The sequence below is a fragment of the Gadus morhua genome, chromosome 4, assembly GCF_902167405.1.
Source record: "Gadus morhua chromosome 4, gadMor3.0, whole genome shotgun sequence".
Taxonomy (NCBI): domain Eukaryota; kingdom Metazoa; phylum Chordata; class Actinopteri; order Gadiformes; family Gadidae; genus Gadus; species Gadus morhua.
The window spans coordinates 15,982,192-16,052,717 of NC_044051.1; the positions used below are offsets into that span (position 1 = coordinate 15,982,192).

The 70,526-nt window shown below is 45.6% G+C and overlaps 6 protein-coding genes and 2 non-coding genes across 17 annotated transcripts in view; 3 read left to right on the forward strand and 5 right to left on the reverse strand.

Annotated features, from left to right (window-relative positions):
- The window catches only part of rc3h2 (ring finger and CCCH-type domains 2), a 21,393-nt gene extending 12,670 nt beyond the window's left edge, over window positions 1-8,723 (reverse strand). Inside the window, exons 1-9 of one of the 2 annotated variants that reach the window (XM_030354796.1) lie at window positions 8,493-8,723; window positions 7,973-8,090; window positions 6,879-7,112; window positions 5,297-5,472; window positions 4,013-4,213; window positions 3,282-3,414; window positions 1,261-1,379; window positions 1,013-1,125; window positions 245-559 (exon numbers count right to left, since the gene is read on the reverse strand). In XM_030354796.1, coding sequence (XP_030210656.1) covers window positions 245-559; window positions 1,013-1,125; window positions 1,261-1,379; window positions 3,282-3,414; window positions 4,013-4,213; window positions 5,297-5,472; window positions 6,879-7,112; window positions 7,973-8,090; window positions 8,493-8,723 — 1,640 coding nt within the window. Of the gene's footprint in view, window positions 1-244; window positions 560-1,012; window positions 1,126-1,260; window positions 1,410-3,281; window positions 3,415-4,012; window positions 4,214-5,296; window positions 5,473-6,878; window positions 7,113-7,972; window positions 8,091-8,492 lie in introns of both variants that reach the window. The other variant, XM_030354795.1, reaches the window with a different exon arrangement.
- Window positions 8,724-14,712: 5,989 nt separating this feature from the next.
- Window positions 14,713-18,762, reverse strand: LOC115541799 (zinc finger and BTB domain-containing protein 26). Of its 2 annotated transcripts, none has more exons than XM_030353643.1 (3): window positions 18,367-18,762; window positions 17,129-17,505; window positions 14,713-16,907 (listed from the first exon to the last, which is right to left on the reverse strand). In XM_030353643.1, exons 2-3 carry the CDS (start codon window positions 17,471-17,473, stop codon window positions 15,777-15,779), a joined length of 1,476 nt encoding a protein of 491 aa, XP_030209503.1. In that variant the 5' UTR covers window positions 17,474-17,505; window positions 18,367-18,762; the 3' UTR covers window positions 14,713-15,776. The 2 variants fall into 2 exon arrangements, with proteins under 2 accessions (XP_030209503.1, XP_030209502.1); XM_030353642.1 differs by having other exon boundaries at window positions 18,115-18,761.
- A 353-nt stretch (window positions 18,763-19,115) lies between these two features.
- On the forward strand, window positions 19,116-45,932 carry LOC115541798 (tyrosine-protein kinase JAK2). Its single transcript, XM_030353641.1, has 24 exons — window positions 19,116-19,490; window positions 23,987-24,266; window positions 25,388-25,511; window positions 25,715-25,835; window positions 26,223-26,368; window positions 26,716-26,995; window positions 27,263-27,382; window positions 30,141-30,298; window positions 31,173-31,281; window positions 32,076-32,262; window positions 33,225-33,352; window positions 34,069-34,203; window positions 34,681-34,768; window positions 34,987-35,114; window positions 38,178-38,316; window positions 38,908-39,059; window positions 39,884-40,034; window positions 40,447-40,580; window positions 41,023-41,212; window positions 41,609-41,733; window positions 42,034-42,206; window positions 44,254-44,371; window positions 44,632-44,748; window positions 44,915-45,932. Exons 2-24 carry the CDS (start codon window positions 24,035-24,037, stop codon window positions 45,020-45,022), a joined length of 3,363 nt encoding a protein of 1,120 aa, XP_030209501.1. The 5' UTR covers window positions 19,116-19,490; window positions 23,987-24,034; the 3' UTR covers window positions 45,023-45,932.
- On the forward strand, window positions 36,781-36,854 carry trnan-guu (transfer RNA asparagine (anticodon GUU)). The gene has a single exon. It is a non-coding gene; the product is annotated as a tRNA-Asn (tRNA).
- trnan-guu (transfer RNA asparagine (anticodon GUU)) lies at window positions 37,068-37,141 on the forward strand. Its single transcript has one exon. It is a non-coding gene; the product is annotated as a tRNA-Asn (tRNA).
- A 1,871-nt stretch (window positions 45,933-47,803) lies between the features above and the next one.
- rln1 (relaxin 1) lies at window positions 47,804-50,029 on the reverse strand. The gene is made up of 2 exons (XM_030353644.1): window positions 49,520-50,029; window positions 47,804-49,095 (listed from the first exon to the last, which is right to left on the reverse strand). Exons 1-2 carry the CDS (start codon window positions 49,698-49,700, stop codon window positions 48,731-48,733), a joined length of 546 nt encoding a protein of 181 aa, XP_030209504.1. The 5' UTR covers window positions 49,701-50,029; the 3' UTR covers window positions 47,804-48,730.
- Window positions 50,030-50,632: 603 nt separating this feature from the next.
- On the reverse strand, window positions 50,633-58,734 carry plgrkt (plasminogen receptor, C-terminal lysine transmembrane protein). 6 transcript variants are annotated; one of them, XM_030355417.1, is made up of 6 exons: window positions 58,623-58,734; window positions 57,995-58,079; window positions 54,329-54,459; window positions 52,257-52,400; window positions 51,581-51,653; window positions 50,633-50,995 (listed from the first exon to the last, which is right to left on the reverse strand). In XM_030355417.1, exons 2-6 carry the CDS (start codon window positions 58,067-58,069, stop codon window positions 50,933-50,935), a joined length of 486 nt encoding a protein of 161 aa, XP_030211277.1. In that variant the 5' UTR covers window positions 58,070-58,079; window positions 58,623-58,734; the 3' UTR covers window positions 50,633-50,932. The 6 variants fall into 6 exon arrangements, with proteins under 6 accessions (XP_030211277.1, XP_030211275.1, XP_030211279.1 ...); XM_030355420.1 differs by having other exon boundaries at window positions 50,772-50,995; window positions 52,291-52,400; XM_030355415.1 differs by lacking the exon at window positions 51,581-51,653 and having other exon boundaries at window positions 52,291-52,400.
- A 10,669-nt stretch (window positions 58,735-69,403) lies between these two features.
- The window catches only part of mrrf (mitochondrial ribosome recycling factor), a 16,120-nt gene continuing 14,997 nt past the window's right edge, over window positions 69,404-70,526 (reverse strand). For all 3 annotated transcript variants that reach the window (XM_030354773.1, XM_030354774.1, XM_030354775.1), the window contains 2 exons: window positions 70,263-70,422; window positions 69,404-69,606 (listed from right to left, as the gene is read on the reverse strand). In XM_030354773.1, coding sequence (XP_030210633.1) covers window positions 69,529-69,606; window positions 70,263-70,422 — 238 coding nt within the window. In that variant the 3' untranslated portion in view covers window positions 69,404-69,528. The remainder of the gene's footprint in view (window positions 69,607-70,262; window positions 70,423-70,526) is intronic.

The following is a 70,526-nucleotide window of genomic DNA, read 5'->3' on the forward strand; positions in this document are numbered from 1 at the left end:
AGCTTTCACCTTTTCAATAGTGAATTGTATATTTGTAGTGGTTATACATTTAATTAGAAGGGTACATTTGTAACAATTTAATTTAGTAGCTTTTTTATTTGATCTTCATCAAATTGATCTTCATTCAATATCAAAATCCCCTGTTTATAAATGTACCCTGCATTGCGTAACGCCTATCTAAACAACATGCAGGCATCGACCATCTAGAGGCAGATACAGGAAACATAAAGGAAACAGGTCTTACTGTTCCATGGAGCCTGCGGAAGACCTGCTGGACCCAGACAGACCGGCGGAGTCCCCCCCGGCCCCGTTGACGGTCCCCCTCATTATCTCCTCCGTTCCCGAGGAGCTCTTCAGGAGGAGATGGGCTTGGCACATCGCCGTGGGAACCGTCTCTGAGGCAGCGGGCCCCGCCTTCTCCAGCGTCCTCTGGTACGCCTGGCCCTCCCCCGCCGACAGCTCTTCCCCCTCACCGCTGGTCACGGTCTTACCCATAATCCCCTGGGACAAGGGGAAGGGGCGACCTGCGCTGCTGATCTTCTTGTTTCTCAGTCGGAACCTGGGGGGCGAGCAGGAGAGATACAGGGATGAGTTACGGTAGAGAGACGGTGTAGAGTTACAGGAAGGAGATAGTTAGGAGTTACAGGAAGGAGATAGTTAGGAGTTACAGGAAGAAGACCGTGAAGAGTTACAGGAAGGACATAGTTATGAGTTACAGGAAGGAGATAGTTATGAGTTACAGGAAAGAGATAGTCAGGAGTTACAGGAAGTCATGAGTAAAAGCAAGGAGGCATTGATGATTGACAGGAGAGAGACGTTGATGATTGACAGGAGAGAGACGGTGATGATTGACAGGAGAGAGACGTGATGATTGACAGGAGAGAGACGGTTTTGAGTTAAAGGAAGGCGACCGTGATGAGTTACAGGAAGGAGACGTTAGGAGTAACATTTGTTTAAATTACACACATGCATGTTATGGTAGAGCGTGTGTGTACATGTGTGTGTCACCTACTTTTCCAACTCATCCTGTGTGTGTGCGAAGGTGCAGCTGGTTCCTCTGGGACAGCCCCCTTGCTGGCGGAGGTCCCGACACATACTGGTCTTGTACTTGCTGTTGGCCTGAGGCTGAACACAAACCAATGATTATTGATTATTGGTCTCCAGTAATCATACTAGTCTTATACTTGCTGTTGGCCTGAGGCCGAACACAAACCAATGAACACGTTGTTCACAAAGTCATGCTGTCACACATTACTTTACCTGTGGACTTTCATGGTTCTTCTTGCTGAAGTTCTGGATGAACTCCACCAGTCCCTGGATCACCAGCTTCACCGCTAGCATCACACTCTCTAGGTCCTCCCACGACGGCGCCGGGGCATCTGCATGAGGTAGAAGAACAGAGAGTTCATCTACATGAGGAAGAACAGAAAGAGTTCATCAACATGCAGAAGAACAGAGAGTTCAGAAGAAGATCAGAGCGCTAATCTACATGAGGAAGAAGAACATAGAGTTAATCTACACGCAGAAGAACAGAGTTAATCTACATGAGGAAGAAGAACAGAGAGAGTTAATCTACATGAGGAAGAAGAACAGAGTTAATCTACACGCAGAAGAACAGAGTTAATCTACATGAGGAAGAAGAACAGAGAGAGTTAATCTACATGAGGAAGAAGAACAGAGTTAATCTACACGCAGAAGAACAGAGAGTTCAGAAGAAGAACAGAGAGGGTTAATCTATTTGCAGAAGAACAGAGAGTTCAGAAGGGAGAGAGAGAGGCACAGGCAAGATATTAAATTTAATATTTAATATCAAATATGAAATCCTGCAAGGCCGACCCAAACATCAAATCAGTATTAAAGTTAAAAACGGTCAATATCTTTCCTATTCCTCATCACTTCTACAACATTGATACATATGATTATAGTAAAATTATAATGTGGCAGCTAGATTTCCTGTTCCCAGTGTTATGGTATCAACTGTCTGGATTACCGCTCATTATGGCTATTTTTTAATCTGTTTGTAGTTTGGCCGTAGTGTGTTTGGACAACAAGTAAGAGCAGCATGGGTCCATGAGCAGTAGCATGTCAGGATGCTGGAAGGAATGAGCTGACGGTCATTGTGGCGTTGTGACTATGAAACCTAATCGAACAGGTTAAAGACAAACATTTGTCAAAACTCTAAACAAAATGTTCGCAACCACCCAGGTCTATAGGTGGACCATGTGGTCTGACCCTGGTCTATAGATGGACCATGTGGTTTGACCCTGGTCTATATGTGGACCATGTGGTCTGACCCAGGTCTATAGGTGGACCATGTGGTTTGACCCTGGTCTATAGTTGGACCATGTGGTTTGACCCTGGTTTATAGGTGGACCATGTGGTTTGACCCTGGTCTATAGGTGGACCATGTGGTTTGACCCTGGTCTATAGTTGGACCATGTGGTTTGACCCTGGTCTATAGTTGGACCATGTGGTTTGACCCTGGTGTCCTCAGACATTTGAACTCATTTTATTATCATGGAGATCAGAATCTGCCCTATGAGTAATCATCACCGAACACCAGGTCCACCAACAGACAGCTGCCAGAACAGAAGAGAATTTAGATCACTTACTATTCTATTAAGATATTTTAAAAACCTCCTCTTGGTATTGTGGCACAGTGACATTTTTATATAATTTTGTTTCATTCAAGTATTTTATGGAATGCTCTTGCTCAAACGCTTGAAAAATAGATAAACAGGTTCTTGAAGACAAGTAAAACAACGATGAAAACAATGTTTAATGGTGACTTTAGGCTTTCCAGAAAAACGCCCACTGAAAAATCAGTCGCCATGGTTACGGGACCACGTTTTCAAATCGCACCGAAACCATCCTGCCAACTTCATAGCAACATCATGAAACATGTTTTCACAGCCTCCCTGACTGCATGTTGGCCAGTCCAACATTGTAACATCACCGATATGCAATCAAATCAAATCTCTACTTTAACAAGGGTGCTCCTTACTACATAACAATATATCATCTATCCATCGTAAATCTCCCATCATCAATCCATCCATCCATTGGCCATCCACTCTTCATCCATCCATCATTCATCCCTAATCCATCCATCCATCCATCCATCTTCCATCCATTTATCAACCACCACTCCATCATCCACTCATCATCCTCCACCCATCCATCAGTCCATCATCCACCCACACACCTAGCCTCCCTGAGCCGGTGCAGTGGATTCATTTCATACTGGGCGTGACCCTGACAGGTCCTCCCCAGGTGCTCACCTGGGTTGTGGTCGATGTTGGCCAGCAGCTCCAGAGGGGCCCGCAGGCTGTTGAGGTTGGCGGGGTCTCCGGTCCTCTGCAGGACGATGGTCAGTTCCTGGACACTCTTGGCAAACGACTCGGGAGACTGCAGCTACATCAGAGTGAATACATATCATAGACCGTGAGGTATGGCCGGCACAGTGGACAACGGGTGAAGCTCTCGTTTTCACAAAATGAATGAAAGATGTGGTATACTTTTTATGCATGCAGTGTAGGTTCTGCTCTGTTCAATTGTATCCACAAAGAAAACATGGTTTAGCATTAAGGAGCTGGTGGGGCTCAGGCATAACATAATGGAGACGTGGACCTGGGTTTTTCCAGCTAAACACTCAAGCCACTACACTACCCCCTTTTTAAAAGGAATAAAAACCTTTATATTTCAAACTTTAATATTACATTTGCATTTACATTTAGAGCTTTCAGCAGACGCTTTCATCCAAAGCGACTTAAAATAAGTACATTTGTCCGAGGAAAGAGAAACAACTATATATCACTGTCAGTACATAAGGATGTTCATAGAACCAAGTGCCAGCCCTTACAATTGTTGGGTAACCCATTTCCCGTATACTACAAAGATACCTAGGGTAAGTTGCTACACAATGCTAAGTAAGTAGTAGCTAGCATGACATTGGGATGGAGTTGTCCTCATTATACCAAACGTCATGCTAGGTTTAGAGCGTGAGAGGCACCTTGTCGATGATGGACTGCATATGGGACTTGTGGACCAGGTCGCCGTATAGCAGGGAGGACCACTGCTCCGGGGAGATCCTCAGGCCCGCCTCCATGGCGATGTGGACGATCTGCGCGTCGTGCTCTCGCCGCAGCGCCTCGTACGACCGGAACTCCTCCTTCAGCTGCATCAGCGACGAGTCCTCATCGCGCTTAGTCACCTGTAGGGCACAAGCCAGTCCCCTTCACATTACATCAGACGTTCACCTCCGCATTAGAACCGTCCATGTATTGTAGGACTATGCAACCCAAACTAAAGTACATTCTGTTTTAAAGCCATTTTATATTGATAACTCGTCCACGCTGGCAAGCCTCACATTTCATCCAATAATGTCAAAGAATGATATAAATAATGGACTATAGATATGCATAGCCACACAGGTCGGTTTAACTGAGTCAAATGTAGGTAATTGTTTGGCTTTCACTTGGTGTCTTCAGACTTGAAACTCAAAATTCTGATCAGCTGAGGGGAATGTTCCTCTCATCAGAATCTGCCCTATGAGTAATCATCACAAGACACCAGTGGATACCGGGTTTACATTTCTGCTGTTCATTTACAAAGTCTTCCCCTCGACTGCTTCTTTCTTCTCTTTCCTTGCAACCCTCTGTCTCACAGCAGCAGACTGAAGGAGCCTTTGGAAGTGTCATGAACCGTATTGTAAGTAGTCCGTCTTTTTCTCTCTCTCTCTGTATTTCCCTCTTTCAGTCTGTCAGTCTCCCTCTTTGTCTCTCTCTCTCCTTGTCTACTTGTTTGATGAAGCCCCATGGACTAGCGTTTTGTGACTGGGAACACTGTCGTATTAAGTAAAAGAATATTCACCACAACACTAATCTATAGCTGAGTCAGCGTTTAAAAGCCTAATGAGCAGCGCTAGTCCCTGATGACTTCAAATGACTCAAGGTTGTAAAAGAGGCTCTATTCTAGTCTCCTCTAATCAGGTCGTCTACCTGTTTGCAGATTGTAATGAAGCATTATTATAATAATGCTTCAATCAATCTACAACAGAGCTCTAACAACACAGTCATGCATTTTGATAAATGAACAATGTGCATGTGTGCTTGTGTGACAGCATGTGTGTGCGCTGTACCTGCAGCGTCCAAGCATGTTGTTTGCACTAGGTATTGCTTCACAGCACATGCAGCCAGTATAGCGGCCAGACATAAATGCAATCGGTGAATCTGACGCGTTCAGCCCCTGTGGCTCACACAGGCATGTGGTTGGAGGTGGTGGGCCGTGGCCTTACCTTGAAGCAGGACGCCCGGTAGAGGAGCTGCACCACGTGTCCGATGCTGGTCTTGGAGGCCTGGGGGAAGCGGGCCTCCAGCTTCTGGACCACAAACAAAACCAGGACCTTCCTGGACAGCGCTGAGCCGTCCTCCAGCGCCAGCAGAACCAGCTTCAACGCATCCTCCTGCATTGCTGGGGGGAGAGAGAGAGAGAGAGAGAGAGAGAGAGAGAGAGAGAGAGAGAGAGAGAGAGAGAGAGAGAGAGAGAGAGAGAGAGAGAGAGAGAGAGAGAGAGAGAGAGAGAGAGAGAGAGAGAGAGAGAGATAAAGACAGAGGGAAATACACACAGACAGAGAGAGAGAGAGAGACACATAGAAAGAGAGAGAGAGAGAGAGAGAGAGAGAGAGAGAGAGAGAGAGAGAGAGAGAGAGAGAGAGAGAGAGAGAGAGAGAGAGAGAGAGAGAGAGAGAGAGACAGAGACAGAGAGACAGAAAAAAGGAGCAAGTGGGAGAGATTGAGGGACATTAAGTTAAAAATATGGGTTTGAGATTCCAGAGAAACAGTGATGAAAGTGTACCCAAAAATTATGAACAGATGTAAAGTTTACAATGTACCCAATATATAAGAGACATAAAATGTGGTTTGACCCTGGTTTACAGATGGACCATGTGGTTTGACCCTGGTCTATAGGTGGACCATGTGGTTTGACCCTGGTCTATAGGTGGACCATGTGGTCTGACCCTGGTCTATAGGTGGACCATGTGGTTTGACCCTGGTCTATAGGTGGACCATGTGGTCTGACCCTGGTCTATAGTTGGACCATGTGGTTTGACCCTGGTCTATAGGTGGACCATGTGGTCTGACCCTGGTCTATAGTTGGACCATGTGGTTTGACCCTGGTCTATAGGTGGACCATGTGGTTTGACCCTGGTCTATAGGTGGACCATGTGGTTTGACCCTGGTCTATAGTTGGACCATGTGGTTTGACCCTGATCTATAGGTGGACCATGTGGTTTGACCCTGGTGTCCTCAGACATTTGAACTCATTTTATTATCATGGAGATCAGAATCTGCCCTATGAGTAATCATCACCGAACACCAGGTCCACCAACACACAGCTTCCAGAACAGAATACCTTTTATATCAATTACTATTCCATTTACATCATTTTGAAACCTCCCTTTAACACGGTGGCCGGTTAATTAAAAAATATATCTATAAAAAAGAAGAATTATGTATCTGTTCTATAACATAATATAATGTTATAAACTAGAAATATATTTCAAAATAACATAATGCTAAATTATTATGATATATTGTTATGCACTGTGATACAACATCATTCTAAATAATGTAAGTTGAATAAGAAGTTGTTATATAATATAACATAGTGTTATCTAATATACTATAATATATTTGAATATAACATAATATAATGTTACACAATGAACTGTTATACAACATCATATTAAATAACAATAAGTTCATGTTATATAACATTACATAGTGCAATCGTAAGACACTGAATAAGAATTGACTGTAATGTTATATAACATTGTGTAAACAAAGTGTCCGGCCCCCCGTGGGCCCCAGGCTCACCCGGCCCCAGGAACTGGCAGCCCCGGGCCCGCACCGCCGCCCAGAGGTTGGCGGAGAGCTGCTGGGGGTTCTGGTGCTGCAGGATGAGCTCCGTCACCGTGCGTTCCCCTAGCGACCGGCCCGCCCGCACCACCCGCACACGCCCCTCCTCCTCCACCAGCTGGCAGTTCACCATGGTAACAAGCTTCCTCTGCATGGGCCGGCTGAGCAGGCTGGGGCTCAGGGCGGCCGAGCCTGGTGGAGAGAGAGAGGGAGAGAGAGAGAGAGAGAGAGAGAGAGAGAGAGGGAGAGAGAGAGAGACAGAGAGAGAGAGAGAGAGAGAGAGAGAGAGAGGGAGAGAGAGAGAGACAGAGAGAGAGAGAGAGAGAGAGACAGAGAGAGAGAGAGACATAGAGAGAGAGAGAGAGAGAGAGAGAGAGAGAGAGAGAGAGAGAGAGAGAGAGAGAGAGAGAGAGAGAGAGAGAGAGAGAGAGAGAGAGAGAGAGAGAGAGAGAGAGAGAGAGAGAGAAATTCAAAACATTACTGGCAATACAGTGATGGATCTGATGGATCACCAACAGAAGATATATAGATGGACCATGTGATCTGACCCTGGTCTATAGATTGACCATGTGGTTTGACCCTGGTTTATAGGTGGACCATGTGGTTTGACCCTGGTCTATAGGTGGACCATGTGGTTTGACCCTGGTCTATAGTTGGACCATGTGGTTAGACCCTGATGTCCTCAGACATTTTAACTCATTTTATTATCATGGAGATCAGAATCTGCCCTATGAGTAATCATCACTGGACACCAGGTTCACCAACACACAGCTGCCATAACTATTTAAAGAATTTTGACTAAACGACAAGATGATTTACCATCAATTATCAATCAGTATTTTAGCATGGAAAATACAGTACACATGGTTCAATGTATAGCATTGGAAATGAACAATTGCATACAAGGGCTATCACTATCGTTCTAAAATGAATAACTGTAATCCTACATTGTTATGGTCCTACAACATAACTTCCACGTTGTTGAGATGTCCACAATAGAAGGACCATACCCACGAGTGTTATTATGATCATTAACATTATCCAACAGGTACCTTTGGCTCCACTGATGGGCTTCAGGTACAGAGCTAACTCCTCCACACACATCCTGCAGACCTCGTAGTGCTCCGCCTCCTCTGCGCTGCTCAGACACACCGGCTGGACGTCCGGCACCTGAGGAAAGACAGAACCGGAGAAATGCTACTTCAAAGACACATGTTCTCGCATGTAGAAACGTATGCACACTGCAAACAGACAGTTGTTCTGCATGTGTCTCTCTGCTGACTCTGGACTTATATTGATGCAAGGCAGCTTTATTTATAGATTTGTCTATCATTTATAAGTGTATTTATGATGCACCTTTTGAACACAAAGAGCATTCATAGTGCTTTTCAAATGCATGAATCCCATAAAGGCCATTCAAGGATTCATTCAATTGTTGCATGGACTTGAATTCAAGGGGGTTGTAATCACGCACGCACACGCACGCACGCACGCACACACACACACACACACACACACAAACACACACGCAAAAACAAACACACAGACGCATACACACCCCAGTCCCCTCACCTGAGCCCCCACCAGCTGCAGCAGTGCGTGGTTGAGGGGTAGCAGGTGGAGCTCCGTGCTGATGGGGGTCTGGTCGAAGGGACAGGCCTTGCGGTGCAGCTTGTGCAGGCAGGTCTTGCACACGGTGTGGGAGCAGCCCAGGCTGATGGGCTGGTGGCCGCTGCCGTCAAACTCATTGTAGCAGACGGGGCAGGACAGGAACTCGGTCCACTGGGCGGCCTGCACCGGCATCCTGGGGGGCGGGCGGGGGGGTGAGGGGCTGGACGTCAGCGGGGGGGCATGCTGCCTCCCTCACGACCACGCGTACTCACCATGTGGATCCTGGACAGGGGGAGGGGGTGAGGGGGGAGATCGGGTCATTTGAAATGGGGTCGCAGACGGCGGCTGTGTTTACCACAGGTCCGGACCCAGAAGTGGGGCTCGGTTCGCACCCAGGGTCGCAGCGGGTCGGAACTTGAAGTTGAACTGGATGAGCATTGGCCAAAATCAAAACTCACCCACCCCAAAGAAAATCCCTTCCTCCTTGAAAAGAAGGAAGGGATATAGTGATATCATATTTAATGATAATAATACTTATTATATATATATATATATATATATATATATATATATATATATATATATATATATATATATATATATATATATATATATATTTATCATCATTAGATCATCATTCATTGTATTTATAATTATATAGGATAAAGCATTGATGAACAATCACCATCGAGTAATGTTAGTATTTGACCTTTTTGACATTGAGAAGAGAAGGCATTAGGCTTATTTTAGTGGAGAGAAATATATTAGGTGGAGCCAAAGGATCCTGTGGCTACATGTGGTTGTAAGTTGCAGCAGCACTGTCTGATGCACCCACCGGGCATAACATTCAATCAAGCATTATTATTATTAAATATCAATGCCCCGTTAAGAAAACTTTAATAATCAATAAGCAACAAGCACACAAACTGGCAAAACGTCCTCTCCCCGGTTGAAACCTGTTTTTAAAAAACAGAATACAAAAGAATACACCTCATGTTTAACTGGTCGTACGCTGCTGATCTATGCTGATAATCATTATAAAGTTTCTCCGAACCTAAAATAAAAGCGCCAGAATTCTTGACCCTTGGAACTTGTTCTTGTACTTGCTTTCTCAAGTAGGCCTCAGAGTTCTGCAGCTGTCTACTACAACTGTCTTGATCTTGACCAACAGCTGCTGGCAGCGACACAAAGGAGCGCTTGTAGAGGTTCACATCTCGAAAAACTTTGTAATACATTTACTTAAATCGTGAAAAAAGCTACTGAGTCCATATGTATATTAGTCTCAGATTGACAATCAAAGTAATCCTCGAATGCCTCGGAAATAGATAGGCCTACACGTGGTAGAACTTGTTGTTACAAGAGAGAAGTCACTTCCAAACACCATTGCTAATATGTTTACGGATACAATAGTTTGACACTAAAAAGTATAGACTACATGAATAAAAACAATTTCAATTTCATCATAAATTTGAAATATGATGACCTATTGACCTACTTCACATACCACTGGATATATGATTTAGCAATATTACCAATAAGTCAACAACAGTGAATGATAATGGCAATAGATGTTGGTTAAATTTTGTTTACCCTTTGACCCATGTCTTGACTAGTTTACACACCCTTCTGTGGTGCGTCTCCGGGGGTCCGGCCGCGGTGCATCGAAGCGCGAGTGGAAGGCTCCTCGCGGGCGTCATATTTCTCCAAGCCAAATATAGGCTTCTACCAATTACCAGATAATGTTTCCCAAACTGTTTGCAGTAACTGCTCGAAACACCAACCAAAAGTTGTGGTAAAACCACTCGTGCAATAAAAACGCAGTGGTTTCGAATGGAGGGCGAAAGAAGACTGAGAGTAAACTGCTGCCAAGTTGGGAGGAGGTTAACTGCTTTGTTCCCAGGCGGAACAGAACGGGATGCTCCGAATTAGCGTTATAGGCGGGAGAGAAGGCGGGACACACAGGCGAGAGAGAGGGAGGATCATATGGTGATATCCGTTTAAGTTCAATGTTTGAAAACTAATTTTGTCAAAATTGCATGTTTCTCTCCTTGTTTTTATTTTCTTTCTCTCTCTGCTGCTTACAGTGGTGTCCAGACATAATAGGAAGTGAAAGAAGCCGGAAATTGCCTTGCGTAAGACCGGGATAACGCTACAATTCAGGATATTTTCTCAGCCTAGTTGAGCTGAGACTCCTTGGCGTCAATAATGGCTACGATTCATAAGCCTGCCGAAACACGTCGGCCGCACCTGTTGCTGTCCCGAGCAACTGATACAGCATATTTTTGTTGAGCATTCAGAACACCTTAAAGTTTCACCTTAGTCAATATCGTTGCATACAGGCTTATGTGGCAGGTGGCAAAACTCATAAACCCGTTTAACTTGAGGTCTATTATTCTATGGGATTATATACCTTTTTTGTAATTATAAATTAGAGAACCATCTGCTTATTTGCCATTCTGTCTTTTGTGTTTCCAAATCAGGCAGATTATAGGCCAACGCAGTGTATAATATGAAGAAAAGTGCCATCTGCTATTTCCACCCACGTGTGTTCTAATAGATGAACAATTGTAGCCATTAGATCACCTCACAATGTGATGCAGTTTGAAACTTTGAACAACTGTGAAACTTAAAAAATAAAGCCCAACATCCTTCACAGAGACACATAAACGGGAAACCAGGCGCACGCACTCGCGCACACACAAATTCACACACACACACACACACACACACACACACACACACACACACACACACACACACACACACACACACACACACACACACACACACACACACACACACACACACACACACACACGCACACGAGAGCAGGTTTTAGGGGCATGACCCCGCATTCCAGGGTATCGGGTTTAATTCATGACCCATGTGTGTGTGTGTGTGTGTGTGTGTGTGTGTGTGTGTGTGTGTGTGTGTGTGTGTGTGTGTGTGTGTGTGTGTGTGTGTGTGTGTGTGCGTGCGTGCGTGCGTGCGTGCGTGTGTGCGTGTGTGTGTGTGTGTCATATTGTAGAATATGCTGAAAGCGTACACACCTTGGGCAAATAGTTGCATCATCATCTAATTCAATGGCCTGTATTTTTAAGTGTTTGACAACGCGTAGAAATAATTCTGGGGAGAGATTGGGCACAAATGTCGGTCACTTATCGAGGTAGTTCGTGTGTTTGTGTGTGTGTGTGTGTGTGTGTGTGTGTGTGTGTGTGTGTGTGTGTGTGTGTGTGTGTGTGTGTGTGTGTGTGTGTGTGTGTGTGTGTGTGTGTGTGTGTGAGTGTGTGTGTGTGTGTGTGTGTGTGTGTGTGTGTGTGTGTGTGTGTGTGTGTGTGTGTGTGTGTGTGTGTGTGTGTGTGTGTGTGTGGGGGGGGGGGGGGGGGGGGGGTGTACTGTAGCCTACACTGTAATGTTGTGCGCGCGGAAGCTGGAGCAACAGACCCGTGACAGCTGTGTAATGAAACTGTTTTCATTCACACATTATGTTGTTATGCTGGTGCTATGACGTCAGGCCCACGCGTATTCTCGTTAGTTTAGCTTGTCCCTCTCAAACTGTATCGCCATGTGTAAAGTATGGAGTATACATATATAGGGCTATACGTATGGGCTGTATATTGGGAGCCATGCATCACAGTTTAATCACGACCTGTCTAGGCCTTCTGTAGTAACGTGAGAATAGTTAAAAACCATGACCGTTCAGCTATATATTTTACATTATATTTTATTATTGTATTATTGTAGGCCTTGCAAGACTCTTTCCTTGCAGACTGGCTACACTTCCTTTGCACAGAAGGCCGACCCTTATTTTCTCCATGTAACATCTATCATCTATGCAAGTTTGACAAAAAAAAAAAAATCCTCATAAATTGCATCTGGGTTAGTGGGACAGAAACACGACCATCTATGAACACATGAGTGCAACAGAACAACGTTTCAACTGGAGTACGCGGCTGCATGACTTACCTCACGCTCTAAATTAGAGCACTCTCACAATCATATTCACGCACTTCGCGCAATCCTCATCAGTTGCAAAATAAACGCAGTAAAAAATATCCAGGGAGGATGTAGTCCATGGCTCAGCATCTCAGGTAAATAACCAGACGCACCGAGGACGGTGCCTTTGGTCCATTCTCTGTACTCCACCTCCACGACGTGACAAGCACGTTTCTCTCCTCAGGTAGGAATACCGTACAAACACACACATGAACACACACGCGCACCCTCGGTTGGACAAGTTAAGGTGAAGGTATGAGATGCGATCGTGATATCGCTCCGCTCGCGTTGGCGTTTGCAGGGCGCCGAAATAGCTGACAAATGTGAGCGCGGCGACAGGTTGCAGAGCCCCTTACTAGAGTGTGCACGTACATATAATGTCTATTAGCGATCTTTTTTTTTAAACTTTTCACACAAATGCTTCTTGCGCGTGTGGTACTATTTTCATATTGTGGGCAAGGATAAGAAGATGTAAAGGGGCAAGCCGGAACAAGCCGCTTCTCGAGGCGTGGGCAGCTGTATTAAAGGGACAGAGCGCGGGAAAGGATGCTCAGAAAGTGCTAAAAAAAACCTAATCAGGAAACAATCAACGTGGACACGCTCCACACGCTGTCTTTAGTCTCTAGATCAGACCCTCTGACACGACAGGACACGATTATGTTGCTAGTGTTGGTCCCAGCAGTGGAAGCCTTCTTGTATTAATTGCAGCCTATATTATGGTCTTTCTTGACTTATTAGCACTCAAGACATGTTGTTTGGGTTGCACCTGGATAATGGGATCATAATAAAATATAATATGATAATAATAATAATATTATAATAATAATAATAATCCCATGATAATGGGATTTGGGATAATGACCATGAAGAATGTAATAGGCCCATTCAGTATAACAGCATTTAACAAATGTCCACACCACACAGTATCCTATGATATAGCAGGCGTGTGTGTATCCAGGAAGGAGTAATGTCTAAATTGTAATATTTAGACACGTTAAAAGCCATTCATGCAAAATCTCTAATGTCAATATTCATTGTTGTCATACAACCAGTTCAGTCTATACATTCCCCCATCTTCCCCCGCACTTCTTAATGTCTCCAAGTCATTAAAGTAATGCAATAGCTCACACCACCATTACAGTATTACCAAATGCAGGTGTGGCTGAGCTGCCAACGGTCACTGTGTTCAGGTCTATATTTACCAGGGGTAGCCTCCAGCTTCCCTCCCGCAACAGGCAGACACTTCCTGCCTGGCGGATGGCAGCGCTGCAGGCCTCAAAGCCCAGGGGACAGAGACGGCTGCTGCCTCATGAGATGAATGGCCAGGGATTCTGGAGCAATTGGATAAAGAGACGAAGAGAAGCAAGGAAGGTAATGATTGTGATGGCCAGACGATGAACCCCTCTCAGACGGACGGGGAGAGCCCGGAGTTCTTCTGTGAGCTGCACACACATACACGCACACACATGTACACACACACACACACACACACACACACACACACACACACACACACACACACTCACACACACTCACACACACACACACACACACACACCTACACACTCACACACACACACACACACAGTCAAACACACACACGCACGCGCACACACACACACACGCACACGCGCACGCGTACACGCACACGCACACACACACGCACACACACACACACACACACACACACACACACACACACACACACACACACATACACACACACACACACACTCACAGTCACACATATACTCAGACACACACACTGGTGAAATGAGCAGCAGTCAACCCTGAACTACCAAGAATGCAATTTCATTGCTAAAGTGAAGTGGTGCAATATTCCCTCTGTATTATCTATTGCTGAATACGAAAGTAATGTTCAACTATGAGAGAATACCAAGACCTAATAGGAATGTTTTTTTCACTTGATTTTTGTTCTGGTCTATTCCAGTCATGTTCTGTGTGGTGCTATTTAAACGTGGCAGCTAGTATGACTCGGTCGTCACAATATTTAACGCACCAGTTCTGCAGTAATCACATCATGGCAACACATTTTTCTACTTGTGATTTAAGTCTTTCTCCCAGCCCACACAGTGAAAGGCCTTATTGAAATTAAGTACTCCAACCACATATTTCTAAATCACAGGAAGCATATACATACAAATAAATAAATACATGACCAGCATTTATGAAAACATTGCACCAGTTCAGTTCATTCTCAAGCTGGCCACATCGTTTTATTAAAGCAAATTGATCATGTTTACACAAGAGGTTTGTTACACAACGGCTAACCAATATATTTATGACCTGCATTGCTGTTACAATTATGATAAACCTTAGTTCTGACAAAATTAGTACAACAACAGTCAAGTACAAGAACGGCATATGAGCGCATTAACAGTTTTAAATAGGACAAATACAATAATATTCAGTGCAATTGTTGCCCCTTTCTGTCAACAACATTCAGGTGATTTTGGCACTTCAGCAAAGGGCTTTTACTCATGGATACAGAAAAGAAAAATGGAAAGAAGAAACGCATCAAATGTTCGGTAAATGAATAATGCGCACTGTGCATCGTGACTACTCACACAGCGAACTAAAAGTGTTCAGGCCTTGGCCAAATGACACGCTCACAGCTACTCAACCACTCTGCCAGGGCATCAATTACTACCACACTTCTCCACAGTGATCTAAATAATAACTAGTCAACTGATCAACCCACAAAAATGGACGACATTCTAGTAACTGTGTAATAAGTAACATAGAGCCAACAGCGATGTGCATGTAAACATCATGTTATTTACAACTTCGCAAATGCGAGCATGTTTCATATCCTCAAACTATTTGAGGATGCGTGAGCCTCAAGCCAAACGGGCACCGGCACAGTGTGCCGTTGGATGCAAGCATCTTTCAGGCGCTTCAACGACAACAGTATGCAACATAGACATTCAATGACATAAAGCACACAACTCCTACCACTCCTTCAGCCTCCTATCCAGAAATAAACAGCTCCATTAACATCACACACGAGTTATACTCTAGCAATGTTTGTTTCTCCACAAAAAAACATGTTCTGTGAGTTGACTAACGTCCATACAGAATGTAACACAAAGCAAACAAAAAATACATTCTGGACTCTTGGACTGTGATTGGCTGAGTCTCCCACTATGAGCCTCTCTTCACCAGCCTGGAGACCGCCGTCCTGATCACGTGAACAGGACGTCCTCCAGGCTGCCCTCTTTCAGGTCCTCAGTCCACAATCTCCTCCAGCACGTTCTGCAGACTGCTCTTCCCGTGGATGTCCTTCAGGTGGCGCCGCAGGCCGGGCTTGTGCGCAAAGTGCACGGCGCAGTAGTTGCACTTGTGCGGCTTGTCCCCCGTGTGCAGGTTGAGGTGGTCCTGCAGCGTGGCCTTCTGGGAAAAGGTCTTGTGGCACAGCGGGCAGCGGAAGGGCTTGATGCCCGTGTGGACGCGGATGTGCCGCGTCAGGTTGCTCTTCTGCGAGAAGCTCTTGCCACAGAGCAGGCACAGGTACTGCCGGTGCTCCTTCAGGTGGGTGACGTATCCGTCGAGGTGCTGGAACACCCGGTCGCACCGGCGGCACAGGTACGGCCTCTGGGCCAGCGAGCCCACGTCCCTGGCCAGCTCCGTCCCGGGGAAGTCCCCGCCCGCCAGGCCGGCCCCGCCGAACCGAGAGAGCCAGCGCGACTCAGCCAGATCGTCCGCTCGCTTGAAGCGCGTCGCCAGCATGTACATCTCCTCCTCCTCCTCCTCCTCCGCCCGTGGCCCCTCCCCTCCCTCCTGCTCCCCTGCTCGGTCCTGGGAGCTGTCCACCAATCCCGACTGGGGGGCGTGGCTCTGGCTCTGGCTCTGGCTCGGGTTGTTGTTCCTGAAGGGCGTGGGGGGGCGCTGCTTGCGTCGGTGGGGCCCCGGGGCCGGGCTATAGAAGGGGCTGCTGGTGTGAACAGGCTGGGCCTCCCCATCCTCCTCTAGCTCCGGGGTCTCCAGGTCCGTGTCCTCCGACTGCTTCACCCTCACAGCCTTCACCTCCTCCTGGAACTCCACCTTGGCCCCCCGCTCGGCCCTGGGTTCAGACTTCACCTCGGCCCCGCCCGCGTTCTCCATGCTGGTCTCCTCCCAGTCTGGCAGGGCACTGGTGGTGGGCTGGTGGGGGGGCCGGTCCTCCTGATAGGGGGAATGTGTGACGGGTAAGGGGTGGTGCCGGGGGTCCTCGCACTCTCCAGGGATCCGCTCTGACTTCAGGTGGGCGAGGGTAGGGTTGAGGTACTGGGAGACGGCCTGGGCACACCTGTCCACCACCTGGCCCATCTGGAGCGCACTGGCGGTGGTCAGGTAGCTCACAAGCTCTCTCAGAGGGACCTGAGGGGAGAACACAGCTCATTAGGTACAGAGATGATCTAGTCGTGGATTTAAACTTCAAGTTAAAAAATGACGACATCATTTTTTGCTCGCTTAATAAATGTAGTAACAGAACCTACAGAACCTTACGGCTTATATTATGTATGTTTGTAAAATATCGTTTATTGATTCATTCATTGGGACGAAATAGGAAAGAACGAGGAAAAGTGACGTCACAGCACCTCGAGGAGCCCCGTGTAGCAGGAGAGCAGCAGCCGTCTGCCCACCTCCACGTGGGGGACCACGCCCACGCACAGCTCGGACCGGCCCTCGTGGAGCAGGAACTTGTCCCGCAGGAAGTCGGACGACGCCGCCAGCACCACGCGGTGGCCGTGGAAGCGGAGGGGCGGCGGCGCCGCGGGACCCCCCGGCCCGCCGAGAATGAGCGTGACGTCACAGAAACGACGTTCCTGTCGGAGGGAGTTCATCCTGCCGAGGACCGAGTCGCCGTACGCGTCGAAGGAGAAGCGCAGGGTGTCGGAGGAGGAGGAAGAGGAGGAGGACGTGGAGGAGGAGGTGGCAGACATGGTGCTGCTGATCTGTGTGTGTACTGTGTGTCCTTAAAAGGAAAGGATCAACGCATAAAGTCATTAGGACTCAGATGGGCCTGATACAACCGCTTTAAACAGCTTGCAAAGTCAGCGATTGTTGTTGACGGAGTGCGGCGAATAAAGAGTAGGCCTACAGGATGTGGTGTGAGAATGGCCTTAGAGATTATTTATATCAAGACAAAATTATAGAACGAACGAAACAACAAACAAATAATTCATGAGATAACTATTTCAACTAAGCATGCTGTAGGTCACACACAGTGGCACACACACACACACACACACACACACACACACACACACACACACACACACACACACACACACACACACACACACACACAAACACACACATCTTATAATAGCCTACAATCCGACCTCCCCATTAAACGATCCACAGCGTAATGAATATCTGCTATCCGTTTACATCAACATCGCCTCTCATCCCCATCCTTTCAAAAGAATAAATGTCTTTGGTCTCTAGCCTACCGTTGAAATACGCTCAACTAGTCAACCCCATTAACCCCATCATCAACCCCATTCCCCGAACAGAGTGAATATCGCAAAGAAAGCCGTGAGAAAAGCCCGTTTGATAACACATGAATGTACAGCCCCACCTTGTGCTCCAGGCGTCTCCTTTATTATGATGGAGCCTATCGGTGAGCCAGCAACCCACTTCCGACCGATTGTTGCTTGAAGAATAACATTAGGTGGTGAGGGGGGGTCACACACACAATGATCTCGATCCAGGGGATTTGTTTTGATATGCGATTATTTCCCCGTATAAATTTTTCATCACAAAGATGAAAGCCTATACAGTCAAGCCGGCGACGAACGACGGTCACTCAGAGGTGAGAGGCACGACTAACCTCTTCCTGCTTCTCAGGCATATTCTACGCGCTGTCTGCTACACGCAGCAGCACGTGAATCGATTAACCCCTTCTCCGCACGCGTCACGGAGGCCCGCTGATGCCGAGCTGCGGTGGTGCGAGGCTAAATAAGCAGGTTTTGAACTCCACGTGACACCGTGTAATAATGACACCATTTTACCTTTTTGTGCTCCGCTGAGCCAAAAATAATCCGCTACCGCTGCAATACAAAAAGCGACCACGTGGGGGTGGTAAGACTTCAACCACATCCTGCGTAGGCGGAACCGATCTACAAGAACACTTAAATTAATCCATTACAAAAAAACATGTCGAGACTCACGTCTAGGCTTAGGGTGACGTGAAATGATATACCGTCCATTTGACAAGACTCTCCGAAAATAACAGAATTTCTAGTTATTATATCTTATAGTAGGCCTATAGTATATTATATTGTATTGTAGTATAGTTTAGTAAAGTGCAGTGTAGTGTGAGGTATAATGTAGTGTAGTATAGTGTAGTATAGGGTATTGTAGTATAGTTATTGTAGTACAGTTTAGTATAGTGCAGCCTATAGTAATATTGTAGCCTATAGTGTATTGTAGTATAGTGTAGAATAGTGTATTTCAGTATAGTGTGTAGTATAGTATAGCATCTAGTGTAGTCTAGTATAGTGTAGGCCTACTATAATGTAGTAGTTTCTTATAGTGTAGTAGTGTAGTACGGGTATTCCGGGCGCACCAGGCTCCGCCCCCTCGCCTCGAGAAGTCCCGCACCTCACTGCTGCTGACGCATCCGAGCGGAGCGTGCATCTACTACTTTTTATTCCTCATTAACGGGACGCATGTCGGACACCGTGGGATAACCTGTTGAGAAATGGGAACCGAAAGCAAAGTTTACACAGCGCAAACCGTATAGTTGTCGACCGGTGAACCCCGGCAGGCCTACATGGAAGTGGCCAGCGTGCAGCGGAGAGACTGGTGAACACTTTGTTGACAGCTAACGTGAAGTTAAGCCGCGGAGTAAAGCGTCGGTAACCGGCCTTCTCGAGCGGCTCCGGGGGCCACAATACCCGGGTGCTTTCGGACTGGATCTTAAACTCAGCTCAGCTGACAACCCTTTGACTGGTAGGTAAAAAAGTGTGTATTGTCAAGTGGCAACGTGCTTCGTATTGAGAGCCACATTGATAACATCAATTAGTAACAGCTTCAGTTTGTTTTTAGGAAGTGTGTGTGGATTGAGTTGTTATGTCCAAGAGATGAACGATCTGTCGTATGTTACTGTTATATTATTCTAACAAAAGGGATTTATCCTGAAGGTGCATGACCCTTTATTGTATTATTCTCATGAAAAACGATTGAAGTCTCATGAAAAAATGACTGAACAGCAGGTATTTTAAACAACATGGTAGATCTTTTTCGGAAAGTGAAAAGAGAAGCATAATTACAATTTAGCAGACGCTTTTATCCAAAGCGACTTACATCGGTTAATATACACATTGACACACCGACGGCAGAGTCAAGCATGCAAGTCTACAGCCAGCTCGTCGGGAGCAGTTAGGGTTGCGTGCAGTTGCGTGCAAGTGTCTTGCTCAGGGACACATAAACACTCGAGGAACTGGGGATCGAACTAGCAACCTTTCGTAAAAAGGCTCTCCGAAAATAACAGAATTTCAAGTTATTATATCGTATAGTAGGCCTATATTCTATTATATTGTATTTTTGTGTAGTGTAGTAAAGTACAGTGTAGTGTAGTAGCCTATAGTGTATTGTGGTATAGTGTATGTATTGTACTAGTAGTGATTGTAGTATAGTTTAGTATAGTGTAGTAGCCTATAGTAATATTGTAGCCTATAGTGTATTGTAGTAGGCCTAAAGTGTAGAATAGTGTATTTGAGCATAACAATGATGAAGTAATGTTTTTCTTTGTCATACGTCTTGTTATAGTCACGAGTGCCATTTATAGGAAGCGATTGTGTGGCTGCTTATTAGTGACTGTTAAACATGTCATTCATTGTTGTTACTATGTAGTATGCAGATAATTGGGTTGCATTAAATATGTTGAGGATTAAAACGTAATATCTACGTTTTAGCGTCATATTTTTAATCAAAACATTGCTCTGCGTTATATTGCAGATTGTGATTGGTAAACATTGGACATCTTTCTCCTATCCCGGTATACGATTATGAACTGAAATGTGGTATGATTTTGCATATGAAACTAGGCCTACTATCAATTTAGATATAGGAACACTTTGTCTATGGTGCTGAAATGGTAGTGGTTTCTTTTGACCATGGCAGTTTGTTGAGAATGGCGAGTCGGCCAGACGACATATTTCCAAGAAAACTAGACGGCATAGTGCAACATCGATAAAAACCAGCCGTCTGTGACGAGGCGCTTGCAACATTTCAAATAAATAAATAAATAAATGATGTAATCAGTTGAAAAACCACAAACAAATTGTAAGTGTACTGGCTACGTTGTGTGACTTTCTGCCAAAAGTGCCCCCCAGTGCCCTAATCGACCTGTATAATCAAGGAGCAAGATGCTTTAGCTACCCACCAATAACATGTATGTGAATTCACTGTCAATCCCTTAAGTTGATGGAGCCTGCTCAGTGATTTAACAGCAGATCAGTTTGAATAGGGGAAATGTTTATGTGGAATGAAATTAACCAAGCTTTCGTTTCTTTGGACATTCTAATGTTGTCTACCAGAACTTGGAGAGCTGGTAGGAAAAGACTTGCAGGCCTGAGGCAGCTGTAGCCAGCTGCAGCAGTGGGGCTGTGCTGTGCCGAAAGGGTCTGGTGCTGGAGATAGCACTGAGCTCAGCCCACACACTGGTCCTGATAAGAATGCAACAACAAGGAACTGGGCTCCTCAGCCAAGCGATGAACTCATGGGCTGCCCAAAAGGGCACCTATTACACATAGAAATAGCAGAAAAGGGAGAGAGGGGGGACGATTGTGTCCTCACTTCTCCACTCCCCCGCCTTTGTATTATGTGCCTGCGTCTTAACTTTGGCTTCCCCTTTTGGTCCAGGGAACTGGTTTTCCCTGCTCTGTTTTAAACAGCTAGGAGTCCTCTAAAGATGAATCAGTCAGACCAATAGGAAAATGTTCAAATGCAGTGTTTTTCCGTCACTTCCGTATTGAGATACACACACGTAGAGCAGGGATCCTGTTTTTCAATGCTGCAGTGTTCCAAGGACGACGAGATAAACAAGCATATTCACGCCTGCATATACATTCCCCACGCAAGTTTTCGTTTTTGATTGTTAAACATTGACTGATTGTTATTCCAGGAAAGTTATTTCTCCCATTAGGATATTTTCCAGTAAAGTATCACAGCAATTTTTATTGCAATTTTAATGTCAACCCCACAAAAACATGAACAAGGCCTATAGGTTCTGGCCCAGCTAAACTGATAGAGCTAGGCCTTCACATTTTAAAGAAGTTTGATTCCCTCTCTGGGTACCCCTTGTTATGCACTTAAGGTTTTGTATGATGCCTTTGATGGACAAGTCCACCAAATAAAATGTATTTCATGTATTTCTAAAACCACTTAGCCTTTTGATGCCTTCTAGATCAGCAATATCAGCGTTGGGGCAGGTCAGAGATTCTCTATATAACAAAGAAGTTACGAAACATGAACATCTGTTAAGATTCTGCTACTTTAGCATATTCTGCAGTAGCAACGATACTATCAATATTAGTCATTCAAAGCAAAAAAAACAACATATTTAGGTCTGTTGCAATGCTTCTTCCCCACAGGTTTGTTACATTTTATTGCATGTCCATGGCTGTTTGCATGGCAAGTCAACTCTTATTAATTGTTTGTTGCGTGAAAAAAGTTAATAAACTATCCTATAAATAGATGCTAACAATGAGTTATAGTAATAAAATATTGATACAATCCAATAAAGTAATACATTTAAAAGTCTACTACTTCTGGTTATTACTTGAAAAAGAAAATTAAAGTAATAATCATTACTAGGGGGGCTGCAGCAATAACCGCATCGCCGAGGTGACCGCCATATGAGGAGGTGCACCGCGGGTCCCAGCCCATAATTCTAAATACCTAGGTCTCTCCACAGTGGATCCACATAACATTATTAATATTACACATAACATTTAGCAGATGGTAGCGTTAGTAGAGCCCGGACGGAAAACATCAATCTTGTTGCAAAGCGAAATGTGTCATCGGCAGTTCGGGTGCTTTTGGTATTTAACCAAACAACAATGTTGAACCAGCAAACTAGACCAGACGGTGTGTCGCATTGGCTTAAAAGAGCCAGTGAACCCACTGTTTCAGCTGGAACTAAAACACTGAGATTAAAAAAAGGGCTTTTGGTTGAGAGTTTAAGGAAAGAGGGGGTGTGTTATCCCCATGGTTACGACCCATAGCAAATATTTTATACTTCTTTAGGACCCTGGTTGTGTAGCAGCGTTGTAACTGTTTTATATGAACCGCGCCACACACATATACTAGAAGTGTCAGAAAAGCTAAACTTTCTCTCGGACGTCGCGTCAGTCTTTTCCCAGACAGAGCTCCACACGTCCACACACACACACAGGGGCCGCCGGGGCCCCCCCAGGACCCCCGGAAGAAGAGCGCCACCTGGGTTCCCGGCAGAGTGTAACGTTCACATAGTGTTCTGGGGATGAAAGTGAAAACATTGGGCCTGTAGTTTTATCATAATGATGGCTACGGACAGACGAACTGGCAAATGACCTGCACAGAAAATGGCACAGGTAAAAAAACGCACCAGTGAGGACATTTCGATATCGTGGCAGCCCCGCTCATTATGGTAACATAATTGAAACAGATATCTCAATATTGCAGAAGACCTTTGAAATTTCTAGAGGTAATATGCTACAGGACTTTCTACATGGATCCTTCAAAGTTGCGCGCACATAAAAGCATAGGGCCTCCATCATTAACACTGAGAATTTGTTGTGTTGTGTTGGCCTTATTTAAGTTCCTTTGTTGGTTTATAGGCTCTCAACACACAATTTATGGCCTCTCCTAGATATGCAGCTTCTATTTAGAAGTCAGGGAAGGACATTTATCCATAATTAGCGACAGGATTTTACGAAAATACTCCACGATGACCACGACCACGATGCTAGCCCAGTGAAACGGGATTGGACATTCAGTTGGTCCATTTCCAAAGAGAAATACCCAAACGGTCTACAGAAAGACTTTTCTCATTTGTGCATTGATGTGTTGACTGGTCTCCAGTATCTGTGCCGTATTTATTTTACATGCATTACATTATTCTATCATTATTAATTAGGTTAAAGCTGCACTATCTAACTTGTTCATTGCTCACTTTCTTTGGGGATTATCTCAGTGTCTTTTTGTGTTCAGACACAATACTAATCAATTTATTTCAGAAGAAAATTGTTGGCTGCAGTGGAAAAAGGGACATTGTGCAGTTTTAACCAAAACAGATAGTCTTGGTGTAACTATACTACACTGAATTTCTCAGAAGCCTCAAGTTCCGCATCAGGAATTTAAATAGACTCTAGAGTAAACAAACTCAGACGTTTGTGAAAATCTCCTCCACACCTCCTCCGCCCTCCTAATGCCCGTGTGTCTCTCCCCCCCCCCCCCCCCAGTCGGATGCGGCCCCGGTGCGGCCCGCGGCCCACATCGCGCTGAGGGACATGGAGCTAGCCACGGCCGCCGACGGCCCCTGTGCCCCCCGCGGCGAAGCCCCCCCTGCAGGGGAGCAGGAGCCAAAGCGGTTCCCCGATGGGTGCCTGACGGTGGTCCTGTACCATCGGGGGAGGGGCCGGACCCGGGACGGGGACAAGAGCGGGGCGGACGCCGAGCTCACGTACCCGCCCGGGAGCTACGTGGGCCAGGAGCTGTGTGTGGACGCCGCCAAGGCCTGCGGTGAGTCGGGCGGGGGCTTACTTCCACCGTGGTGCTGGTTCTATAAGGAGACTATTACAGTAGCCTCTCTGCTCCCCGCCACAGTGAGCGTTATGGTTGTGCTAGTTTGGTGACACACCGCTCCAATATCCCTCTTATTGGTCGTACTACTTTTGCCATCTTTGGGGTCTGTTTGTTTCTGTGTGTGTGTGTGTGTGTGTGCATGTGTGTGTGTTTGTGTGCGTGTGTGTGTTTGTGTGTGTGCATGTGTGTGTGTTTGTGTTTGTGTGTGTGCATGTGTGTGTGTGCGTGTGTGTGTGTGTGTAGGGGGGGGGGTGGTCCCCCAGTGACACTGGCTAATCCTGGAGTAGGAGGCGGTGCACTGTGCTGCATCAGAGTTATAAATGGTGGCATTCTTGAGCCCTGAGCCTTCAATAATAATGGGAAACCGAAAGGGGTTGATAATAACCTTCCATTTATATAGTATTTATATTTAGTTTTAGTTTTGTAAAAAAGTCTTGTAAAAAAAAGTCTTGTTCTTATGTTTCTGTTTCAGTTTAGTTTTCTATACAATGATTCGATGATTGTATGAGAAAAGTAATCAAACTAAAGAAAAGTACACATCTCTAGTCTTTCTCACAAGGATATGTAAAGCGGATCATTACAAACCACCGTGTCTCAGACCTACTTCCTGCTACAGAACACTAATCGTTGCCTGTGTGGTTTCACTTCCTAATGACGTCATTGGCTGCTTTGTGATTGGAGGGCTGAATGTCTGTCAGCCACAACAAAGGGCCTTATATACAGTACAGACGAGAATGACCCAAATAAATGATGTTATATGATATAATGCTGAGTATAATTAAGTGATGTGGTAGATTCCTTCTCTCTCAAGATGCTATGACTTCTTTCCTTTGTCTCTGTTGCTCTTTAAGTTAAAAACAAACACGATATTAAAATGTTATCAGGCGCTCTGTAAACAGTTAGATCACATTTATTTACTTCCATCTGTAAAAATGGATGTTTATATTTAGAACACACATATACTTTGATTATTTATATACATATACATTGATAAAGATAGTATAAAATAAAGTACATTGTATGTGACAGGAGGTTGTGTGTTGTGTTCCCCTCTCTAGGCATCACTCCCATGCACTTGAGCCTGTTTGGTTTGATGAGGGAGAGCGACCACATGTGGCTTCCACCCAATCACGTGCTCAATCTGGAACCGTCAGCAAATGAGAGAGTCCTGTTCCGAATCAGGTGGGTAGAATGCCGTTAACTCTATAAATGAGCTTGTGCTGCTTTTTTACTGCTTGTGACTGAATCGGATGTTAACATTGAAACTATATTGAACAATATCATGCATCAATTTGATCCGATTGCTGAAAAGGGAACTGCCCTTTTCATAGTACAACAGATCCAGTATAATTGGATCCCAACCAACACTACCCTTTTCTCCCTAGGTACTATTTCCCTGGATGGTACAACAATGGCAGTTCTTCCTGCGCCCACCGCTTCGGCACTGCCAAAGGGACCGAGAGCCCTGTGATGGATGACTGCACCATGACATACCTGTTCTGCCAGGTGAGCCTATTCCTTCCCCCATGGAATGTCTGGGACAGGGCGCTGATTCACTGGGACAAGATCCGCCCCCTCATCAGTGAAAGGTCTTGATTGACATGCAAGCATGACCAATTACAGACCGTACGTTGGGCAACTATTAGAAAACCAGACCCCTCGTGAAACAAACGCAATTTCGTCCCATTTGTTTTGTTATATTCTGTATTGTAAGATCATTTCAGAACAATTTGCTCATAAAATGTGTACAATTGGGACGCTCCGAGTTTTTTTATGCAAAAACATTGGAATATATAGAAATGCACAATCAGAATTAAAGTGATCGTTTTGGTGAAACTCATTTTCCCATGATGCCCTTCTACCACCCCACTCCCAATGCCTCTTCCTGTGCAGTGGCGCAGTGACTTTGTGAACGGCTGTGTGGATGTGCCCCTGAGCCAGGAGGCCCAGGCAGAGTGTCTGGGCCTGGCCGCCCTGGACATGATGAGGCTGGCCAAGGAGGGTGACCAGAGCCCGGTGTACTTCTACAACCAGACCAGGTACACCCAGTCCGACTAGCAGACAGACTGACAGACTGGCAGACAAACTGACAGACAGGCCTACAGACAGACACGCAGACAGACTGGCTGTCAGACAGACAGACACACACGCACGCACGCAGGATGTCACACAGGCAGACAGACAAACACGCACCCACGCAAACACACAGACGCACGCATGCATGCAGGCACACAAGCAGACCGACCGACAGACAGACAGGCAGGCAGGCAAACAGACATACATGCAGACACACACTCCTCACAGATATTTGTGAAGTCAAAGAACCTGGTTCTACCGCAATTGTGTGCGTTTGTGTCACGCGTGTGCGTGGTGTCCCGTGTGTCAGCTACAAGGCCTACCTGCCGAGGAACGTGCGCGCCCACATCCAGAGGTACAACATCCTGACGCGCAAAAGGATCCGCCGGCGCTTCAGCAAGTTCATCCACCGCTTCCAAGACTGCAAGGCGGCCGTGCGCGACCTGCAGCTCAAGTACCTGATGTGCCTGGAGACCCTGCTGCCCTCGCTGCACGTCGAGCGCTTCCGGGCCAACGAGGTCACCATCGTGGTCACCGGCAACAAGGGCATCCAGTGGTTCCGGGAGAAGGAGGCGGAGCCCGGGGAGGAGGTCAGTGGGAGGGGACGTGGAGGACGGCGTTACTTATAGTGGGGGGAGTATCACGGCTGGATGGCTGTTGTAGTGTCTAGCACTAGGTGGGTCTCTTGCACTTATTCTAATACGTGCAGCAGAGATGATTATAAAATAATAATCATATTGTTATCATATAATTACTATTTTAGAAAAAAAATTACATACAGTTTGAGAGTGTCAAACCAAAATGGGAGCAAAAGGGCCTTGTTTTCTTAAAACACGAGTCTCTCTCCCGGCATCCAGGTGTTGAAGACGTACTGCGACTTTCCCGAGGTCATCGACATCAGCGTCAAACAGGCCAGCAAGGAAGGCTCTGTGGAGGGCCGCATCGTGAGCCTCAGCACCCAGGACAAGCCGAGCATGGTACAGCGCCCATCGCTCCACCCTGACCTCCGCCCTGACCTCCACCCTGACCTCCGCCCTGACCTCCGCCCTCACCCACACCCTGACCTCCACCCTGACCTCCGCCCTGACCTCCGCCCTCACCCACACCCTGACCTCCATCCTGACCTCCATCCTGACCCCCTCCCTGACCTCCACCTGACCTCTATCCTTACCTCCACCCTGACCTCCACCTGACCTCTATCCTTACCTCCACCCTGACCTCCACCCAGACCTCCACCCTGACCTCACCCTCTGCTGCTCTTCTGCTGTTCTGTCAGCTCTCTACGCTCAAATGTTCTTCTGATTTAATCGGGTAGCGTGAGGTAATCTATGTGACATTAATCGATGTGATGTTAATTGATAAACATCCAAAGTCTGACAGCAGATGAGCTAAAAGCTTGGTGAACTTGTCGACTAACTCGGCTAGCAGTAGTACGCCTTTAAAAAGTTTCAAATCAACAGCATGTAGACAACCCACTGTAGACTGATTATTCAGATCCTCTTCTGAGAGCTCTCGCCTGGAGGAGATGTCTAAATACATCCCAGGCTGTGTACCAGAGCTGTCGGTATCTCGTTAAGAACAGTTACGGATACTAGTACTTTGACTAATACGATGACAGCAGATACAAGATGTGTTAACCTCAATCAACGTTCCTGTTCCAGACAGACATGCGTCACACAATGAGTGTGTCTCCACGTGTTTGGTTGGTGTTTCCCATGGACCAAAGGCCATTGACTTTAACCTCTTAAGCTCCAGCCTATTTTTAATTGTTTAATTTGTCTAATTAACATGCTTGGTGTTTGAGTTGTGTTTGGTGTGTCAAAATGACTTATATGTGCTTGTAGCGGAGTTTCTCATGTTTAATTTGATATGACTATTTCTACATAATAAGGGCAGTGTTGTATGCCTTTTGCTGCGAGAGTGATCACGGTCTTCCCAAATCTGAGGAACCTCGAGTTTAAAGTTGCCATGGCATGAAAATCTCTCTTTATGAGGTTTTCTAACATAAATATGAGTTCCCCTAGCCTGCCTATGGTCCCCAAGTGGCTAAAGGACAAGAACCAGGAACGTCGGAGAACCCAACGCGGTCGTTTGAGATTCATAATATCGGCTCACACAGCTTTTGGCCGTGATCATAGGGCTGCAACTAACGATTATTTTAATAATCGATTAATCTGTCGATTATTTTTTCGATTAATCGATGAATCGGATAAAAAAAAGAAACATTTGGAATTGCCGCATCTTTATTCAAAAACTGAACATTACTTCAAATTCACAGTGCAGACTGAAGTGTAAAAACACCAGGTTATTGCTCCAACGTCCCGGAACTATTGAAAGTAATATTATATAATAAAAAAATTAAAAAAACATAACTGGGATAACACAAAAAAACACATACAATGTATGATATACTTTTATATGTATATAAGGGATGTCCATGGTTAACCGGTCGAACCTATTGATACCATTTTCGAGACTCCTTGAAATAGAACTTGTAATATTGCTTTAATTGCTGATAAGATGATAGTTCAAGATAGGACATTAAACAGGTCATAATTCTATCTTTACTATCTATTTTATATTACTGGGAAAACAAGTTTTCACCAAAATCTCAATTATTATTATTTATTTTTTTTCTGTTGCATTTGAACGCATCAATCATATTACTGAGCCGACCTGAACACATCACATTTGACATTGTTTGTGACCATTGATTAGTTTTTAAGCTAACTAGCTCTATATCCTGCCGATTTTAACATGGATTTAAAAACTGCATTACTAGTTTTAGCTGACGGGACTTTCTACACCGTCCGGTTGCGTGATTACTACCGCTGCTTTGAATGACTGTTGATGCACGCCGTGCCGACTCCCGTCCCCGCCCGACAGACTCCCGCCCGTCTGGACAACATCTGCAGCAGCAGCAGCTGACAGAGTTTTCGGTTGGACTAGACGGATACTGAGTTGAAGGAGTTTTTTTTAACCCAAAGACAGTGAAGGTCCAACACTTTTATGTAGGCCTACAGTCCAGTTTTAAGATATGACTAAAATACAAGCTGTGGTCGCTCACACTAAAGCTCGCTGTGGGCGTGCATGAACCATGAACCAACCTGTCGGCGGCTGGCTGTAAACAGTGCTGCGCCTATGAGTAGGCCTAACTTATTAATCGTGCGACACAACGAATCGACGACCAAATTCGTTGCCCACGCATTTAGTAATCGATTTTTATCGATTTTATCAATTCGTTGTTGCAGCCCTTCATATATATTATATGATATAGATATCTATGTATAATATGATATTATTTAGATATAGAGCTCCAGGAATCCCGTGTTCTAGAATATTTACAGAACACGGCTAAAGGCTGTGTGCGCCTCGCCATTGCGATACATCCACTGTAAATAGAGAGCATGGTACCGTGGCTGCAAGCTGCTCAGGGCCACCCACCTCCTTGACCCGCCTCACTCCTCCTCATTTATATTTTAGCTACAGACACTAAAACAGCGCATTTGGGGGAAGCTCAATGTGCGACTGGCTCGGAGTGGCTGTAACTGGCTGTAACGGCTGAATTTCGGGAACGTCTTTGAATACTGTGTTAGTGGCCCAATAATACCTATATTAAAGCATCCATACAATAGCATGTCATGGCACCTTTAAGAGGTTAAAAATTATCCTGGCACACTGATTGTCAGCCTCAAAAGTATTTTTACAATCTTCGGTCTTTTTCAATCCCTACAGGACCTGGAATTTCATTCTCTGCAGGAAGCCCTGTCCTTTGTGTCATTGGTGGACGGGTATTACAGGCTGGTCGCCAACGCCCATCACTACCTCTGCAAGGAGGTGGCACCGCCGCGACTCCTGGAAGCCATCCGCAGCTACTGCCATGGGCCTGTGTCGTGAGTCAGATAACACACAAACACACACACATATGCACACGCACAAACATACACACACACACACACACAAACACACACAAACACACACATACAAACCCGCACATGCCCACACATACAAACACACAAATACTGAAATACACACACACACACACACACATACACACACACACACACACACACACACACACACACACACACACACACACACACACAATAACACACACACACACACACACACACACACACACACACACACACACACACACACACACACACACACACACAACCACAAACGAGAGAGCCCCAGCAGAACCCAAGCCGATCTAAACCAAGTTTGTGACTGGTGTAGGATAATTGAGCAGAGGCCAAACCAAAACAGCAGATTGTGAGTAAGTGCAGCCTGCACCCAGGTAGTTTATTTATTTTAATTACTGCTGAACTGAAGAAAGTATTTTCAAATTCAGCTATATTACATAATTTCGCTTTCACACTCACTTTGCAGTGTGAGAAATACCCAGTGTGAATCGGGGGCCCCCCCTAATCAGGTGGACTCATCTGAGAAGTTCTCAACTGCAGGTTTTTCATACAGTTGTATATTCCAAATTTATTTGTAGCTCTAGAAAATTAAAAGGTCATAACTAGGGTTTCAGCAATTATCCGGTTTCAATATTAACAAACTTTTACACCGGGTTGCCAAAGTATGTATAAGTAATTCTAAAAAATAAGAAGCTCCACCGCCACAGCCCGCAGCGCAGGTCCGAGCTAACACTTGGTCAAACACTTTCCTTCATCGCCACCAACATATTATTTGACCGTTGGCCTCCCTGATCCAACGTCACCAGGACTCAGGCCGTTGTGTGTCTCCCCTTCCTAGGGTCGACTTCAGCACTCATAAGCTGCGTTGTCTGGGGAACCACCAAGGAATGTTCATCCTGCGCAGCAGCCCCCGAGACTACAACACATACTTCCTGTCCTTTGTTGTGGTGAGTTCAGTTCAGGTGTGTCTATATCTACACCATAGGTTCTGTTGTGAGTTCAGTTCAGCTGGGACTATATCCACACCATAGGTTCTGTGGTGTGTTCAGTTCAGCTGGGACTATATCTACACCACAGGTGCTTTTGTGAGTTCAGCTCAGCTGGGACTATATCTACACTATAGGTTCTGTTGTGAGTTCAGCTCAGCTGGGACTATATCTACACCATAGGTTCTGTTGTGAGTTCAGCTCAGCTTGGGCTTTATCTATACCATAGGCTCTGTTATGTGTTCAGCTCAGCTGGGACTATATCTATACCATCAGGTACATACACACATGACCTCGGTCAAATGAAGAGGGCCAAATTGGCAATGATTTCCAGTGAACCACTAGAGGGAGCCATATTACCACGTTCCTCCTCAAAATGTAGAACTCTCTAGTTTATTGTAGTTTAGCTGACTTTAGTGTAGTATTCTCCCAGAACATCACCATATTCTAGATTTACTATGAATGAAAACTTCTAATGCAAAGAATTGCAATATTCTTCTTGTGATGGATCGCAATGTTCTTCTGATGTAAAGTACTACAATATTATTTTAATGATGTATTGCAATGTTGCCAAACATCAACAGAAAACTATTTAAAAAATAACTAAAATAAATGTATTGACTTCAATGATAATATTAGATTGTAATTCCAAGTGTCTAGTGGGCTCCTCATTGGTCTTATGTATATTTATTATAATTCTTATTATCATTCATCCTATCATCATCATCCTCATCATGCGTGCTGCTCCCCTCCAGAACGACTCGGGGGTGCAGTACAAGCACTGTCAGATCATGAAGACGGAGGCGGGCGAGTTCCTCCTCCAAGGGGCCTCCCGGAGCTTCGGCTCGCTGGAGGACCTCCTGCACCAGTACCAGAAGGAGGTGCTGCGCACCGAGGGTTTCACCTTCCAGTTCACCAAGTGCCTCCCCCCCACCATCAAAGGTCCGGAGATACACTCCCCCCATGTCACCCCTCCCCCTCCTCCCCCCTTTCTCCCCTCCCCCTCCTCTTCATCACCCCCTCTCCCTCTTCTGTCCTCCTCCTCTACTTAAATCCTCCTCCCCCTCCCGTTCATCCCTCCTTTTCCCCCCTCTCCTCCCCTCTCCTCCTCTCCTCCTACCCTCCCCTCTCCTCTCCTCCTCCCCTTCCCCCTTCACCTTCTCCTCTTCATCACTCCCCCCCCCCCCCCTTGCCCCCCTTCCTCTCTGCTATTTTCAAGTGGCCAGAGCTGGCATTCTATGACTCTATTTCCCACTTAGGCTAATTAACGTCCATTTTGAAATCCATCTTAAAGCCACTTCCTCACTTTCCTCCGCAAAGTGGGCCTGTAATTGTGCGCTCATTGTTGAAATTTCTTTCCTCAGGAGATACTTGAGACATTTTGACATATGTATGTAAATGTCTGACTGCGTCATCAACGTCTACTCTACATTATGCCAAATTACACGGTTTGGTCACTTTGACGCCTCGTTAAAAGAAGGACATTGCGGCTTTGTTTGAACGAAACCCTGTAGGAAATATTGACAGCGCCACTCAGCGAGTCAGAGCCCTCATGAGCCAACGAGGGTGATGGGTCATGAAGGGATGAGAAAGATGTACCAGTGTGGCCCGATTGTTAAATAAGGCTCTCATAATAATGATAAGTCATATGAGTCATATCCGCCGCCAAGTTACACTTGCGCTGATGTTACGACCCAAAACTGTTTGTAGAGTTTACTATTCATCGAGCAGACACTTTAATCCAAAGTGACTGGAAGTGATTTATTTAGATGCATTTCCACAAAGCGCAGGCATGAGTTACGGGGCTCGCCTTAAGAGGCCTACAGGTAGGTTCATACCCCTGCTAGACATCCTGTATGTTGTATGACCCTCTCTCCCTCTCTCTCTCCTCTGTCTTTGGGTAGATAAGTCCAACCTGTTGGTGTGCAGGAGCCCCCAGGGGGTGGAGGTCCCTGGTGACTCCCTGGCCATCCACCAGCACCACATCAACCAGATGGTGTTCCACAAGATACGCAAGGAAGACCTCACCCTTGTAAGAGGCTACGCTCTGTCACCTGGCTGTGGTCGATACACACATAACGAGATCATCATCAATGGGCCAATCAAGGGCCTTGATGTCCTCATTTGAACTCCAGGGGTGACATTGATTGACCTGTTGTTACCTTCTTTATCCTCTCGCTCTCCCTCCCCTGGTCTCTCTCTCTCTCTCTCTCTCTCTCTCTCTCTCTCTCTCTCTCTCTCTCTCTCTCTCTCTCTCTCTCTCTCTCTCTCTCTCTCTCTCTCTCTCTCTCTCTGTTTGAAGACATTATTTAGTAGTGTTAATGATAGAATAACAGCCAATGGGTATGGGGGCTGGGGGCCAGTCATTACATAAAAGCAACCTACCAGTGAGTTGAAAGGAATAAATAAGCCAAGAAGCCACAGGAAAGCCTGTAAGACGAATAGCTCCTAATTGGATAATGACAAATTATTTACACATGAATGAAGTTAAATGAATCAACACAGGGGGTTGATTATTGTACACTAAGAGTGTGTCACACTTCTTTCACTTTGGTGAAGAGTTGTTTGTGAACATTTTGAAGGAAGTGGATGTTAGATTTCGAAGCAGTCAGAGGCAGAGGATCAACCAGGGCTGAGGTGAGAGCAGGCCGCTGGAACGCCAGCGACCTACAGGAGGACTGAGGAATGAGTCGGTGGAGGAGCATTGGTTATTGAGCCGGTTTGTTCCTGTGTTCTTGTGTCTTCCAGAAAAAAAGCCTGGGCCAGGGCACCTTCACCAAGATCTTCTGCGGCGTGAGGAAGGAACTGCGGGACTACGGGGAGGTCCACGAGACGGAGGTCCTCATCAAAGTCCTCGACAAGGCTCATCGCAACTACTCTGAGGTGAGGCCTGGTTCCACTGGGGGGGGGTGCTGGGGGGGTCTGGTCCGCCCGTGGGTCTTGGTACTAGGAGGCCCACTAGGAGGTGCTGGACCGCTGGTCCACCCATGGGGTCCTGGTACTAGGAGGCCCACTAGGGGGTCTGGACCCCTGGTTCAACCACGGGTCCTGTCATTGCAAGACTTCCTTCCATTTCCTTTTTTGACTTTCATCAATTCATGGGTATTTTTGAAACCCAGCCAATAGGTACTGGGTTTGATCCCCAAGATCCACAGCCTACCTGTAGTCATCCTAGAGCAGGATGTCGAATCTCCTTAATGACAGGTTTCTAAATTCAGTGTTGATCACGTTGGACATAACCCTCTGCGAACTGACACAATTACTAAAATGTCAACTACATATATTTTTTCAATGGATCACTCATAAAGGTATGATTTAATCCTTACCCTGACCCTAATTCTTTCTTGGTTAACCCAACAGTCGTTCTTTGAAGCTGCCAGCCTGATGAGCCAACTATCACACAAATACCTGCTCCTCAACTATGGTGTGTGTGTCTGTCGAGAAGAGAGTAAGTGTACAACACACACGCACGCACGCACGCACGCACGCACGCACACACACACACACACACATGTACGTACACACATTCACACACCTACCCATCTACCCAAACTCTGGCTTAATATAAGTTGCTTTCCAAATCCAAATCCATCCGTGGACAACATGCAGGATGCTTGCTCTAGAAAGACTGACACTCATGTCTGACGGCAACCCTCCCTCCCTCAGACATGATGGTGCAGGAGTACAGCAAGCTGGGCTCCCTGGACACGTACCTGATGACGAAAAAGGCGTGTGTGAACATCCCCTGGAAGCTGGAGGTGGCCAAGCAGCTGGCCTGGGTGCTGCACTTCCTGGTGAGACGTCCAAACCTCCTGCTGTCACACACAGGCCACACACACACCGCCAGCACTGGGCTCCCTTGTATTACCGTGGTACAATACACATTATGTTTTATGGGTTGACATCCGTAGTCGTAACTGTCTGAAAATAAGAAAATGGTTCACAGCAGCAACACTAAATACACAACTTTCCACAATTTACAACGATTTAAGAACACCGTGGAGAGGGTTTCTGCTGTCGTTCAGCTTCTGTCCTTAAAGACAGCCGTGAAATGCCATTGAGGGTCTACATCACTATAATAAAAGCATTGTGCGAGTTCCCATTGAATGAAGATGGGGGATGTGCTGAGGGGCTTCCAGTGGGGGGGCCGTACACGGTGATTACAAAGTGAGCCATTTCATATCAGAACCGTCAATTAATTCTCAAGTGTCAATGACGCACGACATTGACTAAATCGGGAGAACTAAAAGTGGCTTAATGCATGTAACCTATACATTATCATAACATCGTACATTATTAACTAGTATGAAACCTGTAGGGTATTTTTAGTAGGGCTGAAAAAGCGATTGGGATATTTAAATGCGATTCATCACATTATTTTCACAGTTATCAGAAATTAATCGCACATTTTTCCTCTGTTCAAAATGCACCGTTAAGGGCATTTCACATGTTTTGAACACTCTTATCAACATGGGAGTGGACAGAATATGCTTACTTTATGCAAATCGGTGTATCGTTTTTATTGGGAATCAAGTAAGAACAAAGACACTATGTAGTGTGTCCGGACCCGGGGCCCCGAGGGCTCTTAAAAGGGGCTTAGACACCTTCAGTCTTATTTTCTGCCCCCTCTGTCTAAGCTTTATGCACCCATAGAAAAATAGCAGCCCTCAGTGAAAGACTCAACACACCATTCCATCATGTTTATATCATGCTTATGATATAAAACATGATAAACACACTTGCTTAGCCTTAGCCTACATTTTCCAAAAACACAGGCTGAGCAGATAAACCATAAGCATAAAATTACTAACTGATCAATTAAAAGAGAAAAAGCAAGAAAGTATTCAGACCTCATCGGCGTCAGGCCTAGGATACTCGGTGGCAGCTGTAGTAAATCAATCCCTTACCATGAGAGGCAAATATGTGTTATTTAATGAATTACACCCAACACTGATTGACATTCAGGGGTAGTGGAAGTCCTTTGTGAGGGCTTCATGAATAGCGTCATAAGATTTCTCACTCAGATTTGCAGTTTATTTGTTTTGTTTTTGTTTTTATCTCCCAGGTTTAATGTAACATTACATAAGTGCATAATAGAAAGCGGGACAGAGAGATTAAAAATATATTTATCTTGAGTGGAATGACACATATGTCATACGCATGCTTTCCTGCAGGGGGTGCTCCCTCACCCAAAAAAAGTCCGCTTTTCAGAAGGGTCTTGCCTTGCGCTTTAACCAATAGTTACATTCAAGAGACCCCAGTTTGCTAGGTAAAAACATCAAAGTTGGCCTTCGAAAAAGGTGCTGCAATGAATTTTTTTTTTTTGGACGTCTTGCGGATAAATATCTTCGTTTTTCTACAAGTTGTTTTATTAAATTGGGCTTAATAGTTCCTTCATTCTAAAATGACTATGCGGATATGTTTTGGTCTTGAACAACACTCATGTTGTACTTGACTCATGTCTCTGTGGCGCAATTGGTTAGCGCGTTCGACTGTTAATCGAAAGGTTGGTGGTTCAAGCCCACCCAGGGACGGTCTACATTTTTTTTTACAGTGTGAAAATGTATTTAACAGTCCAAACCTTTGACCTATAAAATGTGAAGTATATAGTATTTTGAAGTGGTGGATTTATATCATAGATTTTAACCAGTTGTTCTATTAAATTGGGCTTAATGGTTTCCTCATTCTAAAATCACTATGCGGATATGTTTTGGTCTTATCCAACACTCATGTAGTACTTGACTCATGTCTCTGTGGCGCAATTGGTTAGCGCGTTCGACTGTTAATCGAAAGGTTGGTGGTTCAAGCCCACCCAGGGACGGTCTACATTTTTTTTATTGTGTGAAAATGTATTTAACAGTCCAAACCATTGACCTATAAAATGTGAAAAAATGTGTTCCAAAGAGTAGATTTGATAGAACTGCTGTCTTTTCCCTTCCTAACATAACTTACAGTTGACCCCTTAACTACTGAATGTCTGAGAGAAGAGCTAGCTGGCTTATGAGCTGTCTAGGAATTTGATCTATTTAGCAGCATAGATATGTTCCATTTCATGAGACTCTTAATCTCAGGGTCGTGGGTTCGAGCCCCACGTTGGGCGCTTTACTATTTTAACCTAGACCTTCTGGTGGAATGTTTACAAGAAGGAACAAGTATTCCTGCTTGGTTCTGTTCGATTATAGATCCACATTAAATTACATATTGTCAGCAGGTTGTGGCTTCAACAATGTTCGGTATTGATATTCTTCACATACTTTAGTGGGAACCAGCTTGAGGATATTTAAACGGACTGGTGTTACACGATACTGTTACTCCTCATAAAGTGTGACACCAGGGGTCGCTGTTGCATATTTTTTGCAACGTGCACGAAGTTAAATCATAGAAGGCCATGAAATGAACGTGCTAAAACCATAGACTGCGATCACCACTAATTGGGTGTCAAGCAACTATGTTGCGAGACAAGCTATTGTTATTGTATGAATTCCTATTATTCCTATATTGCTACGCTCAGTCGGGATTGGATCACGGGTGTTACATTTTGCAGAGCTGTAGTCAATATGACCTTTGTCGAGTCCACCTGGGCTTGTCGAGTCCGAGCCGAAAAAGGTTAGAGTCCAAGAAAAGACTGAGTCCGGGCCGAGACAGAAAAAGACAGAGAGCACTTACTTACCTGTTTATAATTTTTGTGTGATGCATCTGATTTTGACAGAAAATCATTCATAAGTTAAAAAGAGGGCCAGTACTTCTGTTATTGTGTCAAAATTCTGTATTATAGTTGGCTCCATAGTTGTACCGTTTCTGATGTATGAGCGAATCAAACACTTATCCAACTTTCCATTCACTGTGCGATCTAACAGGAGAACAAGAACCTGATACACGGGAACGTGTGTGCCAAGAACGTGCTGCTTATCCGCGAGGGGGACTGCAAGATGGGCAGCCTGCCCTTCATCAAGCTGAGCGACCCCGGGATCAGCATCACCGTGCTGCCCAGAGACGGTGAGGGGCTCTGGGGCTTTTTGTTTGTTACGGTGGAGCTCAGAATCCAGTGTCCGGAGAAACCCAAACCAATCAACGTCAAGATACACAGAAGTCAGCTGATCGAATGAGGGGAGGCAATTGGGTTGATGGCGTCCAGATATGTGTGCTTATCAGATCATCAAAAACAAAGAGTATGTTAGTGTGAATGTAGTCTCACAAATATGATTCTAGATTCATAATTGAAAACCTGAGGTGGACCAGCTCAACTTTGGGTGACCGGCTGTTCACTTTGTTTTATTTCATAACTTTCTTCCCGCCCATTCATCTAGCTGGAGACAGGGATCTATAATCCTGTGTTTGGCCTATGACTAAGATAAACTCAGCCAGCTCTAGTTCACTTTTCGAGCCAAAACTGACGTTCTTAGAAAAAGTGTCTCTAATGGTTTCGAACCAACAGTGTGCAGCCGCTGAAGATATCCATCTAAATTCTAAATGTATTATTTTAACCCTCATTCTTGCAATTTCTGGATAGAATTGTATCTACACTTATTGTTAAAGCTAAATACTTTTTATTAAATGTAATTCTCCCTCCCCTCCTCTCCTCCCCAGTCTTGATGGAGCGTATCCCCTGGGTGCCCCCCGAGTGCATCGAGAACGCACGCAACCTGAGCCAGGCGGCCGACAAGTGGAGCTTCGGGACCACCCTGTGGGAGATCTGCAACCAGGGGGAGAAGCCGCTGGGCAACATGGACATCTCCAAGGTGGGAGGAGCCCCCCTCGTCATAGGGTCCGGGGACACTGGTCCAGCACAATGTTATGGATATATATTAGAGCTGTCCAGCGATTAAAATATTTAATCGTGATTAATCACATTAATGTCATAGTTAACTCACGATTAATCGCAAATTATTTTTCTAGGCTAAATATCCCTTGATTTCTTTGTCCCATAATCCTTCTCATTTTAATTCTCTTATCAACATGGTGAAGTGCATCGGCTTGCCTTGTGCAAATGTTTTTTTATTGATAACAACATTGGCATATACTGATCAAAACAGGACAATACAAAAAAATAGCCTATAGTGCAATTAAACGACTGCTTTGAACAAATGTCATTTGAACATAGCAGTCAGGCTACTGCTTCTTTGTTTTGAGAAAAAAATAAAAGAATTGCGTTAATCGCGCGATAACATTTTTAACGCCGTTAAAATTGGTTTGCGTTAACGCCGTTAATAACGCGTTTAACGGACAGATCTAATCTATGCATATATTTATATATTATCTGCAGAGGGAAACAAAACGTGAACTCTGAGATCAGGACAGTCTCACAACGTTAGGCGTATCGTATAGATAGCAATTGACTAGACCTGCTTCAGAAAATCCAACTGTGAGTTGTGATTGTTATATCCGTGTGTTTCCATCAGTCGCACAGCTTTTTACTTTGTGTTCCTACCTTTTTAAACGTTCTAGTCTACACAGACAAAAGGGAAATCCCAGACTCTGTTTCTCGATTTACTGCAAGTGATCTTATTGGTGGATTTTGGTGCTCCTATTCAACAACCTGGCAACCGGCGGTCTGGTGCTGCAGAAGAACCTGTTCTACGAGGACAAGCACCAGCTAGCCGTCCCCAAGTGGACCGAGCTGGCCAACCTCATCAACAGCTGCATGGACTACGAGCCGTCGCACCGGCCCTCCTTCAGGGCCATCATCAGAGACCTCAACAGCCTGTTCACACCAGGTCAGAGCAGATAACACGCAGGCACATGCATCTGCACGCACACACACAAACACGCACACACACACATACACACACACACACACACACACACACACACACAGACAAACAAACCCCACATACACAAACACAAGCACACAAATACACACACACACACACACACACACGCACACACACACGAGAACACTAACACATGCACACACAAGCACACACACACACACACACAAGCATCCACATGCAAAAACACAAACACACACACACACACACACACACACACACACACACACACACACACACACACACACACACACACACACACACACACTCCATTTGATCCTTTTCTAACAGCAGCTCAAGCTAAATGCCTCACGGCTCTGATGATGTGATGCTAACGTACGAGCCGATCCCTGCTCAGACTACGAGCTGCTGGTGGAGAGCGACATGCTGCCCAACCCGACCAGGGTTTTTGGCCTCTCCCTGACCCTGGACCACAGGGAGCCCACCCAGTTCATGGAGCGCCACCTCATCTACATCAAGCAGCTGGGCAAGGTGAGGCTCCACACGCCCTAGTACAGACACACCAACACAGACGGTCAACAAGGTGAGGCTCCACACGCCCTAGTACAGACACACCAACACAGACGGTCAACAAGGTGAGGCTCCACAACCCCTAGTACAGACACACCAACACAGACGGTCAACAAGGTCAAAGAACAAATGAGGCATGAAACCATTAAGAGGCACGGCCTATCGAGTACTGGGGGGAGTTCCAAAGGACTTCTAGGGCTCCATTCCAATATTGGGTTCACAAGAGATTAATTCATATTTGTGCATGCCCTATGAGCGCTCATCATATAAGGGTTTTGCTCCCATACGCATATATGCCTCGCTACGCACACATTAATGTACCTCTCCCTCTCTCTCTCCCCCCCCCCCCTCTCTCTCCCCCCCTCTCCCACTCTTCCCCCCCCCCCCCCCCCCCCCCCCTCAGGGTAACTTTGGCAGTGTGGAGCTGTGCCGGTACGACCCCCTGCTGGACAGCACGGGGGAGGTGGTGGCGGTGAAGAAGCTGCAGCACAGCACCGCCGAGCACCTGCGCGACTTTGAGCGGGAGATCGACATCCTCAAGTCCCTGCAGCACGATAACATCGTCAAGTACAAGGGCGTGTGCTACAGCGCCGGTACGGACCGGCCCACTGGGACCGGCAGCAACCGCATTTGGGTTCTGTCATTGTGTTTATCCTACCACTGCTAGGGTCGTCTCGGTTCGATCATACCTCCGTTTTTTGTTTGTTGTGTAGATAATTGCGTTTGTTGTGATATTCGGCGAAGGGGGAGAGTTTGCGATTGATCAAGGGAAATTAATTATATCCTATATCATATCATATCATTTTTTTTTTATATTTATATATCTAGAAAGTATTTCAAAATATAGAAAATGAGTTAAGACCTTTTGTGACACCGTCGTCAACATCGTCAGCGCGTTCACTGCGCTGATCCCCCCCGGTTTAATCCGCCGGTGTTCTGCTGTCGCTCTACCAGCTCCAACCTCTGCTCTGTGATTGGTCCGTTCGCAGGACGGAGGAACCTGAGGCTGATCATGGAGTACCTGCCCTACGGGAGCCTTAGGGACTACCTGGTCAAGTACAGGGAGCGCTTCAACTCCCAGAAGCTGCTGCACTACGCATCCCAGATCTGCAAGGTACAGAGGCCTGGTTCATCCTACACACGTCTATAAGGGTGTCTATGAGATTCCCTCTGCGGAAAGAAAGAGTCTCCTTAATGGCTGAACAGTAAATCAGCAATACCTCAATTAATCGGTGTGTGTGTGTCTGGGCTTCTGTCTTTGCATCTGTTTGTCTGTCTTTGTGTGTGTGTCTGTCTGTCGTTCTGTGCATCGGTCTCTCTGCATATCTCGGTCTGTCTGTGCGTCTGTCTGCCTGTGTATGTGTGTGTCTCTGTCTTCTGGTCTGTTTTTCTGTGTCTGTCTGTCTGTCTGCAGGGCATGGACTACCTGGCCACGAAGCGCTACATCCACCGGGACCTCGCCACCAGGAACATCCTGGTGGAGAGCGAGATGCGTGTGAAGATCGGAGACTTCGGGCTGACCAAGGTCCTGCCCCAGGGGAAGGAGTACTACACCGTCACCGACCCTGGGGAGAGCCCCATCTTCTGGTCAGAGCCACGGCCCACCTCTGCTTAGGATATGCAGTGTGTGTGTGTGTGTGTATATATATATATATATATATATATATATATATATATATATATATATATATATATATATGTGTGTGTGTGTGTGTGTGTGTATATATACAGGTGCTGGTCAAATTATTAGAATATCATGAAAAAGTTGATTTATTTCAGTAATTAAATTCAGAACGTGAAACTTACATATTATATCAATTCATTACACACAGAGTGATATATTTGAAATGTTTATTTCTTTTAATTTGGATGATTAGTACTGACAATTACTGAAAATCCCAAATTCAGTATCTCAGAAAATTAGAATATTAGTTACGACTAGTACAAAAAATGATTTTTTAGAAATGTGGGCCAACTGAAAAGTATGAACATGGAAAGTTTCAGCATGTATGGCAATCAATACTTAGTTTCAGCTCCTTTTGCCTGAATTGCTGCAGCAATACGGCGTGGCATGGAGTCGACCAGTCTGTTGCACTCCTCAGGTGTTATGAGAGCCCAGGTTGCTTTAATAGTGGCCTTCAGCTCTTCAGCATTGTTGGGTCTGGCATCTCGCATCTTCCGCTTCACAATACCCCATAGGTTTTCTATGGGGTTAAGGTCAGGTGATTTTGCAGGCCAATCAAGAAGAGGGATACCATGGTCCTTAAACCAGGTACTGGTAGATTTGGCACTGTGTGCAGGTGCCAAGTCATGTTGGAAAATGAAATCGTCACCTCCATAAAGTTGGTCCGCGGCAGGCAGCATAAAGTGTTCTAAAACTTCCTGGTAGACTGCTGCATTGACCCTGGACCTCAGGAAACACAGTGGACCAACAGCAGCAGATGACATGGCACCCCAGACCATTACTGACTGTGGAAATTTTACACTGGACTTCAGGCAACGTGGATTCTGTGCCTCTCCTGTCTTCCTCCAGACTCTGGGACCTTGATTTCCAAAGGAGATACAAAATTTACTTTCATCTGAAAACATAACTTTGGACCACTCAGCAGCAGTCCAGTCCTTTTTGTCTTGAGCCCAGGCGAGACGCTTTTGACGTTGTCTCTTATTCAAGAGTGGCTTTACACGAGGAATGCGACAGCTGAAGCCCATATCTTGCATACGTCGGTGTGTGGTGCTTCTTGAAGCACTGACTCCAGCTACAGTCCACTCTTTGTGGATCTCCCCCACATTTTTGTATCGGTTTTGTTTGACAATCCTCTCCAGGGCGCGTTTATCCCTCTTGCTTGTACACTCTTTTCTACCACATCTTTTTCTTCCCTTCGCCTCTCTATTAATGTGCTTGGACACAGAGCTCTGGGAACATCCAACCTCTTTGGCAATGACCTTTTGTGTCTTGCCCTCCTTCTTTAAAGTATCAATGGTCATCTTTTGGACAGTTGTCAAGTCAGCAGTCTTCCCCATGATTGTGTGTCATACAGAATCAAAACGAGAGACCATTTAAAGGCTTTTCCAGGTGTTTTGAGTTAGTTAGCTAATTAGAGTGTGGCACCAGGTGTCTTCAATATCTGACCTTTTCACCATATTCTAATTTTCTGAGATGTTGAATTTAGGGTTTTCATTGGTTGTCAGCTATAATCATCTTCTTTTTGGCAAAAAACACTTATAATGTATCAGTCTGTTTGGAATGAATGTATACATTCTACAGGTTTGACTTTCTAAATGGAATTAATGAAATAAATCAACTTTTTCATGATATTCTAATAATATGACCAGCACCTGTATATATATATATATACACACACACACACACACACACACACACACACACACACACACACACACACACACACACACACACACACACACACACACACACACACACACACACACACATATAAACATATTTACTTACTTAATTCAAGTGTCATGCACCCTTCTAGCTGCCCAGCACATCAGGGTTTATAAGACACTGCTACACACGATTGGATCTATCCACCTGATTACACCGGGAGGAGAATGCTGAAAAGCCTTCTAGAAACGCGTCAACTGATCTCTCCTCCTGTGTTTCCTGCAGGTACGCCATAGAGTCCCTGACCGACAGCAAGTTCTCGGTGGCGTCAGACGTGTGGAGCTTCGGCGTGGTGCTCTACGAGCTCTTCACGTACAGCGAGAAGAAGTGCAGCCCCCCGACGGTACGGCCGCTGACCTTAATGAACTTACTGCTAAATCAATTAAACGCACGACACACTGAAGGCAAGTACTGGCTTGGGTGTTCAACTCCCAGCCGAAAGACTGTGGGTTGAAACCCCAGGGTCCACCACCACCTTTAGGAATCCTCAAGCCTTACCCCCCCCCCCCCCCCCCCCCCCCCCACCTGGTCTTTAATGTTTCTGAATATACTGTAAGAGAACAGATAGTTTGACACATGGTGTTCCTTTCTTTTTGCCATCAGGTTTTGATGGACGAGATGGGCAACGACAAGCAGGGCCAGATGATAGTGTACCACCTCATTGACCTGCTCCAGAAACAAGGATACCGCTTACCAGCGCCTGACAACTGCCCCAGCGAGGTAACTCACCACAGCAACCTAATCTTACCCTAAGCCAACCATAACGTTACACTTAGCTCACCTAACCCGACCCTTTCACTTACGTTACCCAAACCCTTACACTAACCTAGCCATCCCTAGCCTGACACTAGATCACCTTTCCCTAACCTAACATCCGTCCCAACAGATTCAGAAGATTATGGCGGACTGTTGGCATGGCGACCCGGCCCTGAGGCCCACCTTCCGGGAGCTGGCGCACAGCGTGGACGTGACCCGGGACAGCCAGGTGGGGTGAGGTTCAACCTCCGCCCCTCCCCTCGGGCCGTCCACCCCTCTCCCTCTCTCGCTCATCAGATTTCAGGAAGTGAAGAGTTCTGAGCCAAATCATGAAATCCAAACCTGGTTCTGATTCTACGTTCCACAAGCCTCAAAGGACCCGTCTGGGGGATGCAGCCACACAGCCGCCCGTCCTGGTCTCGCTCAAACCTCCATGACCAGGGTCACTGGCCCCAATGACCCTGTCAGACCACCTCTGCCGAACAGCATTCAGCAGATACCTCAGTACCTCAACCACATTTGTCTTGACGTTGATTACAGAGTGTTACATTTGATGAATTCTCATACCAAATCAAGTCTTTCTCTCTATGTTTTGAAGGGATGCTTGAGCAGGGCAGTTCTTTTTATATTTTGTTGCATTTAGGTTGTTCACGTCGACTGAAACTTGACAATGGCAAGTCAAATGTGAGTTGAAGTGTTTTTTCAGTGTTCCTTTGATACAATGGCCCTGTTCCCTATTATATGTATATGACTAGTAGCCAGACGGGACTGCCTGGATACGAATCGACTACCGCAGTAGACACCCGGCACCAGAAGTCGAACCTATTACCTAAACAGCCATGCTACATACCTTGACGTTAACCTAATATGGACCTCCTCTTCCTCTTGTCGCCCTTCTTATGGACTTGTCTGTTTCTGTGAAGCATTGGAAGACACAGGTGAGGAGAAAGAGAGAAGAGGAGATTAAGGCAGAGGACCAAGACTGGGGGGTCAGACCCCGAGCACGGATAGGGGACCACGGACCATGTCAAGGGGGTCCTTAATGCCGCGTTTCCACTGCAGGGTGCGGAACGGATCGGATCGCAAAGGTGCGGTAGGAAGGGGGCGGTATAGCCCAGCTCAGTTCCGAGGTCGTGTTTCCACTGCCGACAGTACCCTTGGTGGTAGGCCGGATGTCGATCGCCGCGGCAGCTACGTAAACATCGTAAACAACGTCTTCCTCCCCAAGAATGCTGACGAACGTCTCCACCTCCTTGTTCGCCCAAGCAAGCGTTTTACGCGACATGTTAATTGTAAAGAATAATACCTCGAGGCTACTGTTTGTTTGTTTTTATCCTCGCGTCACCCAGAAGTGATGATTCTGTCGACCAATCAACGGAGGGGGTGTGTAGCTAGAATTTCCCGGGACCCTTTCAGGCGTCTCGTCTCGTTTTCAGTACCCCAACGGAGGAGTCCTGAAAACGAGGCCAAAGCGGGTACGGCTAAGTCCCGGTCACGCCCACTTTTGGCGGTGGAAACGCGACCCAATCCGCACCTTTGCGATCCGATCCGTTCCGCACCCTGCAGTGGAAATGCGCCATAAGGAAAGCTTTGTGTTGAGTCACTGGTGCCCTGGGAAAAGGGAATTTTATGATATCTGCAATGACAGGATTCAAGTGTTCCATGTACCAAGCCAGAACAGGCGTGTATTATGCAAATTCTGTATGAATGGATTGTTCTATTGTGAATATTGATCAAATCATATTTCATAATTCGATTATATTTCATAAATATTGTGATTATTCTGTGCGACACACAGAACAAGCTAGTTTACCATTTAAAAAGTGAAGCACGACTCCGATGAAAAATGATGTAATGTGGTAGAAGTGACCTCGAATCTCGACTTAAAAAGGTTCAGCCAGAAAGCATTTTATAAATGTTGACAGTGGGCCGACTAATCCAAGCAGTGTTTGTTGGTCATGCAGACTGATGTCTACCTGGCACGACAAGCAGCACAGTATTTGGCAACATCAGTCTCTTGGGATGTTTGCCTGTTTTTAAATGCAGCACAGTATTAAGCAAGACAAGTCTCTTGGGATGTTGGCCTGCCTTTACGTGTAGCACAGTATTAAGCAACCTCAGCAGTTTGCAGAATTATAACATCAGTCTGACTGATGAATGTGTATTATAATGGTGGGCTCAAAAAGGTCAAAGGTGAAGAGACAGAAGTCTAAACAGCAGTGAGTAGTAATACATGTCCTAATGCATTGGAAAATATTGAAAATATTATATTGTCTTTGTAAGCCTCAACGAATTTTGCAATGCCGGCAGTATTTTTATGTTGTGAATCGAAAAGCGATGGTATCTTTTTCTAAGGTTTTAATATCATTATTTCATGGAAATGTGATAAAAAGATTGTGGAATGTTTATTAATTATTTTATCAATCCTTCATCATCTCGTGCAAAATCAACGTATGATATCGATGTGGAATTTATTCCACAAGAGATTATGGTAACAGCTTCTAAAATAAAGAGCTATAGCTTTAGCTATATAGCGAGCATTACCAAGCATTGAGTCATGTCAACATGCTGAATGTGAATGAATGCTAAGCGGTTGTTTACAAGGCTCACACTGTCAAAGGATTACATTTGCCCTCCAGCTTTGTTCCAATAGCATAGTAGGAAGCCTATTGGCCTAATAGTATTGGGACTATTAGGTATAGGCCATTGTTGATGTTCTTTTCAGTGTTGCTGTGTGCTGTTATATTGGTTGATTTGTGTAGCAAATGAACATTGCAAAGGTGCTCCGCTGCCAGGAGGACTTCCTGAGTGTGTGTGTTGTTGGCTGGTTTAACCTGTGCACACTGATTACTCTATGTGCAACAGGTGTGCAGCCTCACCCAGCCCCAGAGTCCAATCAGACTCAGCCAGGTGAGGCTGATTCAACCAGCCATCGTCCACACACACTCCCACAGTTTGAATGGTGGCAATGTTATTATTGTATTAAAAATGTTCTCTTTTGATGTCGATGACATGTTCCTTTTTTTTACACTTTTTGAGACAAACAACGAACAATTCTCCCTGAAATGAACGTTTGGGATGGGATTTTGATTTTTTTTATTATTTCTTAAATTGCAAACGTAATATTTGAAGATCATTAAAATTATTAACTATGTTTTCCCTGACGTGTCTGGTCTGTGGAGACCAGGGGCCCACACGGACCAGAGCTCTGGGGCCCATGACGTACAGTCCCTGACTGTATGGCTATGTAGGCATATGTCAATGTGTTCTGGATTAATTCACAACTTAATGTTCATGCCGGGAGGATGCATACAGTATTGCCAACGTGTTTATAGCTCTCGTTTACTCACTGCGGGGTGAGATTAAGATGTCTGTGTGGTAAAGGTTTTCAACAACATTCCCGTCCGAAAATAACACAAAAAATTGTGGGGTGGCGCACTGATGATCAAATTTAATCGGATTTTTACGATATGAATACACACAATGTCCAAATGCACATACTTTTCCAGAGTCGTTGATTTGTTTAGCAATATTTTTATTCAATATTTGTACCGTTGCAGGTAATTCGTTGAACACACCAGTGAAACTATGGGTGGACTGTAAATCATAAACAACTTCATATCAGAAAATATATGCCTACGATTCTCCAATAAATCAATAGTAGCTATCGGTAACTCATCATCATATTGCAACAGTAAGGACAAATGAAAATATAATTCCGTTTATCTAGACAATTAGCCTACACGGGCTTATTTTCCTTTGGTCCCCCAATGCATGAGCTTTTGAATTGTTGTATATAACACGGTCATTGAAACACAGTAATCGAGGAGAGTTGCACATTGACTCAAAGGACAATGTCCTGCTTCATCCCAACACGCTCCGTTCCTCCCCAAGCCTCTCCCTCCCCCTCTCCGTCCCCCTCCCCGACCCGCTCCCCGTCCCATCCTCAGCACAGGTGTCCTATGTCGTTCTTGGTGCAGCCCAGGTTGCAGCACATCCCGGCAACGCCAAGAGAAAAGTTCCTCTTCCTCCTCGATGAGGAGGAGGCTTGGGGCCACTCGACGCTCGATTGTTTTCCCTGCTGCTCTGACGTCATGGACAGGTGAAAATCCCCCAGAGGGTCCTGCGCGCGCACCGGGCCCCCGGCGTCCCGCCCGAACGCAGCCAGCAGGTCGGCCAACGTGTCGCTGAAGCTGGGGGGTGGGTGGGGGTACGGGACGACCTCTATTACTTTAGCGTAATTGTTCTGCCAGCTTGGTTGGTTGGCTTCTTCTTGTGGGACGTCACTGTAGTAGTTCCTCTGGAAGGGGTCTGTTTGGGGGGGGGGGGGGGGGGGGGGGGGGAAGAGAGAGAGAGAGAGAGAGAGAGAGAGAGAGAGAGAGAGAGAGAGAGAGAGAGAGAGAGAGAGAGAGAGAGAGAGAGAGAGAGAGAGAGAGAGAGAGAGAGGGGCTTTTAAATACAGACCCAAACTACAACGGAGCTGTCCGTAGTCCTGGAAGAAATAAAAAGGTTCTGGCCAAAATGCAGTCGGCATCTCCATTTCGGTGAATTAACTTCTACTGTATCTTCTAGGCCTATTCCTCTTAAAAGTCTTTGCGTTTCAGACAAATCGCAAACAAGTTAGATAAAAAAAACATAGCCTACAAATAACGGCAAACATGTATTAGGCCTACGTTTCTGAACACAGAGAGGTTACAAAATAAAAATCATTAAAGCTTAATAAAGGAGAACTCACCCAAGTGGTCGTCTAAGGAGCGCTTCCAGCGGGAGCCGCCGCATGTGAATATGACGGCTCTGATAAACTCCCTCCCGCAGAGCTTCACCCCGTAGTCCCGGGGGACCAGCAGCCCGTTCGCCGCCCCGCTGCACACACACACCAGCACCAGCACCGCCGCCACGGCCACTCTCAGAAGCATCCTCTTCTTCCTCAACTTTTTTCAGCGTAATATGCTCGACGGTGAGACTTTCCTGCTTCTCCCCAACACGAACGGAATAACAAAGTCGTATGAGCGCCTTTTCTCCTTTCTCTCGCTGTAACTATGGTAATTCTTTTTGAACTGAAGAAGAAATCTCGTTGGTTTCAGTGAGTTTGCGTCAACTCGCAGCGGTGTCGGGCACTGAACTAGTGAGTATTCTGCCAGTGCGTCTAATAGGAGACTTTGGTTTTCTCTTCTTGCGTCCTTCTGGGGAATGAGTCCTTATATAGCCACCCCAACTAGCCATCAATGAGTCATGGTCTCCTCATCTGCCTAAGCCCCCAACCTTACACACACACACACACACACACACACACACACACACACACACACACACACACACACACACACACACACACACACACACACACACACACACACACACACACACACACACACACACACACACAGGTACACCTGCAGCTTGCCATAATAATTACCCTCACAAACACAGATAAGACCACAATCAAACTTTCAATGGATCAATGGACAATTTTAAGTCTCCATATGTAGCAGGCGGTCCCCAGGTCATGGATATTGGACGACTGGTAGATGTATTGGTAGACCACCCTTTAACCCCAGAGGGTCCCTCAGGGGTTAAATGATATTGCATGCTTTGGAGATGCTCTTCTTCTAACGACCCCCTCCTCCCGTTCTCCGCCCCCTTTCCGGACACATTGGAAGATTCCTCATCCCTCTATTATGAATGGACTGGACCATTCCTGTGTTGCCCCTTTTCTCGGCGTGAACCTCGTTCACAGAACGTAAACGACAGAAGAGTTTAATCAGTTAATGGTTTCCAATGGGGAAAACACGGATTTTAAGTCAAATGCAAACATTGCGTAGTGCAAAAATAATCACAAACACCATCATTAATAACTGGAAAATATATTTTATTGCTTATTTATTTGAGTTTGATAGTGCAAATGTAAAACATAAGAGTGGTTATTCTTTACGATGCCAGACGACATCAGACGATTATTTGGTAAAATGGCCGCAACTGACATCAGACGATTATTTAGTAAAATGGCCGCAACTGACATCAGGATCTTTAGCATCAAGTCGTGGCGTGGGCAGATTCTTCTGAATTCGGAGAGGGTGATCATGAGGGATAGGCCATGCACGGAGTGCGTTGGGTCTGGCCTTACGGATGTCCTCTAGGGCCTGGAAGGTCAGGTGCCCTCCTGGTGGGCCCAGTTTGGCTCGCTCTGACCCCATGAGTCTCTCTGCCTCCACTGGAGAGACAATGCAGGAAGTTATCTCACAACCTGCTGCATTACTTCAGTGGAGTTCCAATAGTGACTCTGCTTTTAAACAGCTCTCCTCGTAAGTGCTCCTTTTACAAGACTGCGTAACATTTGACATTAAAGGTGACATATTATACCACCAGGTGTGAGTGTGATTAACCGTCATTCATCTAGGTGGACACGCCCACTTGTGATGTCAGAAGAGGCCGATTTTCTAAACGGCTTGCAACGGCTAATCACACTCACACCTGGTGTGAGTGTTAGTCACCTTTAAGGTTTCTACCATGATTGGGATTTGGATTATATATAGATTCAAAAACGCTTCCGTTTACAAAAAAGCCACATTGTGCTCACGACCGCCTCAGCCTGGTTACAGATTCACACACACATTTAGGTATCGGACTCGCACCGGATACATTTTTGTACAGAAAACGTGGGTCGATTTAGCAACCGGGATGTGGCCGTTTACATCTCTTTGGATAATGTTGCAATCATGTTTCATAGGAATCGTAGAATCTCGAAGAAAAGTAGCCACAGCACGATGTTTAAGATAATCGTGCATATTGCACCCACCTTGCTGTACACTGGTGGGCGCCCGCGGGAGTATGAGCTCAGCGATGACTTGAAAACGCTTCTGCAAGAGATTCTGTCAGGACGATAAGCTACCGTAAGTGAAAGGATTTGAATAAGACCCAAGGTTAGTCGTTGACATTCTCTATGATTTTGGCCAACCCACCCCATCTCGCGGTGTACGTAAGTTCAGAAATTGGGCAGTTGGTGACCCATTGACATCCATTATACTCCCAAAGATTGTTTGGCAGCCCTCATAGCTGTGTCTTTGTTTGATCCAATCAAAGTAAGCACATACAGACTGCCCTGTGGGCAGCTTCTCCAATAATTCCCACAAACAAACAAATCCACATCCATAAAAATCATGTCCATCATCTGGACCTAGACCATTACCCTGGGGTCTTAACAAACCAGCCAAATCTTTTAATCTCGGTTGAATGTAGCGTAGCCGACACCACGACCGGGGTGGTGCAGTCTAGAGGTTGTCTTCATTGCTCGTACAATCCTCGCAATAACCCCTGTTGTCGTAGACGCCGACAAAGGGGGCATCGAACTCACAACCATTTTTAATCTGGGCTCTGAAGAGCTAAAGGGACAAATAACTTCTGATGCACGGCTTTCACAACACCGCTAAACACTATCTAAGTGTTTAACGGTGTTGTACACCTCGTCCACTCACACCCGTGGTAGGAGGACCGAGGGAGCGGTCTCACCTCTGACCCGACCCCGCAGGGTGCCGTAGACCTGGTCCAGCTGGTAGGTCAGCACGCAACCCAGGGGGACCAGTGGCGCCAGCAGGACCAGCCTCCTCCTCTGAAAGGCACTGCCAAGTCGAAACAACAACGCACTCCCTCAGTCCTGAATGGCCGTCTCATACCTTAGTTACTCAGGTGTAAGTGATTGGTCATTAAAAATGGTGAGACAACACGTCTCTGACTGAATGCTAGGTTTAGCAGCTAAATCGTCCACCTAAAATACGTTTTTTTGTTTCAAGTTTACTTGTGCATTTGAGGACAATGCTTACAAGTCCATAATGGCTATGGAATGCTTGAATTACAGGCATCTGTAACCTTGCAAAAAAGTAACAAAGAACACTTAATATTTAATAGTGATATTAAGTATCACTATTAAGTATTAGTGGTATTACAGTTTTTCTCAGATGCTTTGGTACATTTCTCAGATCAGAATTGAATTTCTCAACACTACCTGTTCAATCTTCACAACATTGTGTCACTTGTGCACATCAAAAAAGCAGTTTCTCATTTCTTTGAACAAGTTGCAAATGCTTTGGTACATTCATGCAAATGATTATGCACAATTCTCTGCTCTTTCCTACGTACAAAATGTATTGTAATGGGTCTCTATTGAATAGTCTCACCCCCACAACATTTAGGAATTAGTTCATTGCATAAGTCTTTGCATGCAAAATGGTAGAACAAGTTATCATAATATGTCAAGCATATTTATATACATTTCCATTAGACTTTTTTTCTAAATCTGTCCTGAATTGGTAAATTGCTACCAGGTGAATCTTGACTTTGGTGGATCTCCTGAACCATGAACTGGCAAGTATACATATAGGTGGAGCACAACACAACACAATGTTACATTTTCTGACAATGGAAAGACAAGGAATTGGACAGGGTCAACAGCCAGAGAGAAGAAGAAGAGGAAGAGGAGTGAGGCTCCCTGAGAATTTGTTGCCCATCAGACGGGGACGTCAGGAGGTGTAGGAAGACTGCACTGTAATTCCTACAGCAATGCATGCAAACGTTTACCCTAAGCAGATTTTCCTATGTTCACATTTCTAGCAATGACATGGTCTGTCAACAAATTACAGTACAAACAGTCAAAGAGTAAATGTGTATCTTGTCCAGTCTCTTGCAATCAATCTCCCACATACACTAAGGTGTAACTTACAATTTACAATAATTGTCTTCAAAACTTTAGCCATAGCTTACATCAGAACATCCCTCCAGAGTACACTGTTACCGGTATATTGACAACATGACTAAGCAATTTGACTGTCTTATCCGTACACAATGACACAAGGAGTTTGTCACTTTTGAGAAACAAACTAAGGATTTTGAGCAATGAAATCCATGGTGTTTTGCTATTTGTACGAATTGTTTTGAGAAATGCACTTACTGTTTTGCAAATTTCAATTCTAATCTGAGAAATGTACCAAAGCGACTGAGAAAAACGTATTAGTGGTATTAAGATATTGCAGGCTTAATATCAACCTGCTGAACAATACCTCTGATACAACGTTATACACACACATTTAAAATTCGCCTTATAGTTGTTCAAATGGGCGGGTGGAGGAAAGGAAGTCTCTGTAGCAGATTGCCTCCTGGATTCCAGATGAGTGTGTGTGTGTGTGTGTGTGTGTGTGTGTGTGTGTGTGTGTGTGTGTGTGTGTGTGTATGTGTATGTGTATGTGTATGTGTGTGTGTGTGTGTGTGTGTGTGTGAGAGAGAGAGAGAGAGAGAGAGAGAGAGAGAGAGAGAGAGAGAGAGAGAGAGAGAGAGAGAGAGAGAGAGAGAGAGAGAGAGAGAGAGAGAGAGAGAGAGAGAGAGAGAGAGAGAGAGAGAGAGAGAGAGAGAGAGAGGGGGGGGGGGAATAATTTATTTTGATGCTATAAATTATGTTAAGTAATGTATTGTTAAGAGAAGTAGGATTCCTTGTTGTGCTATTTATGCTATTAAAGCTATTTCATCCCATGTGTGAGTGTGATATAACCAGCCGCACCCCACACAGAGCCCCACAGTGGAGACTGCGCAGAAGGCTCCGTAGTATCTGACGAACTCCCTGGACCAGGCTATCTCCATGGCATTTGTCCGCTCCAACCACTGGTTCTGCAGCTCCATCATTCGCTCCTGCTGTAAACGCACACACGGATAGACACACACAAAAACACACAATTACACACATACATGGACAAACCCACACACGTACATTGCACACACACGAGTATATGTACACGTACTTGAACACATACGGTCACATAAAAATGCACATACACATACAAATACACACACATACACAACACACGCATAGGTACGTGGCACACACACACATACACACATCCACACACAAACACGTACACAAACAAACACACACACATGTGAATTTTACTGGCCTAGAAATAAATACAATAACAATAACAATAAATACATATTTTTTTATGATAACATTTTAAATATCCTAATTATGACGATGCTCTCCTTTCATTCAGGTTGAGCCCAGCCGGGTCGAGGTGAGCCACCATTGTCTACTCTTTTTCCGGCACGACCTCATTAGACACACACGCGCAGGCACGATAACACTCACGCATACACATATCAACTGAGATACACAAATGAGTGACATTCAGGGATGAAGAAAAAAAAGGACAAAACAAACGCGGCTTTGTTCTGGTCAAAAGGCAGCGTGTCAGAGAGGAAACCGTCGGTTCCATTCAAACTGAAAGTGAAACTATACTCAGAGATCAGGCAGGCCAGTGACGCAGGGGCTAGCTACAGAACCGGTTTCAAACCTTCATGGCAACGCCTTCATTCTTTGATAATTCTACCATAAAAACCATACTTAAACTGGATGCTACTAATTAACAACAATATGGTGATTTTACCGATTGCCCCCTGCAGGGAACAAGTGTGTAGCTATAGGTGGCCACTAGCCAACATAAATGCTTAACGAGTCATAAGTGATAAAAACAAGAAAAACAAGACACTTGAAATCAATAGAATCACTCTAAAGATTCCATAATCAGTCGCATACCTGCGCCAACACACACACTGAGACACACACACACACACACACACACACACACACACACACACACACACACACACACACACACACACACACAAACCTACATAGACACACACATACACCTACACAGACACACCTACACAGACACACACAAACACACATACTGACACAAAGACAAACCTGTTCCCCCCACTGTAGCATTAGCGATACAAACAACCAAGAAAAGAGAATTGGAAGTGGACTGGGATGGTGATGGAGAGAATGTTTTCAGGGGAAATGTATTTGGGAGTATGTGCTAAATACATTTCCCGTCAGGTGTGGTGGTGTTAGGAGCCTCTGCAACAGGTCCAGAGGCTGACGTGAAGCAGGAGGGATATTGTTATGATTACATCATGTGGACCCAAGCCTTCACTAATGCAAAAGGGAGAAGATGAGACAGACCCTGATTCCAGCTCTCGGTGGACACCGAGAGCCGGAGCCGACATACACACACCCAAGCAAACACACACACGTACAGACACGCACACACTCTGCCAATTTTTTTTTAAGTCAATGAGTCATCTGACCAGAGATAGATTTTCTCTGGTCAATAAGAAGTAACAGATGAGGATGAGAAAGCAAAGAAAATAACAAAGAATGAGATGTGTGGATGATGGAAGGTAGAGATCCCCTGTAAAAATGGTTCATGGTCATGAAGCATGATGGCTACCTTCTGAGAAACCATAATAACAGATCAAGTTTAGAGGAGACGTCCAAACTGGTTTAGGTGGGAGAACAGGTCCTGTGGGTGTGCTTCCTCCTTTGCTTAGCGATAGTATGCTCCGCCCTTAAAAAAGTATAGTTGGTCCTTACTTACTATTGTGTTGTGATTAGCTAGCATAGATGTATGTAACAGTGTTTTTCATGAGTCATAAATGCATAGAACTTTGTGTTTCCTGTGTCATGAATGTAACTTTGTGTTGTGTTTGTCATAAATTCTAATTGAAATTCTAATTCTCAAGATTTCTTTCTTTTGCCAACTTGCTTTATAATTATTTTATTATCCAATTGAATTTGAGTCTGAGAAGCCCTTTGAGAGTTTAATTGTAAGAGTTAGAAGAAACTGGGAGAACATCGAGGACCCAGTCAAAAACAGGGTTCTGTGAGGTTGTTGAATATAAACACAGTGCAAAATAGGCGTGTCTTGAACATGAATGTGTAATTCCATTTCTTTAACATCTTCTCATACAAATGACGAGTGAAGGAGGTTAGACAGTCCAGGGTCCCCAGATACATACACAACAATATTATCCCCAGTATAAAAAAACCTTACAACACCAGTTTATCGTTGAGTTTAATGTCATGTGATACAAAAGCAAAACGACCCGAATAAATGCTCAGGTAAAGAGCATTGAAAGCAAGATCCTCTGCAGGCTCCTGATGCAGCAGTTTGACACGCTGGTGACCCGTGGGTCGCCATACAGTCTCAGTAAATAAAGCTTTAAAACGCATCGCTGCGGAGCTCAGGGCAGAACCACAAACCACCACATCGCACGCAGGGAAAGTAACCAGTGAAAAACGGCCTTAATCAAAGATCTGCCGCCTACCACCTTTTATAGCCCCCCCCCCCCCTTGTGAGATCAGAGATCATAGAAGACAGAACACACCCTGTTATTAGGCTGCGATAGCTCTTTCACTTTCAATTATAATGACGTGCTTCTCACACACCGAGCGATGGCTGCATAAAGGATCATTCTGGAGGCCTACAATATAGGTTCAGGCTGTCTAACCACAGATTGGGGCTGGTTGGCTCTGTGACACGGAATCATTTGAAAGGACGTGCATGAAGGAATGATGAAGGAATGGTGAAGGAATGATGGTTTCCTGACATCTTAATGCATTACAGTGGTCAACTGTATACTTAACACACGTCATAGATTGTAAAAGACTGCTGTTTTACCCGTTAATGTCTCCCAATTACAGCATCACTCAAGATACAATGAGGGTTTTCATTAAAGGTCACATGGTTGAAACCGAGATGGTGGTCGATAGTATAGTCTGGTATGCATAATATGAATTCATCAGATATTCATTGTTGTTGTTATTTACAGAAAATAGAATTCAGTAGGTACAAACTAAGTCAACAACAGAGACTCATCTGGTCATCCATTAAAGCATTGTTTCCTGAGTAAGCAAACAAACATTTAAAACCGTTTTGGTTATTAATAAAATCCAACAATAATACAACAAAACTCCAACGGATGACGCAAAGAACAAACCCAAGGCGCAATTCTCCAACTCATTGATTGGCCGTTGATGGCCAATATTACTCACACTACAACACGGTGCGAAGGGCCAAGACGGGGAGACCACCAACATAAACGCGTTAGAGGGCCCAATAACGACACGGTCATAATGACACCCAGGAACACCTGCTTCTAAAGCTCCCAGGTAGACATATATCAGAAATGCGTTTTGCTGTGAAAGAAGAATCTCGTTTGTGAATAGGGAATGATAACTGCAATAAAAGTGAAGCTCTCTGGCCTCAGGGTGTAAGACTTTAAACAACAGCCGCTGAATCTCTGCTGCGTTGACTTTGCGGAGGGGGAGGGGGAGGAGGGGGAGGAGGGGGAGGGGGGGGGGGGCAGTTGGAGCGTCGCTCACCTGCAGTTGCTCCTTGTACAGGAGGAAGGGCTCGTCCTCGTGTATTTCAGAGGGGGTAGAGTTCCACTGCCCCATGATGGTGTGTCTAAGGGTTTTAAAGACAGGGTGGTAAAAAAACATAGATTCTGAAGAAGGCACTGCCTTTTTCGGGATGTATTCAAAAATTGTTTTACTAATAAATAGTGACATACAGAAATAGTAATGCACAAACATACATTACAACTTCTTTACAAAAGAAAAAGTTGGGTACACTACAGGTAATTACTACTACTACTACTACTACTACTACTACTACTAATAATAATAATAATAATAAATGAAATGTATTATTATTAGGTAGGCTATATTCCAAGTCGTGTCATTCTCATAAGGCATATTAGCCGACTTATAGCCTTTTACTAGACCTAGTGGTAAGGAACGACAAGTAGCCTAGTTGAATATATTATGGTCAAACTTTGGTTTGATAGCTTTCGGTCCAAACCGAAGGCTGTATAAATATCTATAGGCTAATAGGCTAATCATTATAATGTCCGAGTGATCTACAAATGCATTGTTAGCTGCTTTAGTAACCTACGAAGTGGCTATGCAAGAAACTTTGTAATCTAAAGAATAGGAAGGTGTGACCTACCTGTCGAATGTGTGTGAGAGAGTATCAGAGTATAAGCAAGTATGATTCGAAAGTAACTCTTCGGCAGTGCGTTCTCGCTACGGAACGCCTGGAACGGGATCCCTCAAATGAGCGTTACTGACAAGGGACGCCGATACTTCCGGTAGGGAGATATCCGTTCCCGTTACATCCTATGAATATTGCTTTGGCAACATTTTCGCAAAAACTCATTTTCATTGTGGTTGTGGTTGTTGCTGCTGTGGTTATTCTTGTTTTGTTCTTATTCTTCTCGTTCCGGGAAGTTGACTGTTCACAGCTCATAGGAAGTCAAATAACAGAAATTGCGTGGCGGTGACAATAACGCTACAATTCAGGATCTTCTGCCGGCCTAGACTCGTTTCAGGTATCATCACGCCTATTAATATCATCGCCCCAAACAAACCAAAGGTGCGCTTTGAATGGTTGGATATCCCCGCACAGTTTTACATAAACATAACGTCTTCGTTTTATTTATCAGAATATTCCACTAAAATGTATCCCGTGGGCAAATGTGGGCAAATTCTTCATTAATAATATCAAAACTCAAACATTCCAAACGGGCCCCCCTGCTGGATATACCCATGGACATAACATTTATTTCAAGACCCACTTGTGGGAGAACTGAGGGATGTATAAGGTGGGAGATGGGCATGTCACAGTCCTGACAAGGTCGTTGTTTACTTTGAGGCCCATGTGCAGCATATCAGAAATGTCAGAAATCCCGTCCTACGCGTTTCCTTGCTGATTAAGGAAGTTTCTTGCCTCAGGCTCTGGTCAGGGGGGTGTAGCCTAATCAAAATTTGACCTGTAAAGCCCTTTGAGACTGTAATGGTGACTACGGGCTAAATAAATAGCATTTCACTGAATTGAATTAGATTCTGATTAAGTACCGGCTTATGTGAATATTGAATTAAAAATATAAATAAATACATGTTTTTTTCTTTGTGTAGGTATAAAGACAATATTTAAAGACTACTAGGTTTCCTTGTGTGATCGTTTTGTAGTGTTTAAGGTTTGTGTCTTTTGAGTAATATAACTCCCGACCAATCTTTTCTGTCTAACGTTTGTGGGACGGAGCAGCATCTGAACTGAAACGTAAAACCATAGCGCCATCTTCTGGTGAAGCTCCGCGTGCGTGCGTGCGTGCGTGCGTGGTGCTCAGTCCCGGCGGTGGTTGATTTTGATCTCTGGGTCCGAGAGAGGGTTTAGCTCCTCAGACATTAGTCTACGTATGATCTTACGTTAAATTCGATAAATTTGAGGCTAATGGACATAAGATCAAGGGGCCTAGTGATGAGGTCAGAAGGGCCTATAAAATATTGCCACCATCATGGTGTTATAATTTTTTTTAACACTAACGGGCGATATATCATACGCCGTATAGTATAGTGGCCCTTTACGACAAGGTTCTTCTGATACAATCGCATTTAGCAAGCAACAGACGCGCCACCATTATGTCAAAAGTCCCTATAGTACCGTACTAGTCCACTAGATGGCGCCGTCTCCCTTTTTAAATCGAACACCTGTTAGGGTTAGCTCATTTTGATACGTAAACTTTAATTCATGAATGTTTAGCAAAAAAGCTTGGCTATTTCGGTGTGAGCGAGTAAATTGTTTGATATAATGAAGAAGACACACACACACACGCGAACACGAACGCGCGCACACACACACACACACACACACACACACACACATACACACACACACACACACACACACACACACACACACACACACTTCCTTTTTAAGGACTAGGCGTTCTTTGGTCGAGGATTATGCCCTATTGATCTAAAGGGAAAGTTATACCTTGATAATGTGCGGGGGGAACCCGTGACTCTAGCAGCTGCGGGTCCAGCTGTCTGAAAGTTTCTCGTCTGCATGTTCGCTCCAAAAGGAGCGCTTCCTGGTGGACGGCCCACTCACCAGCCTGCAGACGCATCCCACCACTGCCCACGGTCCTAAGCCCACCTCACACCCTCCAAGACATCAAACACACACACACACACACACACACACACACACACACACACACACACACACACACACACACACACACACACACACACACACACACTCACACACACACACACACACACACACACACACACACACACACACACACACACTCACACACAGACCAGGGGGGACCCCTACTTCCTCCCTTGACCTCAGCAGGAGGAGAGGCTTAGAGGAGGAGGAGGAGGAGGGAAGATGAAGAGGAGCAGGAAGGAGGATGAAGAGGAGGCAGGAGGGGGGTCATAATTTGGTAATTAATATTCAAAGTAAGCTGAGACCATCAGGAAACAATTATTCAATAATGTTTTGAGATAAATGTACACACACAACTTTGCTGACTAAAAGTATGTATGCATGCATGTATACACACACACACACACACACACACACACACACACACACACACACACACACACACACACACACACACACACACACACACACACACACACACACTTCACATACATCACCATCAGCCACTCTCCCTGTGTTCCCGGGTCACATTACTTTTCCTCCAGCGGGACTGGGGTGAAAGTAGCAGGGAGGCCCTGGAGATGGGTGCAGGTCATCCAGGGAGAGCCCCGGGCTGCAGGGAGTCCTTTTCACCAGGGGACCTCTGCTATCGTGATGTTATTATATATATAGTAGGGGAGGAGCTTGGGAACATGTTGTATCCCTAATGTCGATTCTACCTATCTATCCATCCGCCCTACCATCTATCCATCGTCTGTGTTTTTACTCTAGTATATACAGAGGACTGTGAGAGGAGAGGAAGATGGAGAGAGAGAACCACCACAGGGACCATGCCACTAGACCGTTCACAGCCAGTCCCCGGTGTTTTCGTTCAGCCCTCCAGTCTCCAGCCTCAAATACCCAGCCTCAATCTTCCATCCTCCGGCCCCTAACCTCCGTTCTCAAGTCTCAACCAACCCCCAACTTCAGGTCTCCAATCTACAGCCTCCAGTCTCAAACCTGCAGCCTCCAGTCTCAAACCTGCAGCCTCCAGTCTCAAACCTCCAGCCTCCAGTCACAAACCTCCAGCCTCCAGTCTCAAACCTCCAGTCTCAAACCTCCAGCCTCCAGTCTCAAACCTGCAGTCTCCAGTCTCAAACCTCCAGCCTCCCGTCTCAAACCTGCAGCCTCCAGTCTCAAACCTGCAGCCTCAAGTCTCAAACCTCCAGCCTCCAGTCTCAAACCTGCAGCCTCCAGTCTCAAACCTCCAGTCTCAAACCTCCAGCCTCCAGTCACAAACCTCCAGCCTCCAGTCTCAAACCTGCAGCCTCCAGTCTCAAACCTCCAGTCTCAAACCTCCAGTCTCAAACCTCCAGCCTCCAGTCTCAAACCTCCAGCCTCCAGTCTCAAACCTCCAGTCTCCAGTCTCAAACCTCCAGTCTCAAACCTCCAGTCTCCAGTCTCAAACCTCCAGTCTCAAACCTCCAGTCTCCAGTCTCAAACCTCCAGCCTCCAGCCTCAAACCCCCAGTCCTCAGTAAACAGCCTGCAGCCCTCAGCCTCCAGTCTCGAACCTCCAGTCCGCAGCCTCCAGGCAGTGCTCCTCAGTGGCTGGTGAGAGCCCCGTCTCAGGTAATTGGGATCAGATGAGCGCCGGTGGTCAGAGATCCGGAGGACCCCCAACCTAACCTGGAAGCGTTTATTTGATGGGAGCGATGTTTAGTTAAAGTACAGCAGCGCCCCCCCCCCCCCCCCCCCCCCCCCCCCCGTCCCCCGTCCCCCGTCCCTGCTCTCTAATGACTCTGATGCCCAGGCACACACACACACACTGCGATGGATAGCACCGATGAAACATGCACACACACACACACACACACACACACACACACACACACACACACACACACACACACACACACACACACACACACACACACACACACACACACACACACACACCACACACACACACATATACACCAACACACACACAAACACTGGGATGGATAGCACTACTGAAACATGGACATACACACATATATACACACACATATATACACACACACATGTACACACACACACACACACACACACACACACACACACACACACACACACACACACACACACACACACACACACACACACACACTGATATAAACACTTGGATGGATAGCACAGCTGAAACATGTACATGAACACATACATAAACACACTTTCAGATTAATACAGGCGACACACAAAAATCGTGTGTATGTGTTTGTGTGTGCACAAATTAACAAATCTACATGAAGCCCCCTCCACTTAAAAACTCACAAACAAATGCACACAGCCACACAAATCCACATCCATCCAAAACCAAAACACACCCTCCAACAACTGAGTGTGTGCACACTCACACATAATGTAGACATCATTCTGGCACAAATTCAGACACATGCAGAAAGTATAATTTTAATGTACAGTCTCACACCCACACACACACAAGCCAATGGTAAAGCACAAATACACACAACAGAGACTCTACTACACAGTAATTATACTAAACGCACAACTATGCGCACACACACACACACACACACACACACACACACACACACACACACACACACACACACACACACACACACACACACACACACACACACACACACACACACAGTGCGAGTTCCATCGGGTCAGTGATGGATACGTTCGGTGAAAGCCCTGAACGGTGTTTCCCTGAGTCCTCACTTCCTTCCTGCCGAGCCGCGGCCAGGCTGACTGCACGCGGGATCGGGTTGCAGATTAACAGGTTTCCTGTCCAATCCAAGGGCCGCGTTCATCTGCCTTCCCAGCGGTCACCTTTATTAATGAGCGGGCGGCGGCATTAGAAAGAGGAATGGTGATAGGGGACTGATGATATTCAGGGTCCTGGGATGGCGCTGTCTCCTTATAGGGGCCATATATCTTGAGCGTGAAGTGAAGGTTTATCGCATTGAAATAATAGCGCACTGTTGTGGAATTAGTTGGAGGAATTAGGGATGGAAATGTAAGGGAAATCCGTTTCTCCCCTGGTGGAAGTGCTGGTACTGGCAGATTCATGCAGAATGAACCAAACTAATATTGATATTGTCGGAGAACAACAGCTTACTTCAGAAAAAAATAATACCGCATAATTTATTCCCTCCATTTTCCCATGTTTCTGTTAAATTTCTACCAGATTATTCCCCATCTTCTATATTGAGTCAATGTATGGCAGATATATAAAGTGTAGCAATACTATTGAGTCGTCCTGACCCACGATCGAAATGATCACAATTAGCCTACAATCTCGAGCCAAAGAACACATAGGCGTGCAACTGGTCCTCTTTGTGAAATAGTTGCATATATGTAAAAATGTCAGCTGAGCTCTTTCTCTGAGCAAGATGTATAATTAGTATCAGTAAATGGTGCATCCACGCCAGAAACGCAAGCAATTCAAGTCTTTCAGGGTTATACACTACCCATATTTACATACCTGAAGGATCGGTCGAAGCGGTTAAACCAGGTGATTCATTGTCATTCTTCACACCACCCCTCCATCACGCAACAGACCCCACTGCTGCAACACCACCCCCCCCCCCCCTACCCAACCCCCCGCCTCTTTCTCCCGCCAGCAGCCCCTTGATTACAGCCATCTCTCGGGGGAAGGGTTCAACTCCTCAGAGATAGTGATACAGAGGGCACTAGGCCTTCTGGCCCAGTCACTTCAGATCAAGGCGCGACGAGGAAATGGCGACGGACATAAAGCTAAATATATAATTCCTCCCATGCCGGTAATCACGATGTCCAGACGATTCGAAATGACAGTTTAACCACTTTAGACTGAGGAACGCTTTGTTGGGGCTGGAGAAGAGAAGGGAGAGTTGGTGTGCACAAAAGGGTGTGTGTGTGTGTGTGTGTGTGTGTGTGTGTGTGTGTGTGTGTGTGCGCGTGCGTGCGTGCGTGCGTGTGTGTGTGCATGTATTCGCGCGACGCGACCGTACGTGTGTGTTTGCACATACACGCACATACCCACGTGCGCGCACACACACGCCCGCGCACAAACACACGCATACGTATGTGTGTGTTTGCAGCGGCCATCCAAAAAGGGGCCCTGCGTGGCCCTCGGCACGTGAGCGACCGCACGATCCCATTGAGCTGAAATCGCTCGCAGACCAGAAGGATTGCGGCAATTCGGCGAGTGAGTGACAAGCCAAGAGGTCCGGAAGGAAACACTCTGGCTGCGATGGCGCGGCTTTACCTGATGATTAGGATGTCCAACTTCCTAGTGGAACGGCCGTCATTTCCCAGTTCAAGGCGGTAAGTGTACCACCTGGATTAGGCCTAAACGCCGTCGACGTGAGGCGCAGGTTACATTAAGACCGGCTGCAGGTCCGTCTTGCATATCAATGTCTCTACCCCTCAATTAGTTTAACCAAACGGCTCGGGAAACAATTTCCAGCCGCAGGTCTCCGTTAATGTTATGCGCAATTTACATATGCGTAGTTTGGTTCCTGCCGCCGCATCTGAATAAATCTCTCCGTTCTACTACAAAGAAGAGCATTTTTGTGCATTTACATGCTGATTGGATTCTTGATGTCATCTTCAGGATAGCGGCCCACTCTTTTACCACTTTCTGCACTCCAGAGGAGACGCAGAGGGCAGAAGGAGCCATGGAGAGAGTGGGCGGGAGGCTTGGGATGAGAGGTGTGTGTGTGGGATTGATCCAATTCTATCTGCGCTGAAGAGACCCCCCCCCCTCCCCCGAATGCTCTGTATCCTGGGGATAGCCTAATCACAGCACACGGGACGACATAGAGAACAGACAAAAATACATATTCTCTCCACTCCAGCAAACATGCAGACGCTCACACACAAGCACACTCTCACTCTTTCTCCCTCTCTCTCTCTCACCCCTTCTCTCTCACACACACTCGGTGCTCACCACACCTAGCATATAATGGGGAGCCTATTGCCACAAGCCTGTAAAGTCTTGAAGATATATGAATAATGCAGAGAGGGATAATCGGCATGCAAGGCACACAGAGATGGGGACAGAGTAGACAGAGGAGTTTGGGGAAGGGATTATGAGGAATGCAAATCAAATACCTTTCGAAATTGGAGAAAAACAAGGAAGGAGGATTGAAAAGAAACCTTTATTGCTCCTTTTTTTGCAACATAGTGAAAGCAGATTAAGTCGGTGGGATTTTGCTGATTTTACTTAACTAGTTTTGTTTTACATAAAATAATGTTGGCTCCATTCTTCCAAGGCAAAATAAATATGATTGTCATTTACAGTTCAAACATCCTCATCTGTGCAAAACGCAAAATATAAATACAAAAGTTACCTTTAAAGCTGCTTTAGGTGCAATTTGAGCGTTGTAAAGAGAGAGCCGAAAAGAGCGGAGGAGAGAAACTAACCCTAACCTTAAAGAGCTCTTTTCGGCTCTCTCGTTGTAAAGAGAGAGCCAAAAAGAGCGGAGGAGAGAAACTAACCCTAACCTTAAAGAGCTCTTTTTGGCTCTCTCGTTGTAAAGAGAGAGCCGAACAGAGCGGAGGAGAGAAACTAACCCTAACCTGAAAGTAACCAAAATATGTCTTCCTTCCCTCCCCACGTTTTTGCGACTTTAAGACGAGTTGCATTTTACAATAACTTGGCAATATGAATTCCTTGAAGCAATCAGGTGAGAGATGTGATCTAAAGAGAGTCATCCACATGCAGGCACAGTCTGTAATATATAATAATAATAATAATAATAATAATTCACACAACACATTTCAGTCGATAATAGCTGACCAATGGCAAGGGGCATTTCTAATTAATTACGCTCAAACAATAGCTTGTAAATATTGCCTACTGCACTTTAAATCGAATGCGACTATTTTCATTAAAGTTTTCCAAATGGACTAACCTACACTAGAGAGAAAAGAGGTTTGGGCATTGAACCACTATCCTCGCCCAGCGAACATAACAGGCCCTGCGATGTGAGGCGCCAAATCAACTGTTTGCTGAACTTATTTAGAATTGTATATTTTTAAAAGCAAGAGCCAAAGAACACAACACACAACTCCTCTTTTTAACACTCCACGCCACGTACACACAAACTCATGGCCTTGGTCCGTCCCACACACGCACCCACGCGCACACGCACACACACACATACACACACACACATACACGTCAAAAGGCGGTGCAGCTAGCAGTAAACATCGAGGCGAACGGGTAATTCACTTGATAAATGTCAAGCGAAATGAAGCTATCAGCTGAAAGCAATTTCCTCGCTCTGGCCTGTGTTCTGCGCCAGGGATCTGGGAGATTTTCACTCCTCCATCGATCATGAAGCCTCTGTTTCAGGCCAAGGTACACAATGCCCCCAAATTGCTGACATATGGACCCAGAATCACCGCAAGAAAACCTGCCATTTGCACCCCACCCCTCTTCTGTCCCGACCCAAACGCTCCTCCGCTAAACTGTTGTTTATCCAACGACTCCAGGCCATTAAAACACAGCAGAGACGCAGGCAAAGAGACACAGGCAGAGAGAGAGACACAGGCAGAGAGAGAGAGACAGGCAGAGAGAGAGAGACAGGCAGAGAAAGAGAGACACAGGCAGAGAGAGAGACACAGGCAGAGACACACACAAACAGACAGAGAGAGGGACACACAGAGGCACACAGACAGATAGAGAAACACAAAGAGAGACAGAGAGAGAGAGAGATACACACAAACAGACATTGACAGTGCGAGAGAGACATGGATGGAGAGAGACAATAGGCAGAGAGAGACACACAGAGAGAGTAACCATCTTTATAAGATAGAAACGTGTTATGCGTCCAACCAAGACACCAAATAGAAGGCCACAATTGAATATAGGAGAGGGGAATTTAAAAGTGTCAGGTGTTTCCTACTATAGCTTCTGATCCAGCAGTCCTACTTAATTATAGCAGAGCTTCTGATCCGGCAGTCCTACTATGTTATAGCAGAACTTCTGATCCAGCAGTCCTACTTTGTTATAGCAGAACTTCTGATCCAGCAGTCCTACTGTGTTATAGCAGAACTTCTGATCCAGCAGTCCTATGTTATAGCAGAACTTCTGATCCAGCAGTCCTGTGTTATAGCAGAACTTCTGATCATGCGATAGCCAAACTTCTGATCCAGCAGTCCTATATGACCGCACCAAACCTTTCCATAACTTTCCATAAGGACAGAGACAGAGTTACATCTTGTTTATGGTTTTGTTAAGAGAATGTTCTACCAAAGAAAACACTTTCTTGAGTGGATGAATACTTCAGAAGGGCATTTTTTTATTTCTACACTGGCCAGTCTACACTTGTTGATTTGAACCTTTACAGAATGTTTTTATCAGTTTACTTTTGCTGGCCCAGTTTGTTTTTTCAAATACATGTTTACAGATCCCCGCCTCCAGCAACTTGATCGGTCGAAACAAATACAAAGCGAAAGACAGTGAAATGCCACGTTCTGTCGGATCAGAGCTGGTCTTCCATCACACATCAGAATTGACTCTAAAGTCAGATTTTTCAAACTCGGGCCGCTGTAACCAAAAGCCACGTAAAGCCAAGTGGAACAATGATTACACCCACGTCAGGGTCATGTTTGTAGTTCTCAAACTGGTCCTCAAAGAGTGGACTGGAGTATGCATTAACCTATATCAGACGCTTACTGCCTGGCCACTCAAAATAATAATTCCTCAGAGCGATGTAGACATTTCTGTGCTTCATTTTTCCACTTGAATACAGAAGTATTGTAAGTCCTAAAGGACGGCGCAATCACAGACATACGGAACCCTACTGCCTAATGGCTGTGATGTCATCAAGCAGGGCCCCCAAGTCTACACAGGAAGCGCCCAATATCAATCCTACTAATGGGGGGAGAGAGAGAGAGAGAGAGAGAGAGATGTTAAAACAAGAAAGAAAGAAAAAAAAAGTGAAAACAAGAAAGTTGACGCAGAAGGGAGCATTTGTTTTTCCTTTAATGAACACCATCAATAATGTTAAGTTCCCTGCTTTACTGTGTTTAGAGAGGGTAACCATATTATCAATCCTAGACATGGGCATCAATTAAAATACTTATTTTCCCACCCCTTAGATAACTCTGGTTTTCACATGACTTTGAATCAAATGTGAAGCAAATGTTTGGCAACGGAACCGCGCTATCTTTTTCCGGAATAGGAGGCGGCTTCTGCATTTGTGGAACAAACTCCCTGCTCTTCACCGCCCGAGACAGAACCCGCAGAAAGCAGTCGACACTCGGACGGGTGCGCTTGTTTTATATAAACAGAACAGGCTTGTGGCACAGCGTTTGATTAGGAGGAGGCCCGCACATCCCATTAAAACCCCATTCATCCCCGGCTGCATGTTTGTTTGAAGACACGGAGCAACAGAGAAGGGAGGGGGGGGAGGGAGAAAGGAGGGTTGGAGGGGAGGAGGCTGGGAGGGAGAAGGGAGCGAGGGAGGAGGGGGAGAGTGAGGGAGGGAGGAGGGGAGGCTTAGGAGGAAGGAGGGAGGGAATGTGTGGAAGGGAGGGAAGGAGGATGGAGGGGTGGGAGGGAATGTCGCCGTTGTTTCCATGCCGACTTGTTTGTGTATTGACAGCTCCAACAGATTGCGCCCAGAAGCCCGACGTAGGGCTTGTGTCATTACAGAGCACCAAACCTCAGCGTCAACCAAATGTTGGGCTTACGAGCCGCGACTAAATGGTCTGTTAATGGAGCTTTCCAGAAGCATCCATAGCCAGTTGGGTATGACTTCTATAAGCAGCCAAACCCGATCCACCTCGCAGTATAACTATGATAATACCATCCCACATCTCGCCTCAACAGACACATTGACCAATGACCGTAATATAAAGTACAGAATACAAAAATAATAAGTAGTGCATAGCTTTTATTAGCATGGTTAGCCTAATAGCTCTTTGGTCTTGGATGCTAGCTGCTTGTCGATGTCGATGGCCATGTTGTCCGCCATTTGCTGAAGCTGGAAGGAAAACAGACAGAGAGGAGCGTTCAGTTAGTCATCTGGTCCTGACCTCACTCTCACCCATCCCTAACCCATCTCTGACGCAAACCCATCTCTGACCTTAACCATCCTCTAACCCTAGCCCACCTCTAACCCTATCAATCCCCTAACCTTAACCCTATCAATCCCCTAACCCTAACCCTATCAATCCCCTAACCCTAGCCCACCTCTAACCCTATCTATCCCCTAACCCTAACCATCCTCTAACCCAACTCTAACCCCTGCTCCACCTCTACCTGTTTCTCCAGCAGCCTGATGGTGTCCTCAGAGTGCTCTACCTGTTTCTCCAGCAGCCTGATGGTATCCTCAGAGTGCTCTACCTGTTTCTCCAGCAGCCTGATGGTGTCCTCAGAGTGCTCTACCTGTTTCTCCAGCAGCCTGATGGTGTCCTCAGAGTGCTCTACCTGTTTCTCCAGCAGCCTGATGGTATCCTCAGAGTGCTCTACCTGTTTCTCCAGCAGCCTGATGGTGTCCTCAGAGTGCTCTACCTGATTCTCCAGCAGCCTGATGGTGTCCTCAGAGTGCTCTACCTGTTTCTCCAGCAGCCTGATGGTGTCCTCAGAGTGCTCTACCTGTTTCTCCAGCAGCCTGATGGTGTCCTCAGAGTGCTCTACCTGTTTCTCCAGCAGCCTGATGGTGTCCTCAGAGGTCTCCTCCTTGGCCTTCTTGACCTGCGTGACGGCGTTGGAGCGCACCCTCCTCAGGGAGTCCTTGGCCTTGTTGCTCAGCTGCTTGGCCAGCTTGCCCAGGTTCTCCCTGTGCTCCCTCGTCACCCTGGAGCGCCCCAGAGGAGGTAGCAAAGGGGGAGGATTGAGTGGGTGAGAGAGCCTTCTGGTTGGGTGTGGCATAGAGAACCTAGGCTAGGATTCCCCTGGATA

Excerpts from the sequence above, each read along its gene's own strand:
- LOC115541798 (XM_030353641.1), top strand. The coding sequence starts at position 24,035 with ATGGAGCTAGCCACGGCCGCCGACGGCCCCTGTGCCCCCCGCGGCGAA. Across the intron at positions 30,299-31,172 it reads TACTGCCATGGGCCTGTGTC|GGTCGACTTCAGCACTCATA; the intron begins GTGAGTCAGATA and ends TCCCCTTCCTAG. Across the intron at positions 40,581-41,022 it reads ACATCAAGCAGCTGGGCAAG|GGTAACTTTGGCAGTGTGGA; the intron begins GTGAGGCTCCAC and ends CCCCCCCCTCAG.
- plgrkt (XM_030355415.1), bottom strand. The coding sequence starts at position 58,069 with ATGGGGCAGTGGAACTCTACCCCCTCTGAAATACACGAGGACGAGCCC. Across the intron at positions 54,460-57,994 it reads TGTACAAGGAGCAACTGCAG|CAGGAGCGAATGATGGAGCT; the intron begins GTGAGCGACGCT and ends GTGCGTTTACAG. Across the intron at positions 52,401-54,328 it reads ACTGTGGGGCTCTGTGTGGG|TGCCTTTCAGAGGAGGAGGC; the intron begins GTGCGGCTGGTT and ends TCGACTTGGCAG.
- rln1 (XM_030353644.1), bottom strand. The coding sequence starts at position 49,700 with ATGCTTCTGAGAGTGGCCGTGGCGGCGGTGCTGGTGCTGGTGTGTGTG. Across the intron at positions 49,096-49,519 it reads CTCCTTAGACGACCACTTGG|ACCCCTTCCAGAGGAACTAC; the intron begins GTGAGTTCTCCT and ends CCCCCCAAACAG.
- LOC115541799 (XM_030353643.1), bottom strand. The coding sequence starts at position 17,473 with ATGTCTGCCACCTCCTCCTCCACGTCCTCCTCCTCTTCCTCCTCCTCC. Across the intron at positions 16,908-17,128 it reads GCTACACGGGGCTCCTCGAG|GTCCCTCTGAGAGAGCTTGT; the intron begins GTGCTGTGACGT and ends TTCTCCCCTCAG.